We start from the raw sequence: 72,089 nt of genomic DNA, 5'->3' as shown, positions 1-72,089 counted from the left end.
AACTTAATATTTAACCATCATATAGATGTTAGGTCTATTAAATATTACATATATATTCGACACACTTGCCCATTAAACTTATCCCAATAAACATAAACACGTGATGATTCTCAATGTCTAAATTAGATCACTATATAAAATAGTACTAATACAAAAAAAAAATATTATGTTGGAATTAAATAGAGCTTAGAACTCTAATCACAATGGTGGGATCAAAATTGAGATTCTCTTTAAATTTTCCGACATAAAATTTGAAAAATAATAAAGAAATTACTGTTCTAAAAGTTGGAGTGTTACAACATTCACCAAACCAATACTTCCTTGTCTTATTTGTAACTTCTTTTTTTTACGTCCTTTACTTTCGTTGATTCTCCAATGCAAACTTAATAAGTTGGCTAATCATTAAACTAATAAATAATTTATAGTAAGCTGACAATTAAATCCGAACTTGTGGATACTTATCCTATCTCGTTAAGGTGCCTACTTTCTATAGTTTAAAAACTTAGCAGAATTCATTCCTTAACTTATCATTTGAATAAGCAGCAAATTAAAGGAGTAGGTTAGCTAATTCCTTAGTTGACAAAAAAAATAAAAGAAAAAGAAAATAACAAACATATCTAATTTAACACAATATTCAATTCAGACTAGTAGAAATAAGTAGAGGCATTACAAGTTACCCTATATCTCATAAACTAGTAAAATAAAAGACTATTAAAGAAAAGACACATATAACCTTTTCTTATCGAAGTGAAATCTAGATTAAGGATGTGTAAGGATAAGCTAATTAGCCCGTGTTTGGTTCTACTTCAGAATCATAAAACTAGATTCAAGACGTGAAAAATTAGAAGCTAATGCAAGGCAGTTCCAAACACACACTTAATAGGTGCTACAATTTGTTGGAGCAAAAGAAACTTTTCTCTCTCCAAGATCATACTCCACTTGAAAATTAACTTGTGCCCAATTTCCAAAGATAGAAATGCCTCGAGAGGGTAACACCGTCATGCAAACCAAGTTGTTGCCCATGGAAATAAACATGTTACTAGGGTTTAGGACAACATCAGCCCCTGTAAAATGAAACACAAAATCAGGGAAAATCATGTTAGTAGGATTCCTCACACAATATTCAAATGGGGTTGGAGCATCCTCTGCAGCCTCCACATTAATCGCTTCCTTCACCGAACTTATAAAATCAGCATATAAACTTTGTTCAAGATGTGTCAATATGGGAACCGAATCAATGATAATGTTGCCACCAGTTTGACCAGTCAACACCTTTTTTTGTCCAATTGTGATACCTTCTAGGTTGAGGAAATAATATGAGGGTAAACTTGGGTTAATAATGAAGGGAGTGGACACAACCCCAGTTGATGGTGCCATGGTTTGGTTCCCAAATATCAATTTCCCTGTGGAGGTTGAACTAAAAGGAACCATGCAATAGGAAAATTTGTGACTGATTTGGCCTCCAAGTTGTGAAGCTAGTGATAATGGGCCAGGCCCAAGGCCCACAAAGCCATTGGCCTTGCTACTTAGCTGAAACGTGAAATTATTATATACACCACACCCAAAAGCCGTTTTGGGAAACGTGGCACATTGGCCCATACCTGTTGAACAAAACCTAATGGTATCATGACCCAATTTTCCAATGGTGATTGAGTTCTCACTATATTGATGAAGGTAAATGCATTGCCTAGAATTTCCACAATCACGTTGGCTTTGGGGGATTAGTGTGCATGGTTGTGAGTCACATGGCGCATCCATGTACGTGGAAGATTGGGTTGGATCAAACAATGGGGCATCTTGAGGGTAACATGCTTTACAAGGGGAACATTGGACCCAAGATAAATCACTCCCCGTGTCAAAAATAGCAAGCCTTTCAACACTAGGGGTGCCTAAGGAGAATCTCATGAGGTATTCCCCATGATCAGAAACATGAGTTATAGGACTTTCAATTGATGACGATGGTGATGGTGATAATAATTCATTTTGACCTATGAAGTCAACTCTTTTGGATCGAGCAATGGATCGTATAGCAGCACTTTTAACTAACTCGGTTTGGGTCATTAGAGAGTCATATAAAGGAGACATGGGAGAGTGACGTGGGATAAGATCAATGCTAAAGCCATTTAGATTTTTACTAGCATCAACCAAGAACATACTAGAAAATGCAAAGATTAATAACAAAAGTCGGGGCATGATTGTGGAATGGGAAGGACCAAAGGATGGAGAGTGCAAGAGTGATAAATTGAATGGAATATGGATTGGATGGAGAACAACACATTGAAGTGATTCTATTTATAGAGTTTTGAGTTGTGGAAATAAAGAGTTTTAGTTGAATGAAAGAAACTTGATTCGTGTAATGTAGCAAGTTAAGCAAGTCACATTTTCGGTGAATTTTTTAATTACATTCACCAATTTCTCTCGTTCTTGTCTCATTGTGGACTCGCCATGCCGGCAAGATTCTTGGATTTGGTTTTGTAAAAACAAAACTACCAAGTTAACTATTATACTTTGAAAGAAATGAAGCAAAACATAATAGGAAATCAAGTTAACTATTATACTTTGAAAGAAATGAAGCAAAATAAAATGTCGTTTCCACTATGCTTATGTTGTCTTTAACCATGAACTAAAAGCTAGTATAAAGAAGAAAATAACGTAACAAAAGTAGGTTTAATTAAAAATCTGTAAGTGGATGTCAAAGGTCAATTTCTCTTTATAGTGTAAAAAGGATATTTCCATCAAGCATGCTTTTAAGTGTCAACTAAAAGCCAGATATAGAAACTAAGGAAGAAAAAAATAACATTGTGAGGCATTACCGTTAATTGTTACACTTAAATTTTTAATGATGAGTCACAAAAGGAATACATGATTGATGACTTTTAAGCAAAATTTGGTGGTAAGGGTATATTATATTGTGTGTAGGTCAATGATAATCTTATTTTATGTTATTGGTCTAATGTAATTTTTATTAGGGAGAGTCGTGTTAAGAAGTAACATATGATAAGGGTTCATATGGGGTGGTCAAGATAGGAATGAGAAGAGTAGAATAAACTTTAATTTTATTTAAGATTTAGTACACATCATGATTAAAAAAACAAATAATACGATTATATTATATTTTGTGTTTAATATAAACTATTTAGATATGATATAAATTATGCTCAAATAAAAAATTATTTCATTGAAATTACATATAAATTAAAAAAAAATGTTTTAATTTAATATTATTTAAAATTTTCAAATTAAGAAATATATTTTTAAGTTTATTATATATAAAATATTTTTTATTTAGGTAGTTACTTTTCTTTAAACTATAAAAGTTTTAAAATTATAATATTATTAATCAAATATTTCCTTTAAAACTATTTAAATAATATATTTTACTTAGTGTTTTATTTGATAATATACTTTATCATATTATAATCATATATTAGATAAATTTTCGAAGCCAATTTTATAATATATATCATATAAATTAATACATACATATTATATTATATATATATATATATATATATATATATACTGTATATATTAGTATTACATAATATATATTGCATTGCGATATATTTTATAAATTAATATTTAATTTATATATGTTATACTTTTATATATCTTTTTTGTTTTTCTATGATATTATATATATATATATATATATTAATATATACGTTATAATATATATATATATATATATAATAATTTTATATTAATTAATATTATTTAATACTAGAAAGGAAAAGACAATCCGTATCTCTATATTTAAAAAGATGAAATATAAAATAAAAATAAAAGTGAAAAAGTTAAAATAGTTATTACTTTTATAGAAAATATTGTCAAGCATGATTTTAAAGCTTATGTAATTTTTTTAAATTTTATTCTTTAACTAACAAATAAAAAATATCAAGGGATAAAAATGTCGAACAAAATGTGTACACAAAAATTGAGAACCTCCTTTATATATAAGTATAGATATTATTTTATATTTTATAAATTAATATTTAACATTATATACAATATATTTATTATTGTTCTGATCATAAGTCCACTTGCATTATTAGAGTCATCGTATTCTAGGTATTGTCTATTTTGATACTCATTAAGTTATCACGATTTTGTCATTGAAAAACGCCTTAGTGAATTATGAAAAAAGTGTTTAATAGACCTTAAAATAACAGTTGTTTATTACAAGTGTTGTCAAACTATATCCTACAACAATACTTATTTTGTGTTGTTAAAGGTAACATCCTTTTAATAACATGAACATTGATAGAATGAGAAAATACTATTAAATATATTAAAATAAACATCAAATTCTACCCATGCATATTGGTCAAATTTCCAAGTAAGACAAGTATTGTACTTGAAATTTGGTTTAAGTAAAGCACCAACCTTTTGAGGTATTTTAAACTTCCAAGGTTAGAAGGGATTGATTGACTCATATATACTATTTTCATGAAGTGCCAATTCTTGGAGGTTTGACAAATCACCAATACTTTTTGGTAATGGGCCAGTTAATTTGTTGCCATAAAGGTAGAGCTTTTGGAGCCTTGGCATTTGAAAGCCAATTGTTTGTGGAGTGATTCCACCAAGGTCTACTAAGCCACCAAGATCACGGATTTCAAGAGAGGTTATGAAAGGGAAAAGATGGCCAACCATCTGGGCTTGAAACAAATATTTTTCATCCATTACAAGGGAATGGTCCCAACTGGTAAGTTTGGAGTGTCCAGCTCCAAAATGATTTTGGAGGATACCATTTGGGATGCCTTTGAGCAACACCTAATATTTGACGAGCAAAGACTAATCAAAATAAAGGAAAAAATTAATTTGTATTTTGACCTGAAAAATTCTTGAGCTCTACTACTAATAAAGTTGAGGCTTAGAAGAAAGCAAAAACTAGAGCTAGAAAAATTACTCTGACTGCTTTGCTTCTAGTAACTTTACTTCACTCCTTTTGCACTCTCATATTCCAATTCCTCATGTGAAACTCGTGATGGATTTTTCAATTTCGCCTTTATTTCTCGCTTTTGCTTTGATTTTACGATCAAAACTTACATATTCAATAGTTAATATTTGATTCTTTAAGCTTGCAATTATATGCATTGAATGGCTTTCACTAACTAGTTTTTGACATTAGTTTGTTAAATCAACATTTTATGAGTTGAGAATATCTTAAATCTAAAACCAAGGGGAAAAATGATGCTAATATGGTGAGGAGTGTTATATAACTAAAACCAGTAATCGTGTTATGAAATTGAACAAGTAGTTTGGGGCCTTCTTTAAGATTTTACTATGAATGTCGTCGATGATTGGTATTCAACTTTGTAAATCTCGAGTATTTGACCTTTGAGACTTTCCTTTAACTTTAATACATCATAGCAAGATATGTGTTTGGTGTGGATTATGTATGATGACTCTCAAGTTTATAATTAAGACTATTCATTATAACATTGCTGGTAAATATCATTTTGGGTAAGAGCAATGTTATCTAGTTGAAAAAATTTATGTGCAACATCATATGAAATTCAAAAGGTAGGTTTTTTTATTAGTTATTTAATAAGAAAAAGATAATTGTGAAATTGAATAGAGATTACGTAAGCGTGTTCCATAATTATTCATATTGTTCTTACCGGAGATCGGTCACTAGGCATGACCTACTAGGCAAGATTGGTGAGCCTCCTTCACTGGGTACACTTGCTGTTCCAAGGCGGGGGTGATACCTGCAAAAGAGACTTCGATGCTAAAGTTAGTGTTTGTGGGTGTATGGATCTCGTATAAGTAATGCACGTACCTTTGTGTGAATTAGGGTTTCATTAGGCCTTGGGCCTGATGATAGACTATGGCCAAGGCCAAGGAATCCAAGAGGTGATATCTTAAAAGAACCAAGAGGAATGGGATGATATTAAAGACCTTTCATATGTTTGTACATATAGTAGTCTCTTTGTATAGGCTTATTTTTGCTTTTGTATTTGTGAGGCACTTTACTTGCTTTTAACTAGTGATTGTATATTGATTTTAGGGTGGGTTACTTGGAGAGTTTAACTCCATTTAACCTCCTTTGTTGATACATTCATTTTATATTTTTTCAGTAGGGAAAAAGGGGTGGCATTTAGCAATGCTTGAGGGTGTGACTAGTAATTGGGCCAGAACTGGGCTTAGGCAAAATTTTGCATATTAGACTTATTTTGCTCCTAATTTTTCATAGATTTGATTTAGCTAGGTCTCATAATCATATGATGAACCTAACTAAACCAAATCAAATACTTTTGAAATAAATCATGGAGCATTTTTTAGCCTTGGCCGCCTAGCTCATTCCTTTTATTCTTGGCCAAAATTTCTGGCTTCTCTTACAAGCTTTGAAACTTGCCTTCCAAGCTTCTAAACCTTAGTAGGTTTGGTTGACCTTACCATGGTTCTTAAGTGAACCATGGTCAAGGTTAGCTTCTCCTACAAGTTTTAGAAACCATGGATGGTTAACTACACCTTACCATGGTTCCTAGTGAATCATGGTTAAGGTTAGCTTCCTCTACAAGCTACCTCTCCCTATATATTTCTAAATTGCTCATTGTACTTCACTTTTTGAGATATGAAATCAGAATTTGACTCAAATTCTCTCCTCTTAAAGTCCTAAATTTCGTGGAGAAACTTTCTCTCTAAGTTTCTCTCAAAGGTTTCCAACCTTTTAGCTTGTTCAACAAGCTTCTTCACTCTTTCATGGAGTAACCGAACCTCAAAGGTGCTTCTCCTCCATTGGAGATTTCTTCAAGGAGTTCCTCATCCAAATTCGTGGTCAACCTCAAGAATTTAAAGGTCTTGGAATGGAGCACTTGAAGATTCATCAATCTTCTCCAAGTAGTTCCATCAGTTTTGGTATCTAGAGCCTACTTCTCTTGAGGTTATGTGTTTCTAATTTTTTCTTCAATGAATCCGTGTTGTTCCTTCCTTTTCTTTGTCTAAATTTGTGTTGCTGTATAGATCTAGTTTTATTTCACATTTTGATGGATCCTATATGTCTCATGAGAAGTAATTGATTCATATTTTGCTTGTTTCCAATTCTTGTGAATCAATTCGGTTTGTGCTTTTAGGACTCTTGTTCTTATGCGTTTTTTGATGTTTGTTTGAGTCTCTCCATTCCTTAACATGTGTCTGTGATTGGACAACATTCATATTGCATTAGTTTTATTTTTGAATCACTTGTTTTGTCTTAGAAGTCATGTGTAGTCCTTTGTATGTTGAATATTTCTAGACTAGCTTGTTCGACATTATTTTGTGTTGTTCTTCACTCATTGTTTGGTGCATTTCTTTTCTTATTAAATCTAAACCTTACCTATATGTGCTTTTTTTTTTTACATATTTGTGTTCATAATTTGCTATTAGTTCTAGCAAATTTCCTAGAGTTAGGTTTCTATTATGTCTTGTTAAAAGTTTTGTCAAAAAAAATTCATAAACACTATTTCCTATTAGGTTTTCCTTGAGTCTTATGTGTGGCTGAAACCTATTTCAATTTTTAAAACATTAAAATAGAGACAAAATAGAGGTGTATGTGTTCTAAATGCATGAGAAAAAAAAAAGAATGAGTGCTTAAAAATTTGACCTAAAAACACTACAAAATTGTGAAGCACTAGTTACAAAATGCATGTGAACACCTCTTGTTTTGTGTGAAATTTTTGCTGCAGTTTTTAGTAGCCTAAAACCGAGACTTATATGTGTTAAAAAGGTATTTGAACTCCTGATCATTAAAAGAAAAAGAAGTGAAAAATATTTTGCAAAAAGAAAAGAAAATAGCAAAAGAAAAAGCCAAAATGAGTGAAAAACCTAGTGTAACTAGCTCTCGGTTTTGGTGAAGCTTTGCCTTAAAAATTTTCTGTCCAGCCACATATTTTGTGTCTTAATTTTGTTTCTAATCTTAGATTTGTTTTTGTAATCCATTCTAGTTCCTTTGTTAGGAATTCCTTTATGTACTAGCTTTCAAATAGTGCTTTATTTGTTGCTTGTCTTTTCTTGCAATTCCTTCTAGTCTTGTCACATTGCTTTCCACCACTTGGTGTAGCTGTTCCTAATTGTGCATTTTCAGTTTTTAGACTTGTTATTCCATCACTTAAAGTGTGTTGAGTGCTCCTTGAAGGTGTTGAAGGCCAAGCTCAAAAGAAGTCAATATTGGAGGCTTTTTGGTGGCAACCTAGAAGAATTTCTTCTCCATTGGATTTTTGGCTTTGAGTTCTAAACACCTAGAAGTATCCATCATCAAGGCTACTTCTAAAAGTGGAGTGATACACTTGTGAGGGCAGCAATCTTGGTGGCTGGAATTGGAAGAAAAGGAACAACCAAATTTTAGTAAAATTTTTTGTGAAAATAAGAAATTAGTAACAAATTTAGTGACGGAAATTTTGATTTCAAAAAATTTCTATTTCTAAATCCATCACTAAATTTGTTACTAATTAGTGGCTGAATTTTGTTTCTAAAAATTTTTGTTGCAGCCATTAATTTCATTTCAAGTGAAATTGCATTTCAATTGAATGTGAATTTACATTTCATTTAGTGTAAATTTGCATTTCATTTGGTGTAAATTTACATTTCATCTCTTGTAAATTTTTCAACTTCTCATTTTTTGTACAAGGCCTTTATTAAGGAGTGTCTTGGAGTGCCTTTGGTGTATCTCTATCTCTCCTTAAGTGTTCTAATAGTAAAATCGTGTAGTACTTGTGAGAGGGTCCTTGAAGGTCTTTGGTGCCTTTTAAGCTCTCACATAGGTTTAATTGCTTTCAACGCCTAGTTTATGTTTTCTTGTCTTTAAGATTTTATGCAATTTATGTTTTAAGCAATTTATGTTTTCAACAATTTAAGTTTTCAAGCAATCTATGTTTTCTTGCCATTTATGTTTTCAAGTATTGATTAATTGTACACTTTAGGCACTTGCTTGTTATTTTTCTTTGAAGAATATCTTTGTGAAAATTGTTTTGTGCAAGGCAAACGTACAAGGGGGTTTAGAGATTTTTACTTGAAGAGGCTTGGTTATTAAGTGGCCCTTTAGTAGCTCACCTCCCTCCATAGTTCAATTTGTACTCTTAGACCTCTAAGTGCCAAGTCTAAGCACTTCAAAAATATTATTTTCTTAAAATCTATTTTTGTGTGAAGAGAAAAATCTTGTTGTTTAAAATGTCTCAACAATCCAACTATAGTGGAAGTGATAGCTCTCCTAAAAGCATTTCTTACTTAACAAAAGAGCTAAAATCACTTAAACTATGGAAGAAGCAAGAGGCCTTTCAAAAAGAGAAGGAGAAAATTGAAAGAGAGGTCAAACTTGCTATCCTAGATGAGAAGTTGAGAATTCTTAAACAAGAAGAAGAAAAATTGAAAGAAGACATGAGAAAACACAAAAGAAGAAGACAAATGAAAAAAAAAAGAAATAGAAAAAAAGAAAGAACTTTGTGTAGGGAAGAGTAAAGAGGAAGAAATATCCTCTAAAGTATTTGTGACTAAAGAGAATTGTTTTAGTACTAAAAATCCTATGAAAAAAATTCTCTTTATTCATAAAGATCTTAACTCTTGCCGTCATTCTGCCACTAGTCTTGAGGAGGAGATTCATAAATCCATTATTTTTAAAGAAAAAGAGTCTCTTGAGGGTGTGACTAATAATTGGGCCAGAACTGGGCCTAGGCAAAATTTTGCATATTAGACTCATTTTGCTCCTAATTTTTCATAGATTTGATTTAGCTAGGTCTCATAATCATATGATGAACCTAACTAAACCAAATCAAATAATTTTGAAATAAATCATGGAGCATTTTTTAGCCTTGGCCGCCTAGCTCGTTCCTTTTATTCTTGGCCAAAATTTCTGGCTTCTCTTACAAGCTTTGAAGCTTGCCTTCTAAGCTTCTAAACCTTATTAGGTTTGGCTGACCTTACCATGGTTCTTAAGTGAACCATGGTCAAGGTTAGCTTCTCCTACAAGTTTTAGAAACCATGGATGGTTAGCTACACCTTATCATGAAGACCCTCGAGATTTGAGGTCAAATCCTTTTCAAGAGGGAGGGGATGATAGACTATGGCAAAGGCCAAGGAATCCAAGAGGTGATATCTTAAAAGAACCAAGAGGAATGGGATGATATTAAAGACCTTTCATATGTTTGTACATATAGTAGTCTCTTTGTATAGGCTTATTTTTGCCTTTGTATTTGTGAGGCACTTTACTTGCTTTTAACTAGTGATTGTATATTAATTTTAGGGTGGGTTACTTGGAGAGTTTAACTCCATTTAACCTCCTTTGTTGATACATTCACTTTATATTTTTTCAGTAGGGAAAAAGGGGTGGCATTTAGCAATGCTTGAGGGTGTGAATAGTAATTGGGCCAGAACTGGGCCTAGGCAAAATTTTGCATATTAGACTCATTTTGCTCCTAATTTTTCATAGATTTGATTTAGCTAGGTCTCATAATCATATGATGAACCTAACTAAACCAAATCAAATAATTTTGAAATAAATCATGGAGCATTTTTTGGCCTTGGCCGCCTAGCTCATTCCTTTTATTCTTGGCCAAAATTTCTGGCTTATCTTACAAGCTTTGAAGCTTGCCTTCCAAGCTTCTAAACCTTAGTAGGTTTGGCTGACCTTACCATGGTTCTTAAGTGAACCATGATCAAGGTTAGCTTCTCCTACAAGTTTTAGAAACCATGGATGGTTAGCTACACCTTACCATGGTTCCTAGTGAACCATGGTTAAGGTTAGCTACACCTGTATATTTATAAATTGCTCATTGTAATTCACTTTTTGAGATATGAAATCAGAATTTGACTCAAATTCTCTCCTCTTAAAGTCCTAAATTTCGTGGAGAAACTTTCTCTCTAAGTTTCTCTCAAAGGTTTCCAACCTTTTAGCTTGTTCAACAAGCTTCTTCACTCTTTCATGGAGTAACCGAACCTCAAAGGTGCTTCTCCTCCATTGGAGATTTCTTCAAGGAGTTTCTCATCCAAATTCGTGGTCAACCTCAAGAGTTTAAAGGTCTTGGAATGGAGCACTTGAAGATTCATCAATCTTCTCCAAGTAGTTCCATCAGTTTTGGTATCTAGAGCCTACTGCTCTAGAGGTTAGGTGTTTCTAATTTTTTCTTCATTGAATCCGTGTTGTTCCTTCCTTGTCTTTGTCTAAATTTGTGTTACTGTATGGATCTAGTTTTATTTCATATTTTGATGGATCCTATATGTCTCATGAGAAGTAATTGATTCATATTTTGCTTGTTTCTAATTCTTGTGAATCAATTCAGTTTGTGCTTTTAGGACTCTTGTTCTTGTGCGTTTTTTGATGTTTGTTTGAGTCTCTCCATTCCTTAACATGTGTCCATGATTGGACAACATTCATATTGCATTAGTTTTATTTTTGAATCACTTGTTTTGTCTTAGAAGTCATGTGTAGTCCTTTGTATGTTGAATATTCCTAGACTAGCTTGTTTGACATAATTTTGTGTTGTTCTTCACTCATTGTTTGGTGCATTTCTTTTCTTATTAAATATAAACCTTACCTATATGTGCTTTTTTTTTTTTACATATTTGTGTTCATAATTTGCTATTAGTTCTAGCAAATTTCCTAGAGTTAGGTTTCTATTATGTCTTGTTAAAAGTTTTGTCAAAAAAAATTCATCAACACTATTTCCTATTAGGTTTTCCTTGAGTCTTATGTGTGGCTGAAACCTATTTCAATTTTTAAAACATTAAAACAGAGACAAAATAGAGGTGTATGTGTTCTAAATGCATGAGAGAAAAAAAGAATGAGTGCTTAAAAATTTGAGCTAAAAACACTACAAAATTGTGAAGCACTAGTTACAAAATGCATGTGAACACCTCTTGTTTTGTGTGAACATTTTGCTGCAGTTTTTAGTAGCCTAAAACCGAGACTTATATGTGTTAAAAAGGTATTTGATCTCCTGATCATTGTCGCAACCCGAAAATTTCCGATCTCGCAACTAATGGTTTAGACATCCTTTTAAAGATCTCATTAATTAAGGAATGCCCGGACACTAGACTAGCTAATCCTTAATTAATGGTTTTAAAAAATGAGTTCATGGAGTCGCCACCAATATTTTACTCAAAAACATTGGAAAAAGAAAATATTTTTAAAAATTCAATAATGGCCTTGATAACCAGAATTGGGTTCGGGGATCGGTTACGTGTAGGGAAGGTATTAAGCACCCCTACAGCGCCCTCAATCGGTACCCTATGATGAATTTAACGTGATAAGAATTAATAATTTAAATATTTAATCCCCTTTATTAATATATTTAATTACATGCTTGAAATTTAAATTACACAATTAACTCAAAAATGTCTACATGATTGCTTTTAATATAACAATATTTATTAAAGATAACAAAATAAAATAGAGAGAGGAAGATTGATCGAAATACCTCTTGAACGAGCTTTATTGAATCTTCAAATATGAAAAAGGTGCTTTGTGGCGACCTTTCACACTACAATATGCCTCACAGATCTCAAGAAATACAATAGGAAGGAGAGAGAAAAAAGAGATGCGACACAAATCTCAAGAAATACAATAGAAGGGAGAGAGATAGAGAATTTTCGTGCTCAAAGGAGTCTTATTCGAAATTTCTCTGGCCACCCTGAGAATCGTGCCCGAGGCTTCAATTTATAGGCATCAGATGTGGGCCGGAACGGCCCGTTCTGGATTCGGAACAGCCCGTTCCGGATCCGAACGTTATGTTCAAATTACGCACCCTGGAACGGCCCGTTCTGAAAATGGAACGGGCCGTTCAGATATTGGAACGCCCCGTTCCGGTATTGGAACGGCTTGTTCCGGAATTGGAACGGCCCGTTCCGGTATTGGAACGGCCCGTTCCATTATGGCTTTTTAGGTGTTTTAGTCACGTTGGAACGACCCGTTCTGATATTGGAACGGCCCGTTCCGAGGTTTGGAACGGCTCGTTCCGATGCTGGAACAGCCCGTTCTGGGCTACTAAAACAGCCTTATTTGACCTTTGGACCTTCTGATATCCTGTCTTGTTGTTTGCCTGCTTCGGGAGCTCCTTTCCTTCATGATGTAGGTCCATTTTCTTGTTTGTGTGCCCCCGGACGAAATTGTGTGTCTGCAATCATTAAAAGAAAAAGAAGTGAAAAATATTTTGTAAAAAGAAAAGAAAGAAAATAGGAAAAGAAAAAGCCAAAAGGAGTGAAAAACCTAGTGTAACTAGCTCTCGTTTTTGGTGAAGCTTTGCCTTTAAAAATTTTCTGTCCAGCCACATATTTTGTGTCTTAATTTTGTTTCTAATCTTAGATTTGTTTTTGTAATCCATTCTAGTGCCTTTGTTAGGAATTCCTTTGTGTACTAGCTTTCAAATAGTGCTTTATTTGTTGCTTGTCTTTTCTTGGAATTCCTTCTAGTCTTGTCACATTGCTTTCCACCACTTGTTGTAGCTGTTCCTTATTGTGCATTTTCAGTTTTTAGACTTGTTATTCCATCACTTAAGGTGTGTTGAGTGCTCCTTGAAGGTGTTGAAGGCCAAGCTCAAAGGAAGTCAATATTGGAGGCTTTTTGGTGGCAACCTAGAAGAATTTCTTCTCCATTGGATTTTTGGCTTTGAGTTCTAAACACCTAGATGTATTCATCATCAAGGCTACTTCTAAAAGTGGAGTGATACACTTGTGAGGGCAGCAATCTTGGTGGCTGGAATTGGAAATTTCTTCAACAAGCTTCTTCACTCTTTCAAGGAGTAACCGAACCTCAAAGGTGCTTCTCCTCCATTGGAGATTTCTTCAAGGAGTTTCTCATCCAAATTCATGGTCAACCTCAAGAGTTTAAAGGTCTTGGAATGGAGCACTTGAAGATTCATCAATCTTCTCCAAGTAGTTCCATCACCTGAGGTCAGTTATGACCTATTTAGATAGCGGGCTTTGCCTTGGCCAACATCGTCTAGCGTGTGTTCGAGGCCGTTCTGCACTGTAATGCTGAGCTAGAGATCGGCTTCGTGGTACGGATAGTACACTAGCCCCCCGAGCTTCGAAGACCATGGGTCGAGGAGTTAATGCTGAGCTCGCCAAGGGGTCATGGCTCTTCGCGTACGCCTCTCTGTCATGATGCCATGTGTCATAACCGTCACTTCGTTCTCTAAGACGCGTGGGCAGCATGTTAATGGGAGGTGACGGTTATGTAATGATGGGCACACTTCGTCATAATGGGGCCCCATTAATGTGTCGTCAATTTTGTCCCTTATCTCTCCATGTGTCACGTCCGTTTCAAATTTTAAGGCTTTTTTTCTCTCTCTCGCGCGCCTTCTCCCCTTCACTTTAACTCTTTCGTTCTTTTCTTTCTTGGCTTCTTGTGCATGCTGAACTTCGCATTCTTCTTTTCATTGTCTCCATTCGCCTCTATCGTTGCCGATTCCTGCAACCCAGCCGTCGTTAAGGTCATTTTCTGTGGAGGAGTACTAGGTACTTCATTTTTGCTGTCTTCTTTCTCTTTCTTCCTCTCTGTCAATCTTCCTCCCCTTTCTTCTTTGTCTTTTCCGTTCTTCGTATCTTTCTGTCTTCGATGGCTGGAAATAGTTGTGTCGCACCCTCTGCACCGTCTAAGGGCAAGGGAAAGGCGCGCGACAAAGCGGTTGATGGCATCCTTGCTTCCATTGAAGAAGGAATATTGAACAATGGCAAGGGATGCTTGAACTCCTTGGATCAAAGTTCCTCAAGGGGCGTTTTTAATGGAGGAATAGGGCGGAAATGGAAGTATGGAGGTTGGGTAGAAGGTGTTTGATGAAAGGTTTGAGAGGGCACTCTAAGGTTTGGCTCACTTCAAGGTAGGTGAAGGCCACTTCTAGGGTTTTGCTCTCAAGGTGGAGATAGGATGGGAGGTGGCCAAAAATAGCCAAGGTGACTAAGGATGATATAAAGGCAAAAATGCTCTCTTTATATTCAATTTCCAAAGTCACCTTGGCTATTTTCGGCCACCTCCCATCCTATCTCCACCTTGAGAGCAAAACCCTAGAAGTAGCCTTCACCTACCTTGAAGTGAGCCAAACCCTAGAGTGCCCTCTCAAACCTTTCATCAAACACCTTCTACCCAACCTCCACACTTCCATTTCTGCCCTATTCATCCATTAAAAACGCCCCTTGAGGAACTTTGATCCAAGGAGTTCAAGCATCCCTTGCCATTGTTCAACATTCCTTCTTCAATGGAAGCAAGGATGCCATCATGTGGTATATAGAGCCTTAGTTCTTCAAGGGTAACACTTTCTTTGTCTCTAAATATTTTCGGTCATGTCATGTCTTCCTTGAATTTCTTCTAAGTGTGCTTAAGTGAATCATCATAATTGCCATATTTTGATGATCCATAAATCTCCTTTCTTGTGTTGATTCATACCATATCTTCCTTGTGAATCATCTTGGCATTTTAGGCTTTCTTATTTAGGTTCTTGCCTTTTTCTTTAAATTGTTGAGTTTCTGGAAATTGTGGGCTGCATGTTATACATTAATGTTTTTATTTTTTTAATCCATCTGGTTTTGTCATGAGCTTGTCTCTTTGAACTACCCAAAAAAAAATTCCAAGTTTTTATGCTTAACCATTGAAATGAGAAAAATATGACATGCATGCCACATGTTTGATGAAATGGCCGTGAGTCTCTAGTGTGCTTTAGAGAGTCAATCATGCATGCTAATTAGTTCTAGCATGTTCTACATTCCTAAAATATCATGTGTGATTACATTCTTTGCACATTTTTGTCTTGAAATTTTAGGCCAACTTTGTGTAATTCCTAGGGCACTTACATGCCTACATGTTGTTTGATGTTTTGAGTATGAAAATGACTTTTATGTGCATATTCTTGTTGCTGGACATTGCACATTAAAACCCTTAAGAAAACACTCAAACTTGTCTCATTAAGCGATTATAAGTTGCTAAAAGAATACTCCAAGAATTTGCTCGTCAAACTAATAAACACAAGTGTAAAACCCAAGCAAAGGAGAACTATAAAATTCAAAAAAAAAAAAGTATTGGCTGGACTTTTGGACCTCAAAACCGTGACCTAGTCAAGTGTCAAAAGAAACAAAAGAAACAAAATCAAAAGAATCAAAGACAAAAGAAAAAGGGAACCTTTGCTAGACTTGTGGAGTTTGGACCCAAAATTTTCATACCTTGGCACTTGGAGTTAATCTTGGACCATTGGACAATGCTTATTTACCTTATGAGACATTTAATCAAACACCTTAAGTGCATTATTTTCTTTTAAGCCTACTTGTTGAATTCCATTCTAGTGCCATTCTAGGACTTACTCTTTTGTGTGCTTGCCTTTTATTAATGTGCCTTAATTTTAGTTTTTGAGTCTTTCTTTCTACTCTTAAGTTTGTCTCAACAAATCCACTTGAGTTTAGCCTTTTTAATTGTGCCTTTTTAGTTTTCTTCCTTGCCTCTTGTACTATTGGGTTGTGTTTTTCTTCTTGACCTAGGTGAGGAAAGCTTCTAAACACCACATACTTTCTTGGTGGATTGAGTGGAGGGGCTGTCTGATTTAAGTTCAAGGAACTTTGGAGGATCACACCATATCAAAGAGTGCAAACACCATTGAAAGGCTAACCTTGGGTGTTCATTGTGAAGGGGTGGAGATTTGAAGACTTGGAGACTCATAGTTTTATTTTCTTACTTGTTTCTTTCTTTTTTTTTATTTTTGGCCTTTTTGTATTTGGCCTTTTCTTTCTTTCATTTTGGGTTGTAATTGGCCATTTTAAACCTCTTCATTTTTTTGGTGGTAGTTTCGTGTAGTTTAAAGGTGATTTGAAAACCTTCACCTAGGAAACCGACTAGCATATGCTTTAAGTGCTTTCCTTTGCATGCTTTAAAGCTTTGGTAGTATATTTGCCTAGGACTTTACTTTGTTTATTTGTTTCGTTTAGAAGGCTTCATTTGCCTATTAGGGGGCTGTGCACACACACACACACCTAACTTTAGTAACAAAATTGTTTTGTAAGAAAAGTGTGAAAAGGCTTAGTGATTCTTACTTGAAAAGGCTTGGTTTTTAAGTGATTCCTTGTAGTCCACCTCCACTTAGTGAAGAGAGCCAACTAGAACACCCAAAACACCATCCTCCCTTCATCTCTCATATTCGCCCAAATCAACCCATTTACGCCCACCTTCCTTTTGCCCCACCCTTGAAGGAACATCCACCCTCTGAGGTCACCATCTTGGCCTTGGAAAGGAGATTCTTCCCACCTTGGACGTCCATGATCAACCCCTTGGTGGAAGGAGTCCATCAACGGTGGCCGGCGAGACGGCCGCTGCTGAGAAGAGGAAGGGTGGTAATAACCCTAGGGACGCCTTCCCCGTCATCACTGGCTACGAATGGGTCAGGCCTGGAGTTATACTGACAACATACATTTCGGTAGCTTACTCATAAGAACTTCACAGTTAAGCGTGCTTGACCTGGAGTAGTACAAGGATGGGTGACCTTCTGGGAAGTTTCCCAGAAATTGCACAAGTAAGGATAAAACACACTAAACAATGAAATATCGTGAAATAGAACCCTTGAGAGGCCAAATATGAGGGTTGTTGCATTAATAAATTTATTAAAATTAAAAAAATTATAATTTTCGGGTAATTTCCCACGGATTTATCCGTGGGAAATTACCCACGGATAAATCCGTGGGAAAATCCGTGGGAAAGTTACCCACGGATAAATCCGTGGGAAATTACCTACGGATAAATCCGTGGGAAAATCCGTGGGAAAGTTACCCACGGATTAAAATCCGTGGGTAAATTTCAGACGACCAATTTACCGACGGATTAGTGTCCGTCGGTAATCCGTCGGAAATGCCTCATTACCCACGAATTTTGGGCATTTCCCACGGATTTTTGCCGTCTGAAATACCGAATTTTCTTGTAGTGAGGGGTGACGTTAGAGAATTCCAGAGCGTCTTCAAAACATTCCTTGAGATTAACGCGATGTGGAGATCGCTCAGGATCTGCCAAGGATCCATTTCTAAGCTCATCCGACTCGAACCGTGTCACCCTGGCGAGCGTGTATATATGGGGGGTACCTCTAATCCCCTCTTTTTCTATATGTACCAATGTTTCTTTAGGGATTTAGGTGTATGCATTCCCTTTACCCAATTTGAATGCGATTTTTTAAATTTGTTAACTCGGCTCCTTGCTAGTTGCACCCCAATAGTTGGGGTTTTTTGAGGACTTTTCAAGTCCTATGCTCGACCCTAGGGATAGGGTTGTCTCTACCTGTTTTCCTTCATTTTTATCAACTTAAATTGGGTGAGCCTCCCTTGGGTTGGGTATCCTTGAACGGGAGTAAGGCTGGGGGGTTGTTTTCTCTTTACTCCCAGTCATACAAGAGCTTCAAGAGTGAGTTCTTCCGGGTTCTGCCCAAAGAGGTTGACTCGCTGAAGGATGAAGTGTTCCACTTTGGCTGGTTGCCGAGCTTCCCCTTTTACTGGCAGCAAAATTTGGTCAAGTTTAACGGGTCAAGTAATCTTTAGCTGACGGCCTCGAATACTGCTGCCATTAACAACCTAGCCGCACTCCCGCATCCCCTGGATTGCAAGCTCGTCCTATCGCTTGCCAATTCTACGTACAAAGAGAGGGGTTTAGAGAGTGAGTATCTCACAGCCTTAGTTGTTGGGCTTTCTAATTTTTTGTTCTTTTTCTTATGTGTTGGATTTTTGTGTTTACAGGTATCATGGGAAAAAGCAAGTGGCGTAACCTGAAATCCCGCTACAATGTGGCTGAGATTGAGGTCCCGAGCCTCAGGAGGAGGAGGTCGCCCCCTAGAAACTCGCAGGAAAAGAAAGAGGGGGGAGAAGCAGGTCGGGGGGACCTCTACCTCTCAAGATGTTGAAGAGGTGACCTCCAAAGCCACCGATGCCGACCCCGTCGCTCTAACAGGGAGCTCTCCGCCTGAGGGATCGTCCAAAGCCACCGTGGAGGAGGTTGCTCGTGAGGCGCAGGTTGGTATTTTGCTTGTTGCTTATTGTCTTCTTCTTCTGTTTTATTTTTTGTTGCGCGACTTAGGGAAAATTTTATTTTGTGTTGTGTGTAGGTGGGGCTTGAGCCAGCTTTCGCCGAGGCCCGGGTTGAGCCGAGCTCGGAGGTGCCTGGGCTGAATGCTTCCGCTACCACGCAAGCAGAGCCTGCCTCAACTCCTGTCGAGGTCCGTGAAGGGGAGCCGAGCTCTAAGGCTCCATCGTTGACTCTTGCAGCCACTACGCCGCCACCTCCTCCTCCGGCAGGGGCCCCCAAAGGGAAGTTCATCGCCCAGCGCTTCGATAAGGATCTCCCTTTGACAAGGTTGGACCACGTGAGCACATCATTATATGTGGACTCCTTGTGGAGTTTGACGGTGACCGCTAAGTCCTTCTACCCGAGGGGTTCGCTCCGTTCGACTGATAAGGCGATGATCGAGAAGGTCAGGCCAATGGAGAGTCTCGACTTTGCGGAGGTCTTCATGCAGCGGTCGATTACTATTGTGGACCACTGGAAGCACAAGTGGTCGAAGCTGCAGGGGGACCTCGAGAAAGCAAAAAGTCGAGTCCAGCCTTTGGAGGAGGAGAACAAGGCCTTAGGAGCCGCTGTCGGCGAGGCCAAGAGGCAGAATGAGGCCGAGCTTCAAGCCACCAGGAGGGAGTTGGTGAGAGCTCAGAAGTCTTTGGAGATCGCTCTAAGGGCCAATGAGGTTTACGTTGTCCAAGTGGGTGAGCTGCAGGAGCTTGCTAGTTTTTCCCGGGGTCGGGTGCGCTCCTTGGAAGACAAGGTATCGTCGCTGAAGGCTGATCTGGTGTAGGCGGCCGAGAAGCGTCTTTGTGACGAGGTGCTTCTTGGTGGTAAGGAAGAGGAGGTCGCAGTTTTGAGGGTGGACCTTGATAAGATGGCCGAGGCTAAGGCGGGGCTGGAGAGGAAGCTCGTTGAGACTGAGTGAGCTGTTTTGTTTGAGCATAAGAAGGGTTTCGTCAAGGAAGCTCGTCAGGCGAGGTTGCTTGCACCTGGGGTCGACCTCTCTGTTATGCATATGGAGAAAGAGGTACAAGCTGGGCGGCTAGTGAAAGAGGACGATCTTGTTGACAGCTCGAGGTAGAACACGACTACCTAGGCTTCTTTTTGTAATAGCTTTAGTTTATTTTTGTTCCTTTTCCTTTTGGATTCACGTTTTGAACTCACAAACTTGTTGTGTATATATCGTTTTTCTGAGTTTTCATCTTCCGCTTTTGATGGTTCTATTTTGACCTTTGGTTTTGCGCTCATGTTTTAGGCTTAGTTTTCGCCCGTTTTTATGTTTGGAAACACGCTTAGAATTTTTTCTGTATTTTGTGCTTTGGTGCTCAAACTTGGCTTAGCGTAAAGTGATTTATACCAGAGTTCGAGTTTGACCTTGGCTTAAGATAGAATAATTCGTACTGAGGTTCGAACTCGACCTCAGCTTAAGATTTCGCACCAAGGTTCAAACTGTACCTCAACAAAGATAACTCGTACCAAGGTTTGAACTCGACCTTGACTTAAGATTTCGTTCCAAGGTTCGAACTCGACCTTAACTTAAGATTTCGTACCAAGGTTCAAACTCGACCTCAGCATAAAATAAGATAATTCGTACCAAGGTTCGAACTCGACCTTGACTTAAGATTTCGTTCCAAGGTTCAAACTCGACCTTGACTTAAGATTTCGTTCCAAGGTTCGAACTCGACCTCAGAATAAAATAAGATAATTCGTACCAAGGTTTGAACTCAACCTTGACTTAAGATAGAGTATTTTATACCAAAATAGTGTAAAATTAAGAAGCCATGAATGGAATGAGTCATTTTATTAATGTCGTGGGTGTAACTCGTTAAAAACCCTCTCAGCCAAAACCTATTTTTTTTTTTTGTTTTTTGGGACAAAAGACTGAGTTGGGAAAAGAGTGCACAACTCATTCGTACAGTTTCAATTGAAATATAACTTGAGATGCGTGGCATTCCAAGTTCGCGGGATGGCTTTGTCGTTTAGCTCTTCTAGTCGGTATGCCCCATTTTCTAAGTTTTCTGTGACTCGGAATGGGTCATCCCAGTTAGGTGTGAGCTTCCCTTCTGACGAATCTCTACGGGCGTCACCTAGTAGTCGCCACACCAAGTTGCCAACCCGGAAGGAGCGAGGTCAGACTCGCGTGTTGTACCTTCTGGAGGCTCGAAGCTTGCAGGCCTCTTCATGAATCTGAGCTTCTTCTCTAAGCTCGTCAATCAGGTCAAGGTTGACTGCTATCTCCTGAGCATTTTGCTCACTATCAAAAACCTGACGTCAATGAGACGTCTCACCAACTTCCACTAAGATCATGGCATCGGCTCCATAGGATAGCCTGTAAGGCGTTTCCTGCGTTGTTGATTAGGGGGTACAATGGTATGCCCAGAGGATGTTGGGGAGCTCGTCAACCCATTATCCTTTGGTGCTTCCTAGCCGCTTCTTGAGCTCTTGGAGTATCACTTTGTTTGCGGCTTCGACTTGGCCATTGGTTTGTGGGTGTTCCACCGAGGTTGGGAGGTGCTTGACTCTGAGTTCACGGAGGAAGTCCTTGAAGCTCTGCGCAATGAACTGTCTGCCATTGTCAGTAACGATAGAATGTGGGAGGCCAAACATGTAAATGATGTTCTTCCATGTGAATTTCTACACATTCTCAGCGATGATCTTCGTGAGTGGGCATGCTTCGACCCATTTAGTAAAGTAGTCGATTGCCACTAGGAGGAACTTGAGTTGGCCTTTCACGGGGGGAAATGGTTCGAGGATGTCCATTCCCCACTAGGCGAAGGGCCACGAGGACATCATCTGGTGGAGAACTTCGGGCGGTTGCCGATGCGAATTCCTGAATTGCTGACATTCCTTGCATTTTTGTATGTAGGCTTGACAGTCTGACTTCAATGTAGGTCAGTAGTATCCAGCTCAGAGTACCCTAGTCGCCATTGAGCGTGCCCCGGAATGCATCCCACATATCCCTCGGTGGATTTCCTCGATGACGTAGGCGGCCTGGGATTTCGCTAGGCATTTCAGGAAGTGAGCAGAGATATCATGCTTGAACAGTTCTTCTCCGACGATGACGAACTTAGCCGACCTTATCCTCATCTTGCGTGCTTCATCTCTATCGTTGGGTAGAGTACCTTCCTTCAGGTAGTTCTAAATGTCTATCATCCATCCTCGCTCTACACTGTCACTGGTATTGACGACCTTGTCGCCTAGGTTGGGAGAGTTTAATTTCTCCTATATGATGGTTTGATGCTGCCTGGGGCATTTTGTGCTGGCAAGCTTGGACAAGAGGTCGGCTCTGGCATTCTACTCGCGGGGCACATGGTGTATTTTGAATTTGTCAAAGGACGAGCTCTTCTAAGATGCTGCATGGAAGTACCTTTGCAGAAGGGTGTCCTTGGTCTAGTATGCCTCGCTGAGTTGCTCCACCATGAGCTTTGAGTCGCTGTTGCAACTTACTCTTCGTGCTCCGAGGTCGTGAGCCAACTTAGCCCTGCTAGAAGCGCTTCATATTCTGCTTGGTTGTTAGTCACTTTGAAACCAAACTTGAGAGATTGCTCTACGGTGACCTTATTCGACCCTTCTAATATAATACCTGCACCACCACCTTTAGAATTGGAAGACCCATCAACGTGTAAAGTCCATACCTGTGGTTCCACAGTTGAGGTTGGGGTGAGTTCTGCCACGAAGTCTGCCAGGCACTGAGCTTTCAGAGGTTTGCGGCTTTCGTACTGGATGCCAAACTCATATAGTTCTACCGACCATGCGATCATGCGCCTGGTGAGCTCCAGTTTTCTTAGGATCTGTTTGATCGAGTAGTCGGTTTTGACGACCACCTAATGACTTTGAAAATAGGTTCGGAGGCGTCGAGCTGCGGTGACGAGTGCTAGTGCAAGCTTCTCGATTTTTTGATACCATTTTTTTGTGTCTTGTAGGACTCGGCTGATGAAGTAAACGGGTGTTTGCACTTTTTGGTGTTCTTGCACTATGATTGCACAAATTACGCCTTCTGCCACTGCCAAATAAAGGAGTAGGTTGGCGTGATGATCTGGCCTCTACAGGATTGGTGAGGTGGTGAGGAAGACTTTGAAGCTTTTGAAAGCCTCTTCGCATTGCTTGGTCCACTCGAAGTTATTCAGCTTCCGCAGTAGGATGAAGATGGGTCCTGCTTTCTCTGCCAACTTGGGGATGTAGCAAGATAGGGAGACTAACCTTCCTGCCAAACGTTGGACGTCCTTAACAGTTTGCGGGCTCTGCATCTGTATAATGGCCTTGCACTTCTTTGGGTTGGCTTCAATGCCCCTGTTGGTGATCATGAAGCCAAGAAATTTACCTCCCTGGACACCAAAGACGCATTTCTCTGGGTTGAGGCGCATATTGTGTTTTTTGATCTGGCTGAACACCTCGGCCAGGTCAGCAGCATGAGCCTCGGCTGTAGTGGTTTTGACCACCATGTCATCGATGTAGACTTCCATGTTTCATCCAATATGCTGGTGAAAAACTTTGTCCATCAGCCTTTGGTAAGTGGCTCCCGCATTTTTGAGACTGAATGGCATCACACGGTAGCAGAAGTTGGCGTGGTCAGTGTTAAACGACATGTGCACTTCATCCGGTGGGTACATCATGATCTGGGTGTAGCCGGAGTAAGCATCCAGGAAGTTGAGTAGGGCATGCTCAGATGCTTCGTCAACCAGCCTGTCGATGCTTGGTAAGGGGTATAAGTCCTTGGGACATGCTTTATTCAGGTCAGTGTAGTCGACGCACATGCGCCACTTCCCCGAGCTCTTCTTCACCAGTACCACATTTTCCAGCCACGTGGTGTATCTGACCTCGCAGATGAAGCCCGCGTTTAATAGCTTTTGTGTCTCGGTGATGATAGCTTCTCGTCTCTCACCACTAGCCTTTTGCTTCCTTTGGGCCGCTGGTTTTGCCTCTCTATGGATTGCTAATCTTTGAAAGATAAATTTAGCATCTATACCTGGCATGTCAGCATTGGACCATGCAAAGAGGTCAACATTCTTGGCGATTTTGGCTTCAATTTGTTGCTGTAACTCTAGGTTGAGCTTGTAGATACCTAATTTCGTCCGGGGGCACACAAACAAGAAAATGGACCTACATCATGAAGGAAAGGAGCTCCCGAAGCAGGCAAACAACAAGACAGGATATCAGAAGGCCCAAAGGTCAAATAAGGTTGTTTTAGTAGCCCGGAACGGGCTGTTCCATAATCGGAACGGGCCGTTCCAAACCTCGGAACGGGCCGTTCCAATATCAGAACGGGTCGTTCCAACATGACTAAAACACCAAAAAAGCCAATATCGGAACGGGTCGTTCCATTACCGGAACGGGCCATTCCAATATCAGAACGGGCCGTTCCAATTCCGGAACGGGGCCGTTCCAATACCGGAACGGGGCCGTTCCAATACCGGAACGGGGCCTTTCCAATACCAGAACGGGCCGTTCCAATACCAGAACGGGCCGTTCCGTTTTCAGAACGGGCCGTTCCAGGGGGCTGAATTTGAACATAACATTCAGATCCAGAACAGGCCGTTCCGAATCCAGAACGGGCCGTTCTGGCCCACATCTGATGCCTATAAATTGAAGCCTCGGGCACAGTTCTCATGGCGGCCAGAGAAATTTCGAATAAGACTCCTTTTAGCACGAAAATTCTCTATCTCTCTCCCTTCTATTATATTTTTTTGAGATTTGTGTCGCATTTCTATATTCTCTCTCCCTCCTATTGTATTTCTTGAGATTTGTGAGGCATACTGTAGTGTGAAAGGTCGCCACAAAGCACCTTTTCCATATTTGAAGATTCAATAAAGCTTGTTCAAGAGGTATTTCATTCAATCTTCTTTTCTTCTTTTTATTCCTCATTTTTTATTTCCTTTTTATTATAATAAACGTCATAATGTAGATATTTTAGAGAAATTGCTTAATTTATATTTTAAGTATGTAAATAAACATTATTAAAGGGGATTTAATATTTAATCTATTAATTCTTATTACATTATCTTCATCATAGGGTACCGATTTAGGGCGTTGTAGGGGTGCTTAATACCTTCCCTACACGTAATCGACCCCCGAACCCAATTTTGGTTATCAAGGCCATTATTGGATCTTTAAAAACCTTTTCTTTTTCCAATGTTTTGAGTAAAACATTGGTGGCGACTCCATGAACCATTTTTCAAAACCATTAATTAAGGATTAGTCTGGTGTCCGGGCATTCCTTAATTGATGAGATCTTTAAAAGGATGTCTAAATCATAGGTCGCAAGATCAGAAATTTTCGGGTTGCGACAGATGGCGACTCCACTGGGGACGTGTAAAGAGGGTCAGACCCATTTAATTGATGAAGTTAATAAAATAAAAATAATAATTTAAATATTTTTACCCTTTACTTTATTTGTTTTATTTGTTTGGCTTTAATATTTGTTTGTTTGTTTATTTAAATTTTGCACCTGTTTGAATAAAAATGTACACAAACCTTTGCACACAACAGTTCTCCCTACACCCGGGGGCATGAGAGTAATAAACATAGGGAGTGGTTGACGTACGACCGGCCCAAGTTTGGCCTTGGAGCCTGCGAGCCTTGTCGGAAATCACACTCAAGGTGATAACCGGTTACTCTAGCCCGAAATACTGCGACAAACCTTAGAGTTTGCCAGGTGACGGCGACAGAGATACTGGGTCCCTATAATGGGGGCACCTTGGGGGCCTTAAAGACCAGTGAGATTAGAACCATCCTATACAAAACACTTTTCTTGACAGGGACCACAGACCAAGGATTTGATCATGATCGTTCGTGGGTGTACGTTGATTGAGCATATGTGTGTGCATTTGTTTGTATTATTTTGTTCTAATAAGAGTGGATTGGAATTTTAAAATAGGCAAACAAATAATATAAAAAAATAATAATAAAATTTTATACCCCTTTGTACATTCTTAGGTCAGCATTCCATTAACATCATATAGGTAGTTTCCTTTTTGTAAAAAAAAAAAAGAATCAATAAAAATCAATAAAAGAAATGTCATCTTTATCATGCATCATTCTCCTTTAGATAATAGAAACATGATAAAAATTAGGCAAAAAAAATGACATGCATTCTAGATTAGCTCATTAATTTCATGCATTTTATTTTATTAGCTAAGGAGGATTAGGTTGCCGTATGTGTAGAAAGTTAAGAAAAGTGAATGCTCTAATATACGACAGTATCTGCTTTATAAAGAAAAAAGCCCAAATCAATTTTTTTTAAAAAAAAATAATACTATGGTTGGGCCCTTGCTTTGATATGTTTGTTGAAGTAAGTCTTCTTAGAATCTAATATAGATTCTCACTTAATACTGTTGAAATCTATTTGAGCATTCACAAATAAACAAATCAATGAGACTGATATTTATTATTCTCAACTTTCTCTACATTCTGCATTACATTCATTTAGAACACATCCCTCCTTGTAAAAGAATAAATAAGAATAAAAAGGGAAATTAACCTATGTGCGTTAATCGGAAGTAATGGAAACAAGCCACTCATAAAGAGTTGAGGGTAAAGAACTCCACAATCATTAAGACGCCAACTCTTACCCTAAGAGGATAAAGCCGTGTCGTGCAACCGTGAAATCCAAAGGGAATGGATGGATCCACACTCTTAACGAGTTGCAAGCTAAGAAAGAGAACCTAAGGAGGACGAATCCCTTAAAGGGCAAAGTGAATAGAGTTTTCTTGAAAGGTGATTTCAACAAGAGAGAAGCATTGCTTGTTAAGAAGCTACTAGAATGAAAACCCGCAAAGGGCATACTCGTAAAAAAAAATGTTTGTTTCAAGCTGAAAATCGAAACCTCTTAGGAAAGACTCAGGATATGGATTGGCAACACCTTCATGAGAGAAGAAGCCAAAGGCCCTCCCTCTACACAAAATCTTCTGAAGCCCCACATCCAAGCAAGTGGAAGACTAGCTCTACAGTTAGATGACCTAAGCCTCTCTAAGGGGCAACCTCCTTCTTTTTCTTTGTGTACGAATCACGAACTTGGGGCATGCCCGGACCCTCAAGCTACATTAAATGGGCACGTGTAAATTGACAATTATATCTTAATGCCATACACTTTTCTACTTCATTTCTCTTCTCCCTTTTATCTACTCTAAGCCTCGTCATCAAACCTTAAATGAACAAGTACATTTGAAATAAGGACGTCATCAGAGACAATAGCTTAATACACAATAAAAAAAAAAAAAAAAACACATAAAGATCAATCAAATTGGGCATGACTTATGGATAAAAGTCCAAATGAAATCAGTGCAAGGGGCATCCCCCTTTAATGAAGGAATGAAAGAAGATCACAAATGCTGCAAAAGCCTGGCAGGAAACCCACCAAGGGGGTTGCACAAAAATTAGGGCAAGGTCCGCTAGGAGACCCACAAACAAAAAGGGTAGCCTAGGCAAAAGTAAGGATCAAAAGAAAATGTCCGCTAGGGAACGCATCTCAAGTAACCTAGGCAAAAGTTAGGACAAAGCAGCATCCCGAGCTGAAAACTGAAAGGCGGCTCGATAAGATCATTTAATCAATATGCAATCCCAAGTCATCGCTTAACTCTGAAGGAAATAATAAGCTAATGCGAAAAATGATTTCCTCACTTTGAATGTGCTTGTTCATCAGCCTAAACCACTAGCCTACCTCGGCCAGCCATTCTTCTACAAACCATTTTTGAAAAAAATCCTTTCTACCAAAACTTTTACAAAAAAATTATATATATCCTCTTCCTCTCTTTCCTCTTGACCTATATGGCATTAAGATAAATTTGAGAGATACACGGAGTATGCACAGTGAACACTCACAAGGAGAAGATAGAGGGGTCCTAGAACAGAGTCTAGGTACACTTAATCTAAGGGCTAACATATCATATCCGGAAAAAGCAAGAGGTCCGAACTACACAAACCTCAGGTTCAAAAAAGCAACACTAAATTCGACACGGCTAAAAGGCTAACAATCCATGTCATTGATCAATGCGCATAGATTAATTTCTTGAAAGAAAAATCAATCTGCATTTAAGTATTAGCATAGAGGCATCATTGCATAGCATGCACAGGGCACAAGTGTGCACAAAAGGGTATAACTTCACTTTACAAAAAAATAAAAATAAAATAATATAATAAAAAAATCCAATCCATTCCTGTCTTGCATTTTCATGTGCATCCATGCATCCATACTCACCATGGGGCATCCGTCAACAATCAAACAATCAATCATCAATAAATCAAAAGGACTCCGCAACAAGTGCCAGGAGAGGCATCACAATACTTACACGGGGCAGCACCAGAATTCTCGTCACCCATCCACTTTGCCCACCAACACAGGGGCACATCAAACATCTCCTGCCCATCCACCTAGGGGCAGTCTTTCATCCCACGACACCAACAAGAAAAGCCAAAAAAGAAACACGAATTCCAATTGACAACATTTGAACAAAAGACAAAAGCAGCCCAAATCAGAGGCATCACGACACACCTCCTGCCCAACATCCTTGGGGCAATATCTACCACAATTCAAGCAAACCAATGAGGGCACCGACAGTTTCCTCAAAATACAACAAAGGTCTGGAGAGACTGTACTCGCATCCCAATCCGGTATACGACAAAGCCGTGAGGGAAAGGTCTGGAGAGACTGTACTCGCATCCCAATACGATATACGACAAAGCTGTGAGGGAAAGGTCTGGAGAGACTGTACTCGCATCCCAATCTGGTATACGACAAACCCGTGAGGGAAAGGTCTGGAGAGACTGTACTCGCATCCCAATCCGGTATACGACAAAGCCGTGAGGGAAAGGTCTGGAGAGATTGTACTAGCATCCTAATCCGGTATACGACAAAGCCGTGAGGGAAAGGTCTGGAGAGACTGTACTCACCTCCTAATTCGGTATACGACAAAGCCGTGAAGGAAAGGTCTGGAGAGACTGTACTCGCCTCCCAATCTGGTATACGACAAAGCCATGAGGGAAAGGTCTGGAGAGACTGTACTCGCATCCCAATCCGGTATACGACAAAGCCGTGAGGGAAAGGTCTGGAGAGCATATACTCGCATCCCAATCTGGTATACGACAAAGTCGTGAGGGAAAGGTCTGGAGAAATCGTAGTCGCATCCCAATCCGGTATACGACAAAGTCGTGAGGGAAGCTGAGCTGCGAAAATACTCCCTCTTCAACAAGCTACAAATAAAAGAACGCACTATCACAAGAGAAACAATGGAGCATCTACTTGAAGATCGAAAACCAGGTGTACAGTTTGTCAGACTTGTTACCCAATAGAGTATGCAACCAACACTCAACTACTCTAAAGGGCAAGGACACGAGCAAATACACCTGTCCAAGGGAAGCAACGTAGAAGCATCAACACAGAGATGAGAAGAAGACTCAGACGAAATGTCTACGTCTTTACTTGCCTTTGGAAAAGCAACACAGCTACTCCAAAGAACAAGTAAAGAGGGGCAGCTGTAGACACCCAATTTCATCCGGGGGCACATAAACAAGAAAATGGACCTACATCATGAAGGAAAGGAGCTCCCGAAGTAGGCAAACAACAAGACAGGATATCAGAAGGCCCAAAGGTCAAATAAGGTTGTTTTAGTAGCCCGGAACGGGCTGTTCCAGAACCGGAACGGGTCGTTCCAAACCTCGGAACGGGCCGTTCCAATATCAAAACGGGTCGTTCCAACGTGACTAAAACTCCTAAAAAGCCAATATCGGAACGGGCCGTTCCAATATCGGAACGAGCCGTTCCAATTCCGGAACGGGGCCGTTCCAATTCCGGAACGGGGCCGTTCCAATACCGGAACGGGGCGTTCCAATATCGGAACGGGCCGTTCCAATACCAGAACGGGCCGTTCCGTTTTCAGAACGGGCCGTACTAGGGAGCTGAATTTGAAAATAACGTTCAGATCCAGAACGGGCCGTTTCGAATCCAGAACGGGCCGTTCCGGCCCACATCTGATGCCTATAAATTGAAGCCTCGGGCACAGTTCTCATGGCGGCCAGAGAAATTTCGAATAAGACTCCTTTTAGCACGAAAATTCTTTATCTCTCTCCCTTCTATTATATTTTTTTGAGATTTGTGTCGCATTTCTATATTCTCTCTCCCTCCTATTGTATTTCTTGAGATTTGTGAGGCATACTGTAGTGTGAAAGGTCGCCACAAAGCACCTTTTCCATATTTGAAGATTCAATAAAGCTTGTTCAAGAGGTATTTCATTCAATCTTCTTTTCTTCTTTTTATTCCTCATTTTTTATTTCCTTTTTATTATAATAAACGTCATAATGTAGATATTTTAGAGAAATTGCTTAATTTATATTTTAAGTATGTAAATAAACATTATTAAAGGGGATTTAATATTTAATCTATTAATTCTTATTACATTATCTTCATCATAGGGTACCGATTTAGGGCGTTGTAGGGGTGCTTAATACCTTCAATACACGTAATCGACCCCCGAACCCAATTTTGGTTATCAAGGCCATTATTGGATCTTTAAAAACCTTTTCTTTTTCCAATGTTTTGAGTAAAACATTGGTGGCGACTCCATGAACCATTTTTCAAAACCATTAATTAAGGATTAGTCTGGTGTCCGGGCATTCCTTAATTGATGAGATCTTTAAAAGGATGTATAAACCATAGGTCGCAAGATCGGAAATTTTCAGGTTGCGACAGAGCTGTCAGCTTATCCTTGTACACTGTTCAGGGAGTTTGCCAATTTGTAGGTCATTAAGCTCGTCGATGGTACTTGGTCGTTGGTCATGGGATTTCGATTTGGGATCCAGGTCAGCGATGTCAACCTGGGTTATGTGAGCCACGGTAGATGTAACATCCTAAATTTTATAACTATTTATCTATGTGTTTCTACAAATTATTATATATATTAAATACTATGTAAGTTAATGTGAATGAAATTTATGTAGCATTATTTAACCAGATTTTCTAAATTCACTAACATTATTTTATTATCTAAATTGACTGTTTCTCGGACAGCGTTGGGAGCACGCTGTAAAATATGAGAAACTCAATTTAAGAAAATTTAAGTAATCTATAACCTAAATAATAATTTATTGAGTGTAGATTAAGAATAAATACAGTTAAGAGAGAAAATCTCTAAATTAAAATTTATAGAAATTCTCTAAGGATTTAACAAGAAAAAGTTATTCTGCTAAAACCTTAAGCTAGAAAATTATGGAAAAATGTTCAAAAGGATATAAAAATGTTATCATCAATATAGTATGCTTGGAATAATTAATAAAAATGTATAGTTAGGAGAAATTAAAATACAAGTCTCAACCAATCAAATTATGACATATAAGCAAATCCTAATTTATTTATTTAATATTAATTAACATAATTAAGAGATGATCAAGAGACAAAAGTTTGTATTTTTAATGGTCAAGATTCTAATGATGATATTATTTTCTCAAAATTATAATTAATTTGTAAGATATTATAATAATTCTACAATATTCTAGAAAGTTCTACAAAACTCTCCAAAGTACATATCTAATTACCAAATAATTAAATGGGTTGGAAGCTTAACTTTTAAGATATTCAAATAACTCAAGAAAGTTCTACAAAATTCTACATAATAAGAAATCTAGAATGGATTAGATGCTTAACCATTAAGATATTTAAATAATTCTACAAAATTCTAGGATGTTCTATAAATTTCTACAAAAAAAAAGGGACACATAATCACCATGTGATTAAAATGAATTGAAAACTTCATCATTAAGATAACTAAATAACTCTACAAAATTCTAGAAAGTGGACATCTCATCACCAAACTATTAAATAAATTGGAAACTTAATCATTAAGATACTTAAATAATTCAAGAAAATTCTAGAAAGTCCTATAAATATCTACAAAATGGACACCTAATCACTATCTTATTAAAATATCTTAGGAAATATCAAGAAATATCTACACATCTAGAAGGTTGGAGAATGGAGGTGGAGACTAGTATAAATAGAGGAAGCCACACACCAAAAAGCTCACCAACAACCCTTAACAACTAGACCTAAACCAATTCCAAGAAACACCCAAAAATACTCCATCTTTTCCACAACCAAGGAGTAAAACAAGGAGTAAACAACTAAAATTTCAAGAAAAGGGGAAGAAAGGAAGAAGATAAGAGGAAGAGAAAGAAGTAGGAGAAGAAGAAATCAAGGAAATTAGGAAAAAGCTAGCCAGCTTGGAAAAATAGGTATGGGTTAGATGTTTAATTTTATTCATGTCTATATAATGGTAGAATAAATATTGATCTTTACTTATAAGTTTTGATGCATGGAACCTTAGGTTATTTGATATGGTTTTTGATTGTACTTTTTGATAAATTTGAAGTTTTAAAGTTGAATCTTGAAATGGTTGATTGTTTATGATTGAATGTTTCTATTGAAGTTGTTTGAATTGTATTTGAAGAGTTTGATTGAGAATAGTTTTTGAAGTGATAGATTAATAGTAATGCATATTGCATATTGCATAATGTCATTTTGAGTCAAAAGATTTTTGGGGGGAAAAGAAAAGAATTTCAAGAAAATAAATATTTGAGAAATGAATTTTGTACTAAGGATATTTGATAGAAAAAGAACGAGTTTTGTAATTTTGAAATGATACTTTTTATGTGAATTCTTTTCTTTATGTTTACTATCCGAAACATTGGTGGCAAGAGATTGATTGAGAATTGTGATAGTGGGTACTGTCAAGGACAGTTGGCAGTACTAGATGGATCAAGAAAAGGATAAAGTGAGAGAGAGTTTGATATGGTTGTGAAAGTATGACTGAGGTATTTGTTTTATGCTACCAATGTTAGAAGATAGTAAACGGGGTTTGAGTAGAATGGGTAAGACGGGACCTCTGGTCTGGGGGATAGACCTTTGGTCTAGGGAGTGTTTGGGCATGGGCAATCCCATAGATGGCCAGTCTTTATTGATTCTGTGTCGTGGTAGCCTGCCGGGTGCACTAACACTCTGACTACTGTCTACTTGTTCGCGTTTAGTGAGGCATTGCCGAATCACTGGACAGAGTGATGTTAAGCTCTAGCTTCACTAAACACTCAAAAGGGAAAATCTCCATGGAGTAATGAGTCAAAACGATTTTTAAAAGTATATTTTCAGTCAAAATCTGCATCTCATTCTCATAAGCATATTGCATTATTTGGACTATTATCAATTTTTTATGTATATTGATAATTGTATGAACTTATTATGCACTTGTCTTATTTGTTTGTGTGAGATGTGAATGAAATTAAATGTCTAACCCCATAAATATTTTTAAACCCAGATATTGGAGATCTCATAATGCAGAAAAATTGGATGTGCAGTTAGAAGATCAGATGCAAAAATCCAGAGCATAGGATGGGGGGTTTTATTTTACTAAGTTGTTATAAAATGGTTTGTAATATCTAGTAACTTGTATTTAATAAATTTGTTTTCAATATAAATTTCTTCATTTGTTTAAGCATCTTTTCTACAAAATTATACTAATAATATAAATATTATTAACCATAAATAATTAGTTATGATTACCATATGTAATCTGGAAAGGGGGTTACATTAGTTGGTATCAGAGCTCTGGTTATGCATCTTTAGGGCTTGTGAGTGTAGGTCCATTAGGTTATAAGCTTCTTAAGTTCTGTGTAGAATTTTTTTAAAATTATTTGATAATGATTGTATTTGTTTGAAAGTTGGTTGAATTCGTATGATATTATATTCTTAGGAAATTGCAATATTAGTTGTCCAATTAGTTTAACCAAAGGGTGATAGTAAATCTAGGTAGAAAGGTCTCCTAGACGTGATATTGGTGTTACTAGATTGATTAAGAGAAATAGTTCATGGCACAATTTATATGAGAATTGGCGTAAGTTTTAGTCAAGAAGTAAATTCTAGTGGATGGAACCATATTAGTCAACTTTAAGAAAAATGATCTACTTTAAGTTATAGAAAATTTGAATTTGAAAGAGATGAAGAATGGATTTAGATATTCAAGGATATTGTCATAGCTATGGAATGTCTTGATAAATGGAGATTTTATCATACTAGGTTCCAGTTTTAAGGAGATACTAAAGTTTGGTGGAATGTTAGCTAGAGGATGTTAGAGAAAAAGAGAGAAATCATTGCCTAGGATATATTTAAACTTTATGGAGAAGTATTTTACTACTAGTGTTAGAAATTTAAAGGAGGTTAAATTCAATAAACTTATGGAAATTTGGAATTTGCTACTAAATTTGAGACACTGGTAAAAATAATCTAGATATTTGAACCTCACCTTTGAGAGAGAAAAAAAAATGAGAAAGGACTAAGATATGATATTAGAAAGGTTGTAACTTCGTGGATAAATGCGAAACAGAGGAACATATGGATATGATTGCATAAAAGTAGAAATGTTGGAATGTGGCAAAGGTCTTTTGACTAATAAGTTGTATTTTTGAGACCTCAATTTTTGGATGATGTTCTAGGAAGGGAAATAGAATTTAGTGTAGATTTAATTGCTTGTAACAAACCTATTTCAATGGAGCCTTTCAAAACATTACCATTAGAATTAGTTGAACATAAGAAACAATTAGAAGAATTGTAGGAACAATTTATTAGACCAAGTATATCTATAGAGGGATCCTTAGATTTGTTAGAAAAATGGAGGTTCTACATTAAGTATAGATTATAGACAATTACATAAGGTAACAATAAATAATAAGTACCATTTTCCTAGAATAGATTATTTAATGGATCAACTTAAAGGAGCTACTACATTTCTAAAATATATTTAAGATTGAGATCTAGATCATCAAATAACAGTTAGGATAGAGGATATTCTAAAGATTGCATTAAGGGAAATATATGAACATTATGAATATCAAGTGATGCCTTTAGGGTGACTAATGGTCTCACAGACTTTCTGAATTATATGAATAGAGTGTTTAGAGCATAGTTAAATAAATTTGTAGTTGTATTTATAGATCATTACTATATTACAAAAGTAAAGAAGAATAAGAAATTCATTTAAGGATAGTTTTGGAAGTGTCAAGGAATAAACAATCATCATCAAAATTGTGTAAGTGTGAATTCTGGTTGGAGGAAATAAAATTTTTAGGACATGATATTTCAAAGGAAAGAATAAGTGTATATCCTTCAAAAGTGGAAGTTGGAATGGAAGTGGAGGAACCTAAAATTGTAATTGAGATTAGAAGTTTTCTAGGTTTAATCGGATACCTTAAGATCCATTGAAGGATTTTCAAATATAGCAAGACCTTTAACATAATTGACTAGGAAATATCACCTTTTTATTTGGAGTCAAGAAATGGGATTAGTTTTTGAGGTGTTATATTAAATAGGATCCAAATTAACCTTATGAAGTATCAGGGGTTAGGTTGGGTATCAATGTAGAATAAGAGAATGGTAGCTTATGTGTTCAATTATTTGAGGCCACATGAGATAAGTTATCATACCTATGATTTAGAATTAGCCACTATAAAGATTTGGAGACATTATTTATGGATCTAAATTTGATAGTGACTGTAATAGTTAAAATGTTAATTTGACCAGGAAGAGTTGAATATGAGACAAAGAAGGTGGATGAAATTTATAAAGGATTATGATTTTCAATTATTATTTCATCGAGGAATGGCCAAGGTATTGGTCAATCCTTTGGATAGAAAAGTCATTCATGTTTCAGCTATGATGATAAAAGAAACAGAATTGATATTTGGATACTTGAATTAGTATACTATTAGGGAAAAGGATAAAATAAAATGATATTAGGAATGATTCTATAAATAATGGGTTCTTAGAGGAAATTAAGGATATATAATAGAAGGGTGAATTTATACAAGGGAGGAAAATATTGATAGGAATAGGTAAGGTTGGAGATTTTAATTTAGAAATGAAAAATATCATACGATCTAGTAATAGAATTTGTATCCCTAATAATATTGAATTAAAAGATTTATTTTTGGAGGTAAGACGTATAAGTAAATTATTTATCTAAGAGCTATTAAAGTCCATACAGACTTGAAAGAGAGGTTTTAGTGTCCTAGAATGAAGAGGGGTCGTTGTAGAATATCTGGCACATTGATTAATATGTCAGAGATCTAAGATTGAGCATAAGAAACCATTTAACATGTTGCAACCATTGAAGATCCTAGTATGGAAGTAGGATATTGTACCTATGGATTTTGTAGTAGGTTTATCTAAAAACCTCATGAAGTTGTGACTCTATTTGGGAAATTATGGATAAATTAACTAAGACTGCACATTGTATAATGGTATATATTAGGCATTACCTAGAAAGATCAGCACAATTTTACATAAAAGAAATTGTGATGTTACATGAAATACCTACTACCATTGTATTGAATAAGGATCCTAGGTTTGATCCAAATTTTGGAGGGAATTCTATAAAGCTCTAGGAAGTAGAATACACAATAGTTCAACCTATCAACCTTAAATGAATGGACAAATAGAAAGGACTATTCAATCATTCAAAGATCTTTTGAGAGCTTGAGTATTAGAAGAAAAATTTAGTTGCATGGGAAGAAAATTTACCTTTACTAGAAATTACATATAATAATGTTATCATTGTAGTATGGGTTTAAGATCCTGATGAAGCATTCCATGGATGTAAATGTAGAATACCTTTAGTTTGGTGTTAGGATGGTGATAATTTATAAGGCCATGATCCAACAAACCATAAATAAGGTAAAAATAATTTAGGAGAAAATGAAAATTTGCATAGACTCGATAGAAAACTTATGTTGATAAAAGGAGAAAACCTTTAGAATTTCAGAAAAGGGATCATGTATTTTTGAAAGTCACACTTGTTACTATAGTTGATAGGTCTATAAAATTTAGTAAATTTACCCCTAAATATACTAGACCCTACCAAATTCTGCATCGAGTTGGAAATATCACCTATTAGGCAGTCTTATCACCTTTCATGAGATGTTCCATGAGTCACAATTAAGACAATATATCTTAGATCTGACACATGTCATAGAACGTAATCATATGGAGATAAAGAAAACCCAACAATTGAACCAAACCCTATTAAGATTAAGGGTAGAATGATTAGGCGTGTAAGAATGGAAAGAAATATATATCACTAGTTAAGGTTATCAAGAATGACACAAGAGATAACAACATTTGAAAACTCAAGGAGAAAATGAAAGTACAGTACTTTCACCTATTTATATAGAATGTGGTAGAAATTTCGAGGACGAAATTTATTTAGCGGGGAAGAATTGTAACATCCTAAATTTTATAACTATTTATCTATGTGTTTCTACAAATTATTATATATATTAAATACTATGTAAGTTAATGTGAATGAAATTTATGTAGCATTATTTAACCAGATTTTCTAAATTCACTAACATTATTTTATTATCTAAATTGACTGTTTCTCGGACAGCGTTGGGAGCACGCTGTAAAATATGAGAAACTCAATTTAAGAAAATTTAAGTAATCTATAACCTAAATAATAATTTATTGAGTGTAGATTAAGAATAAATACAGTTAAGAGAGAAAATCTCTAAATTAAAATTTATAGAAATTCTCTAAGGATTTAACAAGAAAAAGTTATTCTGCTAAAACCTTAAGCTAGAAAATTATGGAAAAATGTTCAAAAGGATATAAAAATGTTATCATCAATATAGTATGCTTGGAATAATTAATAAAAATGTATAGTTAGGAGAAATTAAAATACAAGTCTCAACCAATCAAATTATGACATATAAGCAAATCCTAATTTATTTATTTAATATTAATTAACATAATTAAGAGATGATCAAGAGACAAAAGTTTGTATTTTTAATGGTCAAGATTCTAATGATGATATTAGTTTCTCAAAATTATAATTAATTTGTAAGATATTATAATAATTCTACAATATTCTAGAAAGTTCTACAAAACTCTCCAAAGTACATATCTAATTACCAAATAATTAAATGGGTTGGAAGCTTAACTTTTAAGATATTCAAATAACTCAAGAAAGTTCTACAAAATTCTACATAATAAGAAATCTAGAATGGATTAGATGCTTAACCATTAAGATATTTAAATAATTCTACAAAATTCTAGGATGTTCTATAAATTTCTACAAAAAAAAAGGGACACATAATCACCATGTGATTAAAATGAATTGAAAACTTCATCATTAAGATAACTAAATAACTCTACAAAATTCTAGAAAGTGGACATCTCATCACCAAACTATTAAATAAATTGGAAACTTAATCATTAAGATACTTAAATAATTCAAGAAAATTCTAGAAAGTCCTATAAATATCTACAAAATGGACACCTAATCACTATCTTATTAAAATATCTTAGGAAATATCAAGAAATATCTACACATCTAGAAGGTTGGAGAATGGAGGTGGAGACTAGGATAAATAGAGGAAGCCACACACCAAAAAGCTCACCAACAACCCTTAACAACTAGACCTAAACCAATTCCAAGAAACACCCAAAAATACTCCATCTTTTCCACAACCAAGGAGTAAAACAAGGAGTAAACAACTAAAATTTCAAGAAAAGGGGAAGAAAGGAAGAAGATAAGAGGAAGAGAAAGAAGTAGGAGAAGAAGAAATCAAGGAAATTAGGAAAAAGCTAGCCAGCTTGGAAAAATAGGTATGGGTTAGATGTTTAATTTTATTCATGTCTATATAATGGTAGAATAAATATTGATCTTTACTTATAAGTTTTGATGCATGGAACCTTAGGTTATTTGATATGGTTTTTGATTGTACTTTTTGATAAATTTGAAGTTTTAAAGTTGAATCTTGAAATGGTTGATTGTTTATGATTGAATGTTTCTATTGAAGTTGTTTGAATTGTATTTGAAGAGTTTGATTGAGAATAGTTTTTGAAGTGATAGATTAATAGTAATGCATATTGCATATTGCATAATGTCATTTTGAGTCAAAAGATTTTTGGGGGGAAAAGAAAAGAATTTCAAGAAAATAAATATTTGAGAAATGAATTTTGTACTAAGGATATTTGATAGAAAAAGAACGAGTTTTGTAATTTTGAAATGATACTTTTTATGTGAATTCTTTTCTTTATGTTTACTATCCGAAACATTGGTGGCAAGAGATTGATTGAGAATTGTGATAGTGGGTACTGTCAAGGACAGTTGGCAGTACTAGATGGATCAAGAAAAGGATAAAGTGAGAGAGAGTTTGATATGGTTGTGAAAGTATGACTGAGGTATTTGTTTTATGCTACCAATGTTAGAAGATAGTAAACGGGGTTTGAGTAGAATGGGTAAGACGGGACCTCTGGTCTGGGGGATAGACCTTTGGTCTAGGGAGTGTTTGGGCATGGGCAATCCCATAGATGGCCAGTCTTTATTGATTCTGTGTCGTGGTAGCCTGCCGGGTGCACTAACACTCTGACTACTGTCTACTTGTTCGCGTTTAGTGAGGCATTGCCGAATCACTGGACAGAGTGATGTTAAGCTCTAGCTTCACTAAACACTCAAAAGGGAAAATCTCCATGGAGTAATGAGTCAAAACGATTTTTAAAAGTATATTTTCAGTCAAAATCTGCATCTCATTCTCATAAGCATATTGCATTATTTGGACTATTATCAATTTTTTATGTATATTGATAATTGTATGAACTTATTATGCACTTGTCTTATTTGTTTGTGTGAGATGTGAATGAAATTAAATGTCTAACCCCATAAATATTTTTAAACCCAGATATTGGAGATCTCATAATGCAGAAAAATTGGATGTGCAGTTAGAAGATCAGATGCAAAAATCCAGAGCATAGGATGGGGGGTTTTATTTTACTAAGTTGTTATAAAATGGTTTGTAATATCTAGTAACTTGTATTTAATAAATTTGTTTTCAATATAAATTTCTTCATTTGTTTAAGCATCTTTTCTACAAAATTATACTAATAATATAAATATTATTAACCATAAATAATTAGTTATGATTACCATATGTAATCTGGAAAGGGGGTTACATTAGTTGGTATCAGAGCTCTGGTTATGCATCTTTAGGGCTTGTGAGTGTAGGTCCATTAGGTTATAAGCTTCTTAAGTTCTGTGTAGAATTTTTTTAAAATTATTTGATAATGATTGTATTTGTTTGAAAGTTGGTTGAATTCGTATGATATTATATTCTTAGGAAATTGCAATATTAGTTGTCCAATTAGTTTAACCAAAGGGTGATAGTAAATCTAGGTAGAAAGGTCTCCTAGACGTGATATTGGTGTTACTAGATTGATTAAGAGAAATAGTTCATGGCACAATTTATATGAGAATTGGCGTAAGTTTTAGTCAAGAAGTAAATTCTAGTGGATGGAACCATATTAGTCAACTTTAAGAAAAATGATCTACTTTAAGTTATAGAAAATTTGAATTTGAAAGAGATGAAGAATGGATTTAGATATTCAAGGATATTGTCATAGCTATGGAATGTCTTGATAAATGGAGATTTTATCATACTAGGTTCCAGTTTTAAGGAGATACTAAAGTTTGGTGGAATGTTAGCTAGAGGATGTTAGAGAAAAAGAGAGAAATCATTGCCTAGGATATATTTAAACTTTATGGAGAAGTATTTTACTACTAGTGTTAGAAATTTAAAGGAGGTTAAATTCAATAAACTTATGGAAATTTGGAATTTGCTACTAAATTTGAGACACTGGTAAAAATAATCTAGATATTTGAACCTCACCTTTGAGAGAGAAAAAAAAATGAGAAAGGACTAAGATATGATATTAGAAAGGTTGTAACTTCGTGGATAAATGCGAAACAGAGGAACATATGGATATGATTGCATAAAAGTAGAAATGTTGGAATGTGGCAAAGGTCTTTTGACTAATAAGTTGTATTTTTGAGACCTCAATTTTTGGATGATGTTCTAGGAAGGGAAATAGAATTTAGTGTAGATTTAATTGCTTGTAACAAACCTATTTCAATGGAGCCTTTCAAAACATTACCATTAGAATTAGTTGAACATAAGAAACAATTAGAAGAATTGTAGGAACAATTTATTAGACCAAGTATATCTATAGAGGGATCCTTAGATTTGTTAGAAAAATGGAGGTTCTACATTAAGTATAGATTATAGACAATTACATAAGGTAACAATAAATAATAAGTACCATTTTCCTAGAATAGATTATTTAATGGATCAACTTAAAGGAGCTACTACATTTCTAAAATATATTTAAGATTGAGATCTAGATCATCAAATAACAGTTAGGATAGAGGATATTCTAAAGATTGCATTAAGGGAAATATATGGACATTATGAATATCAAGTGATGCCTTTAGGGTGACTAATGGTCTCACAGACTTTCTGAATTATATGAATAGAGTGTTTAGAGCATAGTTAAATAAATTTGTAGTTGTATTTATAGATCATTACTATATTACAAAAGTAAAGAAGAATAAGAAATTCATTTAAGGATAGTTTTGGAAGTGTCAAGGAATAAACAATCATCATCAAAATTGTGTAAGTGTGAATTCTGGTTGGAGGAAATAAAATTTTTAGGACATGATATTTCAAAGGAAAGAATAAGTGTATATCCTTCAAAAGTGGAAGTTGGAATGGAAGTGGAGGAACCTAAAATTGTAATTGAGATTAGAAGTTTTCTAGGTTTAATCGGATACCTTAAGATCCATTGAAGGATTTTCAAATATAGCAAGACCTTTAACATAATTGACTAGGAAATATCACCTTTTTATTTGGAGTCAAGAAATGGGATTAGTTTTTGAGGTGTTATATTAAATAGGATCCAAATTAACCTTATGAAGTATCAGGGGTTAGGTTGGGTATCAATGTAGAATAAGAGAATGGTAGCTTATGTGTTCAATTATTTGAGGCCACATGAGATAAGTTATCATACCTATGATTTAGAATTAGCCACTATAAAGATTTGGAGACATTATTTATGGATCTAAATTTGATAGTGACTGTAATAGTTAAAATGTTAATTTGACCAGGAAGAGTTGAATATGAGACAAAGAAGGTGGATGAAATTTATAAAGGATTATGATTTTCAATTATTATTTCATCGAGGAATGGCCAAGGTATTGGTCAATCCTTTGGATAGAAAAGTCATTCATGTTTCAGCTATGATGATAAAAGAAACAGAATTGATATTTGGATACTTGAATTAGTATACTATTAGGGAAAAGGATAAAATAAAATGATATTAGGAATGATTCTATAAATAATGGGTTCTTAGAGGAAATTAAGGATATATAATAGAAGGGTGAATTTATACAAGGGAGGAAAATATTGATAGGAATAGGTAAGGTTGGAGATTTTAATTTAGAAATGAAAAATATCATACGATCTAGTAATAGAATTTGTATCCCTAATAATATTGAATTAAAAGATTTATTTTTGGAGGTAAGACGTATAAGTAAATTATTTATCTAAGAGCTATTAAAGTCCATACAGACTTGAAAGAGAGGTTTTAGTGTCCTAGAATGAAGAGGGGTCGTTGTAGAATATCTGGCACATTGATTAATATGTCAGAGATCTAAGATTGAGCATAAGAAACCATTTAACATGTTGCAACCATTGAAGATCCTAGTATGGAAGTAGGATATTGTACCTATGGATTTTGTAGTAGGTTTATCTAAAAACCTCATGAAGTTGTGACTCTATTTGGGAAATTATGGATAAATTAACTAAGACTGCACATTGTATAATGGTATATATTAGGCATTACCTAGAAAGATCAGCACAATTTTACATAAAAGAAATTGTGATGTTACATGAAATACCTACTACCATTGTATTGAATAAGGATCCTAGGTTTGATCCAAATTTTGGAGGGAATTCTATAAAGCTCTAGGAAGTAGAATACACAATAGTTCAACCTATCAACCTTAAATGAATGGACAAATAGAAAGGACTATTCAATCATTCAAAGATCTTTTGAGAGCTTGAGTATTAGAAGAAAAATTTAGTTGCATGGGAAGAAAATTTACCTTTACTAGAAATTACATATAATAATGTTATCATTGTAGTATGGGTTTAAGATCCTGATGAAGCATTCCATGGATGTAAATGTAGAATACCTTTAGTTTGGTGTTAGGATGGTGATAATTTATAAGGCCATGATCCAACAAACCATAAATAAGGTAAAAATAATTTAGGAGAAAATGAAAATTTGCATAGACTCGATAGAAAACTTATGTTGATAAAAGGAGAAAACCTTTAGAATTTCAGAAAAGGGATCATGTATTTTTGAAAGTCACACTTGTTACTATAGTTGATAGGTCTATAAAATTTAGTAAATTTACCCCTAAATATACTAGACCCTACCAAATTCTGCATCGAGTTGGAAATATCACCTATTAGGCAGTCTTATCACCTTTCATGAGATGTTCCATGAGTCACAATTAAGACAATATATCTTAGATCTGACACATGTCATAGAACGTAATCATATGGAGATAAAGAAAACCCAACAATTGAACCAAACCCTATTAAGATTAAGGGTAGAATGATTAGGCGTGTAAGAATGGAAAGAAATATATATCACTAGTTAAGGTTATCAAGAATGACACAAGAGATAACAACATTTGAAAACTCAAGGAGAAAATGAAAGTACAGTACTTTCACCTATTTATATAGAATGTGGTAGAAATTTCGAGGACGAAATTTATTTAGCGGGGAAGAATTGTAACATCCTAAATTTTATAACTATTTATCTATGTGTTTCTACAAATTATTATATATATTAAATACTATGTAAGTTAATGTGAATGAAATTTATGTAGCATTATTTAACCAGATTTTCTAAATTCACTAACATTATTTTATTATCTAAATTGACTGTTTCTCGGACAGCGTTGGGAGCACGCTGTAAAATATGAGAAACTCAATTTAAGAAAATTTAAGTAATCTATAACCTAAATAATAATTTATTGAGTGTAGATTAAGAATAAATACAGTTAAGAGAGAAAATCTCTAAATTAAAATTTATAGAAATTCTCTAAGGATTTAACAAGAAAAAGTTATTCTGCTAAAACCTTAAGCTAGAAAATTATGGAAAAATGTTCAAAAGGATATAAAAATGTTATCATCAATATAGTATGCTTGGAATAATTAATAAAAATGTATAGTTAGGAGAAATTAAAATACAAGTCTCAACCAATCAAATTATGACATATAAGCAAATCCTAATTTATTTATTTAATATTAATTAACATAATTAAGAGATGATCAAGAGACAAAAGTTTGTATTTTTAATGGTCAAGATTCTAATGATGATATTAGTTTCTCAAAATTATAATTAATTTGTAAGATATTATAATAATTCTACAATATTCTAGAAAGTTCTACAAAACTCTCCAAAGTACATATCTAATTACCAAATAATTAAATGGGTTGGAAGCTTAACTTTTAAGATATTCAAATAACTCAAGAAAGTTCTACAAAATTCTACATAATAAGAAATCTAGAATGGATTAGATGCTTAACCATTAAGATATTTAAATAATTCTACAAAATTCTAGGATGTTCTATAAATTTCTACAAAAAAAAGGGACACATAATCACCATGTGATTAAAATGAATTGAAAACTTCATCATTAAGATAACTAAATAACTCTACAAAATTCTAGAAAGTGGACATCTCATCACCAAACTATTAAATAAATTGGAAACTTAATCATTAAGATACTTAAATAATTCAAGAAAATTCTAGAAAGTCCTATAAATATCTACAAAATGGACACCTAATCACTATCTTATTAAAATATCTTAGGAAATATCAAGAAATATCTACACATCTAGAAGGTTGGAGAATGGAGGTGGAGACTAGTATAAATAGAGGAAGCCACACACCAAAAAGCTCACCAACAACCCTTAACAACTAGACCTAAACCAATTCCAAGAAACACCCAAAAATACTCCATCTTTTCCACAACCAAGGAGTAAAACAAGGAGTAAACAACTAAAATTTCAAGAAAAGGGGAAGAAAGGAAGAAGATAAGAGGAAGAGAAAGAAGTAGGAGAAGAAGAAATCAAGGAAATTAGGAAAAAGCTAGCCAGCTTGGAAAAATAGGTATGGGTTAGATGTTTAATTTTATTCATGTCTATATAATGGTAGAATAAATATTGATCTTTACTTATAAGTTTTGATGCATGGAACCTTAGGTTATTTGATATGGTTTTTGATTGTACTTTTTGATAAATTTGAAGTTTTAAAGTTGAATCTTGAAATGGTTGATTGTTTATGATTGAATGTTTCTATTGAAGTTGTTTGAATTGTATTTGAAGAGTTTGATTGAGAATAGTTTTTGAAGTGATAGATTAATAGTAATGCATATTGCATATTGCATAATGTCATTTTGAGTCAAAAGATTTTTGGGGGGAAAAGAAAAGAATTTCAAGAAAATAAATATTTGAGAAATGAATTTTGTACTAAGGATATTTGATAGAAAAAGAACGAGTTTTGTAATTTTGAAATGATACTTTTTATGTGAATTCTTTTCTTTATGTTTACTATCCGAAACATTGGTGGCAAGAGATTGATTGAGAATTGTGATAGTGGGTGTAGACCCCTAAAATTGTCCGGGTCGGAAATAAGACTCGAAGACTCTCAAAGATCGAAGGAAAGTCAGCCAGAAGGACTCCCAGAAGACCATAGGATGACTATCTGTAGGTTTAGAGGTCTTAGAGTAGCCAAAAATAAGAAAGTGGGAGGTTTGGAGCTCAATACGGCCTCCTTGGAGTTCAGTGCGGTCGTACTGCACATTTTGAACTACAATACGGCCGCACTGAACTCAATACGGCCGTATTGAAGTTTCTGAACTTCAATACGGCTGCATTGAATTTAATACGGCTGCACTGAACTTCAATACGGCTGCATTGAATTCAATACGGCTGCACTGAACTTCAATACGGCTGCACTGAACTTCAATACGGCCGTATTGAGGTTTTTGAACTTCAATACGGCCGTATTGAATTCAATACGGCCGTATTGAATTCAATACGGCCGTATTGTAGTTCAAAACTTCAATACGGACCGTATTGACCCCCAGAGACCGTATTGAGCCTCATCCCTATAAATATGACGTCAATGGGACGTCATTCTACACTTTCAGACTGAGTTTTAACCCTCTTCTTGAGTATTCTGGGTTTTTTTGAGCAGTGCTCTGCCTAGAAATCACTCGGAGAGTTGATCCGACGAAGTTCTTGAGTCACGAGCCATTTGCTTGAGTCTCGAACCTAGTCGAAGGGAAATCCTCCGGATTTCCATAGTTAAAATTTTATAGGAGGGAGCGAGCGGTCTTGTAGAGGGAGGGAACGCCAAAACGCTTCCCAATTTCTGTCAAGATATATAAGAAAGCACGCTTCAAAGGTTTATCTCTTTAAAGTCCCTTCTTTTACCGCTTTCTGTGTGTACATATTTAAACTGTCATCATGTAGATAGTTAATTTATAATTGCTTAGAATAAATAGGGGTAATTTAGTAATTTCGCACTATTATTTTTAAATAATCTGTCATAGGGAACCCGAAAGGGGCGCTGTGGGGTGCTAACACCTTCCCCACGCGTAACCGACTCCCTTACCCGACTCTGGTTGTAATGGCCGAAGTCGATTATTGAATCGATTGCCTTAAACTTCTTTTTCCAATGTTTTGAGTAAAACATTGGTGGCGACTCCATGAACCCTTCCTTTTTATGAAAACCGCTAATCCATGGAGGGTCCCGCTTGGGATTAACATGGATTGGTGAGCCTTTTAATAAAATTGCTCGTTTGACAAGGTCTCAGTTTGAGAATAAGTCATTCTAGCAATCCATATTTTTAAACAAATAAAAGAGTCCAACCATCCTTCGCGAATGCCGAAAGCCCGTTTCGGGCCGGTGGCGACAGATGGCGACTCCACTGGGGAAGCTTCGAGAGTCAGTCCCATTGAGTGACAGATTATTTTTAACAAATAATAGTTAAAATTACTTTATTACCCCTTGCTTGTATGATAACATGTTTATCTAATTGGCTTTAATAACTGTTGTTTGTTTAATTTTCCGCAATTGTTTGAAATACAAACTGCACACGAACCTTTGCACACAACAGTTCCCTCTATACCCGGGGGCATGAGTGGTAAGCCATAGGGAGTGGATGTTAGTACGGCCGGTTGTCGAATGGGTCTATAGGTGCCCGTAGACCGTTGTCGGAAAGCATCACTCAAGGTGATAACCATGAACTCGAGTCCGACAGTGCGTTGGAGCTTTCCATCGGCTTACGACGAGAGGAATTGGGTCCCTATAATGGGGGCACCTTGGGGGCCTCAGACCGGTGAGAACAGTTAGAACCACCTTGAATATGCACTTTTCTGCAGGATACCCCTACCTCGTGATTCGCTCGTGACTGTTCGTGGATGAGTGAATTGTTTGTGCATTGTTTATGTGAAATTGTTTGAGCATACATTGCATTTCTTTAAACATACAACATTCCTATTCTTTTAAAATAAAAATAAATAGGAATAAGAATCTTCCATTGCATGGTGTTAACATCTACCTTCATCACATTCATGTAGGTAGTTTCCCTTTTCACCCAAAAAAAATACAAAAAACAAAATACCCAAAAAAAGGAAAAAAGGGTTATTTATCCAAACCAAGCAATATCATGCATCATCTTAGGGACATCCTAAAAACATGATAATGCTTAGTTGAATAAACACAATGCATGCATATTCATCGCCATCATCTCATATCATGCATTCTTATCAAAGATCATGGAGGGATCTAGGTTTGCATTTCATACATCCCTCCCAATAAATCATTAATAAACATTAATAAAAAGAAAGAAATAATCGATGCGTATGTTCAAGATGGATCGCACGCCATTTGTTATTAAGTGTAAGCCAACAACCGCGCCAAGCGAGCGCACATCAACTCCGTTGTTGGTAATCAAGACGAATAAAGGGGAAGGTCCAACACCATTAAGGATCACTGCTCCAAGACCTTTCCCCTACGAATCAAATAAGGCTGTGCCGTGGATATACGACATCCATTCTTCTACCTACAGCGATATCTCTAACATCGCTGGACTTGGGGGCATGACTAGGAGTGGCAGGATCTACATTCCCGATGATCTGCACGACAAAGCTCCCAAAAATAAAGGAAAAGAAGAAAAGAAAACCGAGGAAAAAGAATCCGAGGAGGAGACAGACGAGCTGTTAAAGTTTATCCGACAGAGCGAGTACTCCATCGTGGATCAACTTCATAGGACGCCAGCAAAGATTACGCTGTTGTCGTTGATCCTAAGTTCCGAACCGCATCGGCAAGCTCTGTCGAAAGTCTTGAACGAGGCATATGTGTCGCACACTATCTCCCAAGACAAGTTTGAGGGGATTGTTAGTCACATCACGGCTAGTGATCACCTCACCTTCACCGATGAAGAAATCCCCGCTGGGGGACCGAATCATAACAAGCCCTTGCACATCTCTGTAAAGTGCAAGGAGTATCACATCGCTAAAGTCTTGGTAGATAATGGATCTTCCTTGAATGTGATGCCAAAAAGAACGCTCAAGCAATTGGCAATCAAGGGAGTCCAAATGCGCCCGAGCAACATGATCGTTCGAGCCTTCGATGGTTCTAAAAGAGAAGTGGTGGGAGAGATCAATCTTCCAATCCAAATTGGACCCACTATCTTTAATGTCGAATTCCAAGTGATGGACATTACTCCCGCATACAGCTGTCTCCTCGGCCGACCTTGGATTCATGATGCGAAAGCTGTACCCTCTACGCTCCACTAGAAAGTCAAGTTCATAGTGGGTGACAAACTGGTGACTGTACAAGCTGAAGATGACATACTCATCAGCAAACCATCCACCATACCTTACGTGGATGCAGCGGAGGAAGCTTTAGAAACCGCCTTCCAAGCATTGGAAATCGCCAATGTCGAAACGTTTCCCCGAGAAATGAAGAAGGTAGCCTCCATGCTCACCAAGAACGGATACTTGCCAGGACAAGGATTAGGCAAGGACTCCCAAGGAATCCCGGAGCTACCCATTATCAAGGATAATCCGGGGAAACAAGGGTTAGGATACAACCCTTATAAAGATCAAAGGACGAAGAGAAACCAAGATCCTTCTCGACGTTCTTTAAGCCAGATCTTTAGGAAGGCCAGTTCACAAGCGTTAAGGCCGGTCGTCGTCGTCAAGTGTTTTTCTCCTTCCGATAGGGATGTATAGACCTGATGACTATTAGAGATTACTCCTCGGGGACAGCCCGATCCCCGAGCCTCGATAGGGCACATGTTTCCATTATGATTATAATAAAATCATTCTTTATTAATTCTTTATTGCTTCTTTTCTTGCTTACAATAAAATTCTAGACCGCATTATTTAACCCTGTTTGAATGAACATAAGTGAGGTTAAAATCGTCTTAATAATCAATAAACCCACATCATTTTGTGTGGAAGTGTGCACGACAACTTGGAGCACCTTTCCTTGGCCTCAATAAGTGCCGTCATGGATAAAAAGAAATCCATTCAGGACAAAAATCCTAAAATTAAAAGAATCTCGGCAGGAAACCCAAAAAAGGGGACTGCGCAAAAATAAGAGCAAAAGACCCGCTAGGAATCCCACAAAAGGGTGACCTGGGCAAAAATTAGGGTTACAAAATAATGAACAAAAACAAAAGCCCGCTAAAACTCCACAAATGGGTGTTTTAGGAAAAAGTTAGGGCAATCGAAAAACAGAATAAATCCATGATGGTACCACCAACTGAATTCAACGAAGGGGCTCAAGAAAAGCTATCCAAGTTATCAAATCACAAATGTTAATAACCAAGACGTGCTTAACTTCATAAGTGTTTAATCAAACAAGCCTAAACACTTAAGCCTACCATTAGCCAAGCCATTCTTACAAAATCCATTTTTCAAAAAATAAATAATCCCTTCTAAAACACAAACTTTTGAAAATATATCCTTTCCTTCTTTTCTCTCTTGTCCCAAACGATTTTTGAATAATCTAGTGGAAACATGGAGATATAGTAGTCAATAGGAGGGTTGACACATCTTCTAAAGGAAAGGAAAATCATTTGGTTGATGACACCAAATCTCAATATAACATGCATCATTCCTCGGTTACAGAAATCGGCAGCACACAGCCCGTCTAGAGGAATGGCAAAAATCCAAACAGAGAAACGCATCGGTTAATTCTTTTGAAAAGTGAATCAAATAGAATTAGGTGCATCATACTGCATACATGCATACAGATGATAGGTGTAATGGAAGATCACTTATTCTCTGTTTATTGAAAAAAACAAAAAAAATATATAAACTTCAGAAAAACAATACGCCCGTATCATGTTCAGTATGCCCGTACCAAAATTAGGGTTATGAACAAATTTTCAATTCAATACGGGCATACTGAAATGAATAACGGCCGTATTGGCAATAACAGAAATCCTCCCTCACATCAATGACAAAATTCCTCCAAGAAGAAGAGGATAGGGGGAGCCATTCATTTTTTCCAAAAATAAAATAATTAAACTTGCATTTTGTGCATCACGCACATTAATTGCACATTCAAAGACCTCATCATGAGGCAATTGCATAAAATAGAAAAAATAGAAAATTGCTTGTGTATGACAGCAGTCAACAAAAGCCGAAAACGAAAAAAGGCAAGGATACAAACAATACTCCTCAGTTTGTACAGAATGATTGAGCCTGGAGAGGCTTGCTGAAAAAATACTTCCTCAGAATAATTAAGCCTGGAGAGGCTTGCAGAAACAATACTCTCTCACCATACAGAATAACTGAGCCTGGAGAGGCTCGCCGAAATAATACTCTCAGAATAACTGAGCCTGGAGAGGCTTGCCGAAATAATACTCTCTCAGAATAATTGAGCCTGGAGAGGCTCGCCGAAATAATACTCTCACAGAATAATTGAGCCTGGAGAGGCTCGCCGAAATAATACTCTCTCAGAATAACTGAGCCTGAAGAGGCTTGCCAAAATAATACTCCTCAGAGACATTTCTGTACAGAAAAAGCCGAAATCAATCAAAAAAGGCAAAAACACAGAAAAAGCCAAAATCAACAAAAAAGGCAAAAACACAGAAAAAGCCAAAATCAACAAAAAGGCAAAATACAGAAAATCCAACAAATTATACAGAATAACTGAGCCTGGAGAGGCTTGCCAAAATAATACTCTCCAAAAAGACATCTCAGCTTGCATTCTTGGGCTGAACAAAAAAACCAATTCATCATGCAGAATAACTGAGCCTGGAGAGGCTTGCCGAAACAATACTCCCACAGAATAACTGAGCCTGGAGAGGCTTGCCGAAATAATACTCCCACAGAATAATTGAGCCTGGAGAGGCTTGCTGAAAAATACTCCCACAAAATAATTAAGCCTGGAGAGGCTTGCCGAAATAATACTCTCCAAAAGACGTCTCAGCTCGCATTCTCGGGCTGAACAAAAAACAATACTCATGCAGAATAACTGAGCCTGGAGAGGCTTGCCGAAACAATACTCCCACAGAATAACTGAGCCTGGAGAGGCTTGCCGAAATAATACTCTCTCAGAATAATTGAGCCTGGAGAGGCTCGCCGAAATAATACTCCCCGGAGATATCTCAGCTTCCACTCACGGGCCAAATTCCCCAGTGAAAGCTATCAAAGCGAGATCAGCAAAATTTCCCAACGGAAGCATGATCCAAACAAAATATCCAAGTCAAAGGACTTAGACTTCCTCAGTGGAAGATAGCTTTCCAACTCAAACGAAGAGTGAAGCTAAGCCTGAAGAGGCTTTCTAAATAATACTCTGGGATACATAAGATCCCCAAATCCCCAGTCGCCTACTCAAGAGGCATTCCTACAAAAAGAAAAAAAATCAAAAGATCAATAATCATTCCCCAAGTGGAATCCGGCTCTTGGCCAAACATCAAGCGTCAAGATGATCTGCCTAACAGAAGAGGCTAATCACAATCAATGACAAAATCCCCCAGCGGATAACTGCCTACACAGAGGCGACAAAACCAGAAAAACAAAAAGAGTCACCCGAATAAGGATAACCGGGATACTCCACCATCGTCGAAAGGACGTCAGCCAATCATAAGGCACCACTCATCTCAGAAAGAGCATCTTCGTGTCTACACCCCAGGGAAACAGAAATTCCTCAATGGGCACCAACTATGCAAAGGAAAGTTCGGACACAAGAACCTATGAGTAACTGCACATCCCCTAGACGGATCCCTGCGTTATCCAGCCCTCAGTGGCACAAAAATCAAAAACAATCGTCAAAGCAGCATCGTGGACTGTGGAGACAAAATCAAAATCAACATCCAGAACCCTCAGTGGATAATAGCCTACACAGAGGCTACAAAAATCAGAAAAATCAAAGAGAGACACCCGAATAAGGATAACCGGGATACTCCACTTACGTCAAAAGGACGTCAGCCAAACATAAGGCATCGCTCAAATCAAGAAGAGCATCTGTGTCTACACCCCAAGGAGTCAGAAATTCCCCATGGGTACCAACTATGCAAACGCAAGTTGGGGCACAAGAACCTATGAATGAACTGCACATCCCCTAGACGGATCCCTGCGTTATCCAGCCCTCAGCGGCACCAAAATCAAAAACAAATTGTCAAAGCAGCATCGTGGACTGTGGAGACAAAACCATCACAGATCCCTGGAGAGGGCAAACTCACATTGCCAACGTCGTCAAGAACACGGAGGCAGACCCTGGGGAGGGCAAACCGCAGACCCTGGAGAGGGCAAACTCACGCTACCAAAGTGATCAGAAGCACGGAGGTACGCAGACCCTGGGGAGGGCAAACCGCAGACCCTGGAGAGGGCAAACTCACGCTACCAAAGTGATCAGAAGCACGGAGGTACGCAGACCCTGGGGAGGGCAAACCGCAGACCCTGGAGAGGGCAAACTCACATTGCCAATGTCGTCAAGAACACGGAGGCAGACCCTGGGGAGGGCAAACCGCAGACCCTGGAGAGGGCAAACTCACGCTACCAAAGTGATCAGAAGCACGGAGGTACGCAGACCCTGGGGAGGGCAAACCGCAGACCCTGGAGAGGGCAAACTCACGCTACCAAAGTGATCAGAAGCACGGAGGTACGCAGACCCTGGGGAGGGCAAACCGCAGACCCTGGAGAGGGCAAACTCACGCTACCAAAGTGATCAGAAGCACGGAGGTACGCAGACCCTGGGGAGGGCAAACCGCAGACCCTGGAGAGGGCAAACTCATGCTACCCAGATGTCCAGAGCACCGAGGTATGCACAAGCCTGGAGAGGCGGTACTCATGCTACCAAAGTGTTCAGAAGCACGGAGGTATGCAGCTTCCAGCTCGGGCGGCGAGCGAAGCAAAGCCTGGAGAGGCGGTACTCACAACTTCCAGCTCGGGCGTCGAGTGAAGTTGAGCCTGGAGAGGCGGTACTCACAGCTTCCAGCTTGGGCGGCAAGCGAAGCTAACCCTGGAGAGGGCAAACTCAACTGCCTAGGATGTCAGAAGCACCGAAGCAGAGCCTGGAGAGGCGGTACTCACAGCTTCCAGCTTGGGCGGTGTCGCCACCGGCCCGAAACGGGGCTTTCGGCATTCGCGAAGGATGGTTGGACTCGTTTATTTGTTTAAAAATGTGGATTGCTAGAATGACTTATTCTCAAACTGAGACCTCGTCAAACGTGCAATTTTATTAAAATGATTCACCAATCCATATTAATCCCAAGCGGGACCCTCCATGGATTAGTGGTTTTCGCAAAAGGAGGGATTCATGGAGTCGCCACCAATGTTTTACTCAAAACATTGGAAAAAGGGATAAGGCAATTGATTTTATAAATCAACTTCGGCCATTACAACCAGAGTTGGGTAAGGGAGTCGGTTACGCGTGGGGAAGGTGTTAGCACCCCACAGCGCCCCTTTCGGGTTCCCTATGACAGATTATTTCTAAAATAATAGCGCAAAAATTACTAAATTACCCCTATTTATTATAAGCAATTATAAATTAACTATCTACATGATGACAGTTAAATATTCACACAGAAAGCAGTAAAAGAAGGGATTTTTAGAAAAGAAACCTCTTGAAGCGTGCTTTTTATATATCAAGTAAAACTGGGAAGCTTTTTGGCGTTCCCTCGCTCTACAAGCCCGCTCACTCCTTCCTAAAAATAATTTTTGACTTGGAAATCCGGAGGATTTCCCTTCGACTAAGTTCGAATCTCCAAGCTAAATGCTCAGAATTCCAGAACTTTGTCGGATCGACTCCCAGAGAGATTTCTAGGGCAGAACACTGCTCAAAAACCCCAGAATACTCAAGGAGGGAGTCAAAACTGTGTGAAAAAGTGTGGAATGACGTCCAATTGACGTCATATTTATAGGGAATAGGCGCAATACGGCCTACAGAAGCAATACGGCCGTATTGAAATTTTTGAACTTCAATACGGCCGTATTGAGTTCAATACGGCCGTATTGAAATTCAGAAATTTCAATGCGCCCGTATTGAGTTCACTGCGGCTGTATTGAAGCTTCAATACGGCCGTATTGATTTCAGTACGGCCGTATTGAGTTCAATACGGCTGTATTGAAGCTTCAATACGGCCGTATTGATTTCAGTACGGCCGTATTGAAGTTTCTGAAACTTCAATACGCCGTATTGAGTTCACTGCGGCCGTATTGAAGCTTCAATACGGCCGTATTAAGTTCAGTACGGCCGTATTGGGCTTCATTCCCTCCACTTCCTTATTTTGAGCTATTCTAAGACCTCTAGACCTACAGAGAACCCTCCTAGGGCCTTCCAGGAGTCCTTCTGGCTGATCTTCCTTCAGTCTTCGAGAGTCTTCAAGCTTTATTTCCGACCCGGACAATTTTAGGGGTCTACAGCTGCCCCCCCCTTTACTTGGTCGGACGGCCTTTTGGTGTACCGGCTGACAAGTAAAGGAGTTGACCCAATTGTCCGGGTGATGTGCCGACCTTCTGACTTGTAATGTCTTCCGGTGGAAAATTGTTGAGTAGCCTCTCCAGGTGGGTGCATACCTCGGCGCTTCTGACATCCTCGGTAGCTGAGTTTAACACCAACGTGCCTCTGACGACGCTGATGGCTGAGTATTGTCTCTCCAGACCTTGAGTATTGTCTCTCCAGACCTTGAGTACTGTCTCTCCAGACCTTGAGTACTGTCTCTCCAGACCTTGAGTACCGTCTCTCCAGACTTTGTTTGAGTACCGTCTCTCCAGACTTTGTTCGAGTACCGTCTCTCCAGACCTTGTTTGAGTATCGTCTCTCCAGACTTTGTTTGAGTATCGTCTCTCCAGACTTTGTTTGAGTACCGTCTCTCCAGACTTTGAGTACTGTCTCTCCAGACTTCGTTTGAGTATTGTCTCTCCAGACCTTGTTTGAGTACCGTCTCTCCAGACCTTGTTTGAGTACCGTCTCTCCAGACCTTGTTTGAGTACTGTCTCTCCAGACTTTGTTTGAGTACCGTCTCTCCAGACCTTGTTTGAGTACCGTCTCTCCAGACCTTGTTTGAGTACTGTCTCTCCAGACTTCGTTTGAGTATCGTCTCTCCAGACTTTGCCTCTCAAAAATGAGGTAGTTGAGTATAGTTTGTCTCCACAGTCCACAATGCTGCTTCGACGGTTTGTTTTTCTGATTTTGTGCCGCTGAGGGCTGGATAACGCAGGGATCCGTCTAGGGGATGTGCAGTCATTCACAGGTTCCTGTGCCCCAACTTGCATTGCATTGTTGGTACCCATGGGGAATTTCTGACTCCTTGGGGTGTAGACACAGATGCTCTTTCTCTCTGAGTTGAGCGATGCCTTATGTTTGGCTGACGTCCTTTGACGTTGGTGGAGTATCCCGGTTCATCCTTATTCGGGTATCTCTTTTTGATTTTCTGATTTTTGCTGCCTCTGTGTAGGCTATTATCCGCCAGGGGATTTTGTCATTGGTTTGTGATTGGCCTCTTCTGTTAGGCAGATCATCTTGATGTTCAATGATAGGCTGAGAGCCGGATTCCACTTGGGGAATGATTATTGATCTTTTCGATTTTTTCTCTTTTTTGAAAGAGTGCCTCTGAATAGGCGAATTATCTTGATGTTTGATGATTGGCTGAATGCCGAATTCCTCTTGGGGAATGGTTATTGATCTTTTTGATTTTTTCTCTTTTTGAAGGGGTGCCTCTTGAGTAGGCGACTGGGGATTTGAAGTTCAGTGTTCGGCTGAGTGCCAAATTCCGCTTGGGGAATGGTTATTGATGTTTTTTTTTTTTTTTTTTTTTTTTTTTTTTTTTGATTTTTCTCCTTTTGCAGGGATGCCTCTGAGTAGGCGACTGGGGAATGTGGGATCTTATGTATCCCAGAGTATTATTTAGGAAGCCTCTGCAGGCTTAGCCTCACTCAGCGCTTGAGTCAGAGAGCTATCTTCCACTGAGGAAGTTTTAAGTCCTTTGACTAGATATACTGCTTGGGTGATCGTGCTTCCATTGGGAATGTCGTCGATCTTGCTTTGATAGCTCTCGCTGGGGATTTTGAGTCCAAGAGCGTGAGTTGAGGTTTCTCTGGGGAGTATTATTTCTGCGAGCCTCTCCAGGCTCAATTATTCTGTTTACTGATGAGTATTGTTTCGGCAAGCCTCTCCAGGCTCGGTTATTCTGCGGGAGTATTATTTCGGCAAGCCTCTCCAGGCTCAGTTATTCTGTGCAATCTGTTTGTTGGATTTTCTATATCCTTGCCTTTTTTGTCGATTTTGGCTTTTTCTGTATTTTTGCCTTTTCTGTTGTTTTTCGGCTTTTGCTGTACAGAATTTAAATTGCTAGAGAATTTAAAATTCAGTTATTATGAGAGAGTATTATTTCGGCAAGCCTCTCCAGGCTCAGTTATTTTGTAGGAGTATTATTTCGGCAAGCCTCTCCAGGCTCAGTTATTCTGTGCAATCTGTTTGTTGGATTTTCTATATCCTTGCCTTTTTTGTCGATTTTGGCTTTTTCTGTATTTTTGCCTTTTCTGTTGTTTTTCGACTTTTGCTGTACAGAATTTAAATTGCTAGAGAATTTAAAATTCAGTTATTATGAGAGAGTATTATTTCGGCAAGCCTCTCCAGGCTCAGTTATTTTGTAGGAGTATTATTTCGGCAAGCCTCTCCAGGCTCAGTTATTCTGAGAGTATTCTTTCGGCAAGCCTCTCCAGGCTCAGTTATTCTGAGAGTATTCTTTCGGCAAGCCTCTCCAGGCTCAGTTATTCTGAGAGTATTCTTTCGGCAAGCCTCTCCAGGCTTAGTTATTCTGTATGACGCTGTTGATTTTCTGAATCTTTGCATTTTGTTTGCTGCTGTCATACACAAGCAATTTTTCCTATTTTTTCTAATTTTATGTAATTGCCTCATGACGAGGTCTTTGAAAATTTCTTTATGGCCAATACGGCCGCATCCATTTCAGTACGCCCGTATTGAGTTGAAATTTTGTTCATAACCCTGATTTTAGTACGGGTGTACTGAACATGGTACGGGCGCATTGTTTTTTCTGAAATTTATATTTTTTATTATTTTTTTTGTTTTTTCAATAAACAGAGAATAAGTGATCTTCCAGTACACCTATCATCTGTATGCATGTATGCAGTATGATGCACCTAATTCTATTTGATTCTTTTTTCAAAAGAATTAACCGATGCGTTTTTGTGTTTGGATTTTGCCATTCCTCCAGACGGACTGTGCTCTGCCGATTTCTGTTACCGAGGAATGATGCATATTTGATTTTGGTGTCATCAACCAAATGATTCTTCCCTTTCTTTAGAAGATGTGTCAACCCTCCTATTGACCACTATATCTCCATGTTTACACAAGATTATTCAAAAATCGTTTGGGACAAAAGAGAAAAGAAAGAAAGGATATATTTTCAAAGGTTTGTGTTTTAGAGGGGATTATTTTATTTTTGAAAAATGGTTTTTGTAAGAATGGCTGGCCATGGTAGGCTTATGTGTTTAGGTTAGTTTGATTAAACACTTATGAAGCTAAGCACATCTTTGTTATTAATGATTGTGCTTTGACAACTTGGATAGCTTTTCTTGAGCCCCTTGTTGAATTCAATTGATGGTACCATCATGGATTTATTTTTCTTTTTTGACGGCCCTAACTTTTGCCTAAAACACCCTTTTGTGATGTCTTAGCGGGCTTTTGTTTTTGTTCATTATTTTGTAACCCTAATTTTTGCCTAGGTCACCCTTTTGTGGGATTCCTAGCGGGTCTTTTGCTCTTATTTTGCGCAGCCCCCTTTTTGGGTTTCCTGCCGAGCTTTTTGTTTTTTAGGATTTTTGTCCTGAATGGATTTCTTTTTATCCATGATGGCACTTATTGAGGCCAAGAAAAGGTGCTCCAAGTTGACACACACACTTCCACATAAAAATGATGTGGGTTTATTATTATTAAGATGATTTTAACCTCATTCATGTTTATTCAAACAGGGTTAAAATAATGTGGTCTAGAATTTTATTGCAAGCGAGAAAAGAAGCAATAAAGAATTAATGAAGAATGATTTTATTATAATCATAGTGGAAACATGTGCCCTATCGAGGCTCGGGGGTCGGGCTGTCCCCGAGGAGTGATCTCTAATAGTCATCGGGTCTATACATCCCTATCAGAAGGAAAAGGACACTTGATGACGACAGCTGGCCTTGACGTTTTGTGAACCAGCCTTCCTAAAGATCTGGCTTAAAGAACGTCGAGAAGGATCTTGGTTCCTCTTCGTTCTTTGATCTTTAACAGGGTTGTATCTTAACCCTTGTTTCCCCGGATTGTCCTTGATAATGGGTAGCTCCGGGATTCCTTGGGAGTCCTTACCCAATCCTTGTCCTGACAAGTATCCATTCTTTGTGAGCATGGAGGCTACCTTCTTCATTTCTCGGGGAAACGTTTCAACATTGGCAATTTCCAATGCTTGGAAGGCGGTTTCTAAAGCTTCCTCTGCTGCATCCACATAAGGTATGTTGGATGGCTTGCTGATGAGTATGTCATCTTCAGCTTGTACAGTCACCAGTTTGTCACCCACTATGAACTTGACTTTCTGGTGGAGCGTAGAGGGTACAGCTTTCGCATCATGAATCCAAGGTCGGCCGAGGAGACAGCTGTATGCGGGAGTAATATCCATTACTTGGAATTCGACATTAAAGATAGTGGGCCCAATTTGGATTGGGAGATTGACTTCTCCCACCACTTCTCTTTTTGAACCGTCGAAAGCTCGAACGATCATGTTGCTCGGGCGCATTTGGACTCCCTTGATTGCCACTTGATCGAGCGTTCTTTTTGGCATCACATTCAAGGAAGATCCATTATCCACCAAGACTTTCGCGATGTGATACTCCTTGCACTTTACAGAGATGTGCAAGGGCTTGTTATGATTTGGTCCCTCAGCGGGGATCTCTTCATCGGTGAAAGAGAGGTGATCACTAGCCGTGATGTGACTAACAATCCCCTCAAACTTGTCTTGGGAGATGGTGTGCGACACATACGCCTCGTTCAAGACTTTCAACAGAGCTTGCCGATGTGGTTCGGAGCTTAGGATCAATGACAACAGCGTAATCTTTGCTGGTGTCTTGTGAAGTTGATCCACGATGGAATACTCGCTCTGTCGGATATACTTTAACAGCTCGTCTGTCTCCTCCTCGGATTCTTTTTCCTCGGTTTTCTTTTCTTCTTTTTCTTTATTCTTGGGGGCTTTATCATGAAGATCTTCGGGAGTGTAGATCCTGCCACTCCTAGTCATGCCCCCAAGTCCAGCGATGTTAGAGATATCGCTGTCGGCAGAAAGGTTGATGTCGTATATCCATGGCACAGTCTTATTTGATTCGTAGGGAAAAGGCCTTGGAGCGATGATCCTTAACGGTGTCGGACCTTCCCCTTTATTCGTCTTGATTACCAACAACGGAGTTGATGTGCGCTCGCTTGGCGTGGTTGTTGGCTTACACTTAATAACAAATGGCGTGCGATCCATTTTTGAACATACGCATCGATTTAATCCTTTCTTTTTATTTATGTTTATTACTGAATTACTAGGAGGGATGTATGAAATGAATGATTCCTAGATCCCTCCATGATCTATATGCATGAGATGATGATGTTGAATATGCATGCATTGTGTTTATTGAACTAAGCATTATCATGTTTTTAGGATTTTCCTAAGATGATGCATGATATTGCTTGGTTTGGGTAAATACATATTTTTCTTTTGAATATTTTGTATCTTTTTTGTATTTTTTGGGTGAAAAGGAAAACTACCTATATGAATGCAATGAAGGTAGATGTTAACACCATGTACTAGAAGATCTTTATTTCTATTTATTCTTTTTATTTAAAAAAGAATGTTGTATGTTTAAAAGGTGCAAATGTATGCTCATACAATGTCACATAAAAATGCACAAACAATTCACTCATCCACGAACAGTCACGAGCGAATCACGAGGTAGGGGTCTCCTGCAGAAAAGTGCATATTCAAGGAGGATCTAACTGTTCTCACTTGGTCAAAGGCCCCCAAGGTGCCCCCATTATAGGGACCCAATTCCTCTCGTCGTAAGTCGATGGAAAGCTCCAACGCACTGTCGGACTCAAGTTCATGGTTATCACCTTGAGTGATGTTTTTCCGACAACGGTCTCGTAGGCTCCTATAGACCCATTCAACCGGCCGTACTAACATCCACTCCCTATGGTTAATCACTCATGCCCCCGGGTATAGAGGGAACTGTTGTGTGCAAAGGTTTGTGTACAGTTTGTATTTCAAACAATTGCGGAATTTAAACATACAACAGTTATTTAAAGCCATATAATAAATCATGTTATCATACAAGCAAGGGGTAATAAAGTAATTTTAACTATTATTTGTTAAAAATAATCTGTCACTAAATGGGACTGACTCTCGAGGCTTCCCCAGCAGAGTCGCCATCTGTCGCCACCGGCCCGAAACGGGGCTTTCGGCATTCGCGAAGGATGGTTGGACTCGTTTATTTGTTTAAAAATGTGGATTGCTAGAATGACTTATTCTCAAACTGAGACCTCGTCAAACGTGCAATTTTATTAAAATGATTCACCAATCCATATTAATCCCAAGCGGGACCCTCCATGGATTAGTGGTTTTCGCAAAAGGAGGGATTCATGGAGTCGCCACCAATGTTTTACTCAAAACATTGGAAAAAGGGATAAGGCAATTGATTTTATAAATCAACTTCGGCCATTACAACCAGAGTTGGGTAAGGGAGTCGGTTACGCGTGGGGAAGGTGTTAGCACCCCACAGCGCCCCTTTCGGGTTCCCTATGACAGATTATTTCTAAAATAATAGCGCAAAAATTACTAAATTACCCCTATTTATTATAAGCAATTATAAATTAACTATCTACATGATGACAGTTAAATATGCACACAGAAAGCAGTAAAAGAAGGGATTTTTAGAAAAGAAACCTCTTGAAGCGTGCTTTTTATATATCAAGTAAAACTGGGAAGCTTTTTGGCGTTCCCTCGCTCTACAAGCCCGCTCACTCCTTCCTAAAAATAATTTTTGACTTGGAAATCCGGAGGATTTCCCTTCGACTAAGTTCGAATCTCCAAGCTAAATGCTCAGAATTCCAGAACTTTGTCGGATCGACTCCCAGAGAGATTTCTAGGGCAGAACACTGCTCAAAAACCCCAGAATACTCAAGGAGGGAGTCAAAACTGTGTGAAAAAGTGTGGAATGACGTCCAATTGACGTCATATTTATAGGGAATAGGCGCAATACGGCCTACAGAAGCAATACGGCCGTATTGAAATTCTTGAACTTCAATACGGCCGTATTGAGTTCAATACGGCCGTATTGAAATTCAGAAATTTCAATACGGTCGTATTGAGTTCAATACGGCTGTATTGAAGCTTCAATACGGCCGTATTGATTTCAGTACGGCCGTATTGAAGTTTCTGAAACTTCAATACGCCGTATTGAGTTCACTGCGGCCGTATTGAAGCTTCAATACGGCCGTATTAAGTTCAGTACGGCCGTATTGGGCTTCATTCCCTCCACTTCCTTATTTTGAGCTATTCTAAGACCTCTAGACCTACAGAGAACCCTCCTAGGGCCTTCCAGGAGTCCTTCTGGCTGATCTTCCTTCAGTCTTCGAGAGTCTTCAAGCTTTATTTCCGACCCGGACAATTTTAGGGGTCTACAGGCGGCAAGCGAAGCTAAGCCTGGAGAGGCGGTACTCACAACTTTCAGCTCGGGCGTCGAGTGAAGTTGAGCCTGGAGAGGCGGGGTACTCACGCTACCAGAGTGTTCAGAAGCACGAAGGTATGCAGCTTCCGGCTCGGGCGACGAGCGAAGCAAAACCTGGAGAGGCTACTCAGCAAATTTTCCACCGGAAGACACTACAAGTCGGAAGGATGGCCTTATTCCCCGGACAATTGGGTCAACTCCTTTACTTATCAACCGGTACACTAAAAGGCCGTTTGACTAAGTAAAGGGGGGGCAGCTGTAGACCCCTAAAATTGTCCGGGTCGGAAATAAGACTCGAAGACTCTCAAAGATCGAAGGAAAGTCAGCCAGAAGGACTCCCAGAAGACCATAGGATGACTATCTGTAGGTTTAGAGGTCTTAGAGTAGCCAAAAATAAGAAAGTGGGAGGTTTGGAGCTCAATACGGCCTCCTTGGAGTTCAGTACGGCCGTACTGCACATTTTGAACTACAATACGGCCGCACTGAACTCAATACGGCCGTATTGAAGTTTCTGAACTTCTATACGGCTGCATTGAATTTAATACGGCTGCACTGAACTTCAATACGGCTGCATTGAATTCAATACGGCTGCACTGAACTTCAATACGGCTGCACTGAACTTCAATACGGCCGTATTGAGGTTTTTGAACTTCAATACGGCCGTATTGAATTCAATACGGCCGTATTGTAGTTCAAAACTTCAATACGGACCGTATTGACCCCCAGAGACCGTATTGAGCCTCATCCCTATAAATATGACGTCAATGGGACGTCATTCTACACTTTCAGACTGAGTTTTAACCCTCTTCTTGAGTATTCTGGGTTTTTTTTGAGCAGTGCTCTGCCTAGAAATCACTCGGAGAGTTGATCCGACGAAGTTCTTGAGTCACGAGCCATTTGCTTGAGTCTCGAACCTAGTCGAAGGGAAATCCTCCAGATTTCCATAGTTAAAATTTTATAGGAGGGAGCGAGCGGTCTTGTAGAGGGAGGGAACGCCAAAACGCTTCCCAATTTCTGTCAAGATATATAAGAAAGCACGCTTCAAAGGTTTATCTCTTTAAAGTCCCTTCTTTTACCGCTTTCTGTGTGTACATATTTAAACTGTCATCATGTAGATAGTTAATTTATAATTGCTTAGAATAAATAGGGGTAATTTAGTAATTTCGCACTATTATTTTTAAATAATCTGTCATAGGGAACCCGAAAGGGGCGCTGTGGGGTGCTAACACCTTCCCCACGCGTAACCGACTCCCTTACCCGACTCTGGTTGTAATGGCCGAAGTCGATTATTGAATCGATTGCCTTAAACTTCTTTTTCCAATGTTTTGAGTAAAACATTGGTGGCGACTCCATGAACCCTTCCTTTTTATGAAAACCGCTAATCCATGGAGGGTCCCGCTTGGGATTAACATGGATTGGTGAGCCTTTTAATAAAATTGCTCGTTTGACAAGGTCTCAGTTTGAGAATAAGTCATTCTAGCAATCCATATTTTTAAACAAATAAAAGAGTCCAACCATCCTTCGCGAATGCCGAAAGCCCGTTTCGGGCCGGTGGCGACAGTGGGTACTGTCAAGGACAGTTGGCAGTACTAGATGGATCAAGAAAAGGATAAAGTGAGAGAGAGTTTGATATGGTTGTGAAAGTATGACTGAGGTATTTGTTTTATGCTACCAATGTTAGAAGATAGTAAACGGGGTTTGAGTAGAATGGGTAAGACGGGACCTCTGGTCTGGGGGATAGACCTTTGGTCTAGGGAGTGTTTGGGCATGGGCAATCCCATAGATGGCCAGTCTTTATTGATTCTGTGTCGTGGTAGCCTGCCGGGTGCACTAACACTCTGACTACTGTCTACTTGTTCGCGTTTAGTGAGGCATTGCCGAATCACTGGACAGAGTGATGTTAAGCTCTAGCTTCACTAAACACTCAAAAGGGAAAATCTCCATGGAGTAATGAGTCAAAACGATTTTTAAAAGTATATTTTCAGTCAAAATCTGCATCTCATTCTCATAAGCATATTGCATTATTTGGACTATTATCAATTTTTTATGTATATTGATAATTGTATGAACTTATTATGCACTTGTCTTATTTGTTTGTGTGAGATGTGAATGAAATTAAATGTCTAACCCCATAAATATTTTTAAACCCAGATATTGGAGATCTCATAATGCAGAAAAATTGGATGTGCAGTTAGAAGATCAGATGCAAAAATCCAGAGCATAGGATGGGGGGTTTTATTTTACTAAGTTGTTATAAAATGGTTTGTAATATCTAGTAACTTGTATTTAATAAATTTGTTTTCAATATAAATTTCTTCATTTGTTTAAGCATCTTTTCTACAAAATTATACTAATAATATAAATATTATTAACCATAAATAATTAGTTATGATTACCATATGTAATCTGGAAAGGGGGTTACAGTAGACGGGTCACCTTTGTGGCGTTCCTCGGTTGGCGAGACCTTCAGGCTCTCGGCGTAGCACTACTAATTTGTCTTCTGGTTCGCTCTGATCGAGATGATCTTGCCACTGCTCCCTGGGAACTTCATCGTCAGGTGCAGGGTGGACACCACAGCTCCGAGTTGGTTCAGCGTAGGCTTGCCAATGATGATGTTGTAGGATGTATTGGCCTCCACGAGGAGGTATCTGACCATGATCCTCTTCGAGTCAGGAGGGGTCCCGAAGGTTGTTAGCAGATCCACGTACCCACGAGTGTGGGCTCGTTCTCCTGCAAAACCAACTAGAGGTTCTGTGTGAGGTTGGATAAGGGAGTGGGGAATGTCTAACCTTAGAAACGTCGGCCAGTATAGAACGTCAGCCGAGCTTCCTTGGTCAATCAGCGTCTTGTAGACCTCCCAATTGGCGACCTCCACGGCAATGACCATTGGATCATCCTGGTTTGGACAGATGTTAGTGTAGTCGTCGTCGGTGAAGGTAATTGGTGGTGTGCTGTGGTGCGGGTTCGAGGTAGCGGAGTGAACATTATTGATGCTGCGCAAGTGTCTTTTTTGCCCCGAGCTGCTAGAGCCTCCCCCTGCAAAACCACCTGCAATTGTGTTGATAACTTCTCGCAAGGGAGCTGATCCTGTTTCTTGACTTACCTCAGCCTACACCGCGCGACCAGCGTTGTGTTGAGATTTGTTGGGTTGGTCTATGCGAGTGCCTGAACTGTGACCTTGCCCTCATCCTCATTCATTGTAACCTCCTTGGTGACCTTGCTGCCATTGACATATTGTACGAGGTGCCCCCTGGACGAGTTCCTCTATACGATCTCTGAGTGTGCTACACTCCTCGGTTGTGTGACCATAGTTTCTATGGTACTGGAAATGCTTGGATTTGTTTACACTATTGGGACTGTGTCCGGGTGGTGGCAGAGAAAGCAGATTGTTGTTGCTGGCTTCCTCCAGGATGTGCACTCGGGGCGCATTCAGGGGGTGTAGAAGTCGTTGTAGACCCCTAAAATTGTCCGGGTCGGAAATAAAGCTTGAAGACTCTCGAAGACTGAAGGAAGATCAGCCAGAAGGACTCCTGGAAGGCCCTAGGAGGGTTCTCTGTAGGTCTAGAGGTCTTGGAATAGCTTAAAATAAGGAAGTGGAGGGAATGAAGCCCAATACGGCCGTACTAAACTTAATACGGCCGTATTGAAGCTTCAATATGGCCGCAGTGAACTCAATACGGCGTATTGAAGTTTCTGAAACTTCAATACGGCCATACTGAAATCAATACGGTCGTATTGAAGCTTCAATACAGCCGCAGTGAACTCAATACGGCCGTATTGAAATTTCTGAGCTTCAATACGGCCGTATTGAATTCAATACGGCCGTATTGAAGTTCAAAAATTTCAATACGGCCGTATTGATTCTGTAGCCCGTATTGGGCCTGTTCCCTATAAATATGACGTCAATTGGACGTCATTCGACACTTTTGAACATAGTTTCAACCCTCTCCTTGAGTATTCTGGGGTTTTTGAGCAGTGTTCTGCCCTAGAAATCACTCGGAGAGTTGATCCGACGAAGTTCTTGAGCCCCGAGCCATTTTGCTTGAGGATCGAACCTAGTCGAAGGGAAATCCTCCGGATTTCCGTAGTCAAAATTTTATAGGAGGGAGCGAGCGGGCTTGTAGAGCGAGGGAATGCCAAAAAGCTTCCCAGTTTTACGAAATATATAAAAGCACGCTTCAAAGGTTTCTTCTTAAATCCTTCCTTTTACTGCTTTCTGTGTGCATATTTAAACTGTCATCATGTAGATAGTTAATTTATAATTGCTTAGAATAAATAGGGGTAATTTAGTAATTTTACACTGTTATTTTAGAAATAATCTGTCATAGGGAACCCGAAAGGGGCGCTGTGGGGTGCTAACACCTTCCCCACGCGTAACCGACTCCCTTACCCAACTCTGGTTGTAATGGCCAAAGTTGATTTATAAAATCAATTGCCTTATCCCTTTTTCCAATGTTTTGAGTAAAACATTGGTGGCGACTCCAAAGAACCCTCCTTTTACGAAAACCGCTAATCCATGGAGGGTCCCGCTTGGGATTAACATGGATTGGTGAGACATTTAATAAATAAATTGGATAAGATCGACAAGGTCTCAGTTTGAGAACAAGTCGTTCTAATAATCCAATACATTTTCAAAACTAAAATAAAAGCGAGCTCGACCGTCTTCGCGACCGCCGAGGCCCGTTAGGGCCGGTGGCGACAGTCGTATCTCCCCCCTTTATTTGCCCTAGCAGTCTTCTTGAATTGACTGTCATTGGTGACCTCCATCTTGTCTTTGTGACCATGGTCTGGCTTTGCTTGTGATTTTTTGTGAACCTGGTCATGAAAAGCGGAGTGCTCTTCCATCTGGATGTACCCTGCAGCTCGGGCACGAAGTTCGTCCATGTTAAGAGGAGATCGCCGACACAGGCTGTCGACCAAAGGTCCTGGCTTGAGTGCCATGAGCATAGCGTGTATGGCGACCTCGGGGTTCAAGTTTTGAATCTTGATCGAGATGCTGGCAAAGCATTCCATAAACGCCCTCAAGGGCTCATCATCGCCTTGCCTGAGGTTGGCCAAGGTGACTGATATGACATGGTGAGGTCGACTTATGGTGTACTGCGCCGTGAATCACCTTACCAGAGTGTTGAAGTTGTCGATCGATCCCACTGGCAATTGAGTATACCAGGCGAGTGCTGCTCCCTTGAGCGAGGTCGGAAAAACCCTACATAGAATAGCATCTTCATTAGTGTATAGGTTTACCTATGTAATGTACAGATCGACGTGCTCGTCTGGATCAGTTGTGCCATCGTGGCGGTCGATGTTGAGGGGCTTCCATCCAAAAAGGAGGGGCGTCTCCATGATGCCGTCAACAAAAGAATGGTAGCGAATGCTCGCCCGATTTGCAAGGGCATGGGTAGGAGCATTGTTGACTTCGTGGTCTGACCTATTCATCGACAAATGGGACTGGTGAACAGTAGACCTATGGGTTGCCGCCTTGGGTGCGGTTGGTGGCTGGGAAACCGAGTGCCCCTCTTCCTCGTGTGGATTACTCGGTTGAGGGGGTTGGTCAGAAGGGTGCCAAGGAAGCTGGGCGCGAATACGCTCATTCTCGGCTTGTAGTGCCGCTAGGTCAGTTTCATTCTCGGCACGCAGCGTCACTAGGTCAGTTTCGTGCTTGGCACAAATGTTTTGCAGGTCAACGGCGTGTTGCCACCGCATTTGTTCGACCTGTTTGATCAGTCTTCTCAGTGCTGCTTCACTGTCCATTCTTGTTGTGCCATCTGAGTCGTCCGTTGCTCGTCTATTTTGGCTTTGGGTGAAAACCATAAGTGTGGCCGATAAGAGTTGTCTTGATCAGCCCCACGGTGGGCGCCAAATGTTCTTACCAAAGATCGGTCACTAGGGACGACCTACTGGGCAAGATTGGTGAGCCTCCTTCACTAGGTACACTTGTTGTTCCAAGGTGGGGGTGGTACCTGCAAAAGAGACTCTGATGCTAAAGTTAGTGTTTGTGGGTGTATGGGTCTCGTATAAGTAATGCACGTACCTTTGTGTGAATTAGGGTTTCATTGGGCCTTGGGCCTGAGGTCATTTATGACCTAATTAGATAGCATGCCTTGCCTTGGCTGATGTCGTCTAGCGCGTGTCTGAGGTCGTTCTGCGCTGTGATGTCGAGCTAGAGCTCGGCTTCGTGGTACGGATAGTACACATATCATTTAGCATATGTCTTTTGGTAAATTATTTTTGTAGCCAATGATGTCAATTTTTTCTTGTCACTAAAAAGCTTCTATATAATCCTACAAATAAAGGTGCAATGAAAAAAATGATAGATTAAACTATTTTGTGTTTTCTTTTTATTTCCTTTTTTTTTGCATCCTAGTAGTAAGATTGTAATTCAAATCTAACATTCTAACAATCAAAAACTAATTACATACTCTGACTTTAATGGCTTTTTAATGAACAACAACATCCTTCCCCCTAAGGCACCATAAGAATCACTCACTTTCAAGCGACCGACCTAATTCTACATAAGATTGCAAGTATTAAGGTAATGCTCATTTTTCTATCAAGGATTCCCTATATTTTTCATAATTTCCAAGCTAATTTTGGTTTATTACTCACTTACCTATGTAATACTTAGTTAGTCCTTACAACATCTAATCCACAGTTGCAGAAACAAAAACCTAAGCCAGCTAGGAATATGTGGTTATAAAATCAAACTAAACTAACAGTAGGGACTAGCGAGAATATATTTTATTTTCTCCTTTTCCTACATGCATCTCTTTTGTGACACCCTTACTGCCCAACACATATATTGTAATAATATAAATAACTAAAGAAATAAATTTTTTAACATTGGTAAAAGAGTTCACATAAAAACCTTCATAAATGCTCTTCAATAACCAAAATAATTGAAAATAAAACATAAGAGTTTACAAATTATTTTCAAAAGAATAAGCATAACTCCTAATACATATAAAAATTCTTGTCCTAGAAATCTTCTACTCCGATATCACAATATTAGAGTACACCCACAACTTAACTGTTGGCATTCTGGATGTCAGTCATAGTCGGATCTTCCTCACCTAAAACATCTACAAATTGTATGGTAAGAAAAGAAAACATCTATATGTAAAGCACACAAGGAAATGCCACGACATAATCTCATCTTAACTCATTACATAATGCAATATTTACAACCATTTCTACATATCATAGTTCTATCAATCATGCCTCATCTTTACATCACAATTCTCAATCACACCAATTCATCACATCATATAATTTGTATTATGTTAAGCTCACGTCACCCTTGTAACATCCCGTGTCCAAGGTCGTGCCACACTAACATAAGTACTAATTGCCACACACAAATCTTGCAATTAACACTATGCCACGCTCACGCCACCCCTGCAGCATCTCTTGTCCAAGGTCATGCCACGTTGACTTACGTGATAATTGCCTCACACATCCCATATTATGTCATGCTCATGCCACCCCTGTAGCATTTGTTGCCCAAATTCGTGACACGCCGACATAAGTGTGAGGAACCACGATCACATTTCATTAACAATCGTCACAAATCTTGCAATTAACATTATGTCATGCCCATGCCACCAATGTAGCATCTCTTGCCCAAGGTCGTGTCATGCTGACATACGTGTTAATTACCTCACACAATCCACACTATGTCATGCTCACGCCACCCTTGTAGCATCTCTTGTCCAAGGTCATACCACGCTGATGGAATCTTTCCAAGGAGGCCAAGAGGTGACATCAAGGAATCAAGAGGAATGGGCTAGACATGAAGATTTGGGTCAGTCAAAGCCCAATAGGCCCGATGGGTTTGGAAGGCCCAAGTTGATCCTCATATGGGTCACACCTTGAGATACTAATTTTCTTCTATTTTGTATATATTATATTAGCATATGTTTCATATATTTTGGTCTTGTACTTTGGACCACATAGGGTAGCATTTTTGGGTCATAGGCTTATTGGGCCTAGTTTTGGGGCTTCATGGGCCTTTGGGCTTTTGGTACTCAATAATGGGCTCATTTTCATTCTTGTAGTTTTTCCTTTCCATTGTATTTGCTTGGCCATTGTATTTAGGCCATTAGTATAGGAATTTAAAAGGAATAAGTATTAGGCATGAATCATAGAATAGTAATTACATTTAAGAGTAATTAGAGTTACATTTGAGTCACATGTTTTGGGTCAAGGGTGGCTGCACATAGGGATGGCAACGGGGCGGGGCGGGTACGGGTTTTATGATACATGTCCCCGTCCCCGCGAGCCAAACTCATCCCCGTCCCCGTACCCGTACCCGTCGGGTATGTGATTTTCATCCTCATCCCCGTCCCCATCGAGTATCGGGTATACCCGTACCCGTACCCGTCAAATTTTTTATTTATTTATTTTTTTTAAATATAATATTTTTAAATTATTTTTTAATTATATTATAATTATAATTAGGTTATTTCTTTATCTCATATTATAATAAATAATTACACATAAAAAATATTAAAATTTTTTAATATAATTAAATTGAAAGTGGGTATTAAATTAAAAATGGAAACGGGGACGGCTACGGGTATGGGTACGGGGCGGGTAAGTACATACCCGTACCCGATTTAATATATCGGTTATTACCCGTACCCGTACCCGTACCCGGTCAAACCGGGTATTCCCCGTCAAAGTCAGGACGGGTTCGGGTATTACCCGCGGGTACGAGTATATTTGCCATCCCTAGCTGCACATATGAAATGAACCCTAAATTACATTTAAATGTAATTAGGATTCTAGAAAGGTGGCTGCCACATGGGAGAGCATAGTGGACGTCCAATTTTGAATTAAAATTTGAATTTGAATTCAAAATTCGCGCTACTAAGCACATGGAGTTGGCGCCATTATTCTCTTTGATCATATGCTAGTTCCTTCCATTATGTACTTACTTTTGAGCTTAGAGAAATATGAATAAAATCTTTAGCTAATTTCTCTTCAAGAGTCATCACAAATCCTAGGTTTAGCTTTAGGGATCCGAGTTCTCCTAAAGCCTTTTTGTGAGCCTTCCTTGGCATTCTTTGCTAGAGTGCTTCCATCTAAGGTTTAGATCTTCAAACCTAGCATTCTTCCTACATTCTTCCGTTCAACTTCATGGTCTCAAGGAGAAGATCAAGTGCGGATTCAAGCAAGAGAGATTCGTTGCTTCATCTCTACTACTTGGATCCATCATTTTTGGTATCAAGAGCATAGGTTCAATCCTTGAGGTTAAGTTCTCCTTTCCACCGATTGGTTTGTGAATTTTGTGTCATTTCTTGTATTAATTTGTTTCGCTGTTTGGATTTAAATTTTGTTCAGAATTTTTTAGAGATCCAATTGGTGTGGTTGTGATTGATCAATCTGGCAATCACATTGAGTCTAGGAATCTTACCTTGTGCGGTTTTCAATTTGTTTGAGTCTTCTTGAACAGTTATTTTTTATTCGATCATTTGAAATTTGAATGCATGTGATTTTTGATTTTTGAATCCTAATTGTTGTCTAGAAGTCATGTTTAGTCATTGCTTTGTCTTAAATTCAAGATGTGCTTAGTCTAGCCAATTTTAATTTGATTTGGATCTTGTTTTCTTTGCTTTGGCCGAGAGCTCTTGTTTTGTGCCTTTCTTATGTGCTTTTCAATTTTACATGATTGAGTTAATATTCATCATTATATCATTGGTAAATTCTTAGAGTTAGGTTTCCATTATGTCTTGATGTTTGTATGTCTTTTAAATTCCAAGAAAATTTGTCTAAAAAAATTTGTGATCACATTTCTCATATTTTTGGCTAGTTAAAGTAGTTCAAACTTGGTGCATCATTTGGAGTTTATAAATCTGGAAAATATGCTTATAAAACAGAGAAAAAATAGAACAAATATTGAAAAGGATTTGCAAGAAAAATTTGAATTGAAACA

General features: G+C 38.2%; 1 protein-coding gene and 1 long non-coding RNA gene across 3 annotated transcripts; one reads left to right on the top strand and one right to left on the bottom strand.

Moving 5' to 3' along the window:
- Positions 1-614: 614 nt before the first annotated feature.
- Positions 615-2,456, bottom strand: LOC109793013 (putative aspartic protease At2g35615). The gene has a single exon (XM_020352475.3). It carries the CDS (start codon positions 2,191-2,193, stop codon positions 877-879), a length of 1,317 nt encoding a protein of 438 aa, XP_020208064.2. The 5' UTR covers positions 2,194-2,456; the 3' UTR covers positions 615-876.
- A 27,059-nt stretch (positions 2,457-29,515) lies between these two features.
- LOC145952598 (uncharacterized) lies at positions 29,516-44,981 on the top strand. 2 transcript variants are annotated; one of them, XR_014430075.1, is made up of 3 exons: positions 29,516-32,200; positions 33,277-38,618; positions 44,736-44,981. It is a non-coding gene; the product is annotated as an uncharacterized LOC145952598 (long non-coding RNA). The 2 variants fall into 2 exon arrangements; XR_014430076.1 differs by lacking the exon at positions 44,736-44,981 and adding an exon at positions 39,695-44,729 and having other exon boundaries at positions 29,517-32,200.
- Positions 44,982-72,089: the final 27,108 nt, after the last annotated feature.

The sequence above is a fragment of the Cajanus cajan genome, chromosome 10, assembly GCF_000230855.2.
Source record: "Cajanus cajan strain Asha chromosome 10, NIPB_CcT2T_4, whole genome shotgun sequence".
Classification (NCBI taxonomy): domain Eukaryota; kingdom Viridiplantae; phylum Streptophyta; class Magnoliopsida; order Fabales; family Fabaceae; genus Cajanus; species Cajanus cajan.
This window is presented reverse-complemented; position numbering and strand designations above follow the sequence as displayed.

Excerpts from the sequence above, each read along its gene's own strand:
- LOC109793013 (XM_020352475.3), bottom strand. The coding sequence starts at position 2,193 with ATGCCCCGACTTTTGTTATTAATCTTTGCATTTTCTAGTATGTTCTTG.